This window comes from Salvia splendens, chromosome 21 (assembly GCF_004379255.2).
Source record: "Salvia splendens isolate huo1 chromosome 21, SspV2, whole genome shotgun sequence".
In the NCBI taxonomy this organism is placed as follows: Eukaryota; Viridiplantae; Streptophyta; class Magnoliopsida; order Lamiales; family Lamiaceae; genus Salvia; species Salvia splendens.
This window is the reverse complement of record NC_056052.1, coordinates 9,568,243-9,640,331: the sequence shown is the minus strand read 5'-3', so window position 1 is coordinate 9,640,331 and position 72,089 is coordinate 9,568,243. Positions and strand designations below refer to the sequence as shown.

Sequence of the window (72,089 nt, the reverse complement as noted above, 5' to 3'; positions counted from 1 at the left end):
CGTATCCATCTTGGAACAAGGGGGTACAACTGTACCCCCAAATCACACTACTAATACTATGTATTAAGGCATATGTTAAAGAAAGTTAAGGTAGTCTGGTGGTTCTGTCCCCAGTATATAACACTAAGGTTCAGAGTTCGAATCCTAATGTGCGCTGTTTCCATTTTTTTCTGTTTAACCTAAGGTTCAGAGTTCGAATCCTAATGTGCGCTTTCAATTTTTTTCTGTTTTGATTTCTTTACTCTTTTTTCCTGTTTTCTGGAGTACTAATTAATTGAAAGTTTTACTATTATTTTAGTTATTTCAATTCTTTTTTTGTTTTGTTTTAATAAAACATTTTATTTACTTTTCTTTTCATGTTTTGTTTTATCCAAACAATTAAAATTTCTATATATATATAGCCTTTTACTACTTTTTTATAATTTTGTTTTATTAAAACTATGGATTTACTGTTTTTATTTAGTTTTATCAAAACAATTGAAAACTAAATGTATTATCTTTTCTGTTTGCTAAAACAATTGAAAGAATAAATATATATTCTTGAGCATATTCTCAATTCTCAAATAATTAAAAAAATATTTTTCAATCTATTTGACCTATTTTGTAGTAGTAATTATATTCACATCTACATGATATATATATATATATATATATATATATATATATATATATAATTATTTTTTAAAAATAATTATCATTTTGCTTAAATTATTTATGTTCACAAGTTTCAATTCTAAAAGCTAATTATCTATAAAAAAATAATTGAAACTTTACTCCAATATTTTATGTTAAAAAAAATTATTTCTGAACTATATGATTTAATGATTACTCATTATATACGTGTCTATACTAGATATTCATTTAAGAGAATGGAAATGATTGACTGGATTTTCAAATTGTCATATTATTTGTCGTACCCCCAAATCGAAAATTTTGGATCCGCCACTGCCAACACCTCTTTCTTAGACTCCGTGCCCAAAAGTTCCGCCTCAACTATAGTGAAACGGAGGGAGTATTTTTGACAAAATTTTGTTAGATTCATTATTCATACATCTAAACTTATTGTTCTCAGTTCAAATTCGGTTCTAATTCATAAGTCTGAAAAATGAGATTCAACTTTTAAGTACCAATAAAATCATTAATCGAGTTTAGCAATACATAATTCCTATTCTAAAATAGGAGTACTGCGTTTCAAATATGTCTCATTTTTTTTATTATTATGATCGATCGTTACATTATTCATTTTTGAAAAAGTAAATCATCATTAATACATGTAACTACATTTTCTCTCTATTCACTATAAATTTAATTACTTTTTCTCTTTAATATTAATATATTTAAATATATTTTCTTCTTCAATTAACATATTAAATAGCAAAGTATGATTTTTTAAAATTTCCCATTATCCTAAAATGTGATATCTTATATGTGATGGATGGAAACACTATTATATATTTTATTTTGTTAATATATCGAGATCTGTTAAAATTCATTGATAAATGACAATATTATTTCCACAAATTATATAAAATCGAGAATCATGCGTGACATACTATAAAATAAGTCTATACCCACTATTACTATAAAATAGGTCTACCATATTCAACTACCAAGAGGTAAATGTAGAAATTAATGCACTCCGTATAACTATGGAGATAAGTTGATAAGAAAACTTAATAATGAAAGTTGCAGAAAATGTAATGCAAGATGTAATAGTCACATGACTATGTTTCAGCCACAAATTAGTCAACGCTTCATGCATCAGTTAGTTCATGTCATTATTCAACTCTATTTCAGTCTCAATTTATATTATATTACAGCTAAAACTCAATTTTTCAAAAATTAATACTCCCCCTATTTATTTCAACAAAATATGAACTTTTGAAATAAGACGAATTTCAATATAAAATTGATAAAGTAAGGGATGGGTAGAAAGAAAAAAGTGTGTTAGTGGAAATGAGACTCACCTCGTAGAGAGAAAGAAGTGTTTTTAAAAAGGAAAGTTTCCAGTTTAAGATTACGTACTGACCAAAATGGAAAGGGTTTCTATTTTTTAAGAAAAAAATTGGAATATTAAAATGCTAAAATTGTGAGTTCTGCACTGGAATTGCACCACCCAAAAGGCGTCCTTCTAAAAGCAAACATATATTTAAAAAGTAAATGTAGTTTTATTTTTATAATTTACGGTCAATGCCACTCGTCATTTCTTATACACACACATTGAATTGGAATAACTCACTCGCTATCGCTATTAGATATAGCGCAAAATCATGCCAATATATAACTATTTAATTACCTTTTATGGTGTTAGAGAAACTCACTCCCGTGTGCATATGGCCCTTTCCGTGTTTAGAAACGGATAAATTATACCAGATACAAGGTGGATTTGCTAGGTTTGTACTTGTTGGGGTTTGATGCCCCTTACACAGCGGAAGTAATGCATACACAAATAAATCAGATCTATAGATCTATTTGACCGATTATGGGATTAAACGATTCACATGTTAAATACAAAATTGCATACAAGAACGCACATAAATCATGCTTAAGGAATTAAAACCATGATTCATTATATTCTACAGTTTAGGATTACCAAACAGATTCTCCGAAGAATCGATGATGGTTTGTGCCTTCTCCATATAAAGATCTTCGTACTCAACCAGGAATCTTCTAATCTGTATCCCGGACTCAGATAATGACCTTTGGGTGGGCAAAGCTTGTCAGAATCATAAAAGGGCTTGACTAGACAAAAGACAGAATTCCCACCAGAAGGGAATGAATTTTTTTTTCGTCTCCTCTGGAGAGAGGGAGCACGAAATTTTGTGCTTAATTAATGATAAAAATCAATCAATTAGTCTTCTATTTAGTCTCCTTTATATAGAGTTTTGATGGACCAGATTAGGGATCCATGGAGGTTGGACTTGGGCCAAACCTGTTGGACTTTTACTAATTAAATTGAGCCACAATTTAATACAAGTCCAACATAATATTATTATCATCATCCACTATAGTATAATAATATTGACTGCTCGTCCAATCCCAAATTACAAGTAATCCCGGCTTTACCTCTTTAATTTATTATTTCCCATGTTTAAGATATAAATATTCATTAATTAATTTAAGTCTGCTATTGAGTTTAATTAATTAATATCTTTTTCCAAGAGTTGTCTAGTTTAAAATCTTTATTTATTATTCCGTAATAAATTCCAACCGGTCGGGTTTCTGAATAATAAAACCTTTTTTGAAAACCTCTTGAGGATAGATATTATCAATCTGGACTCACCCAGCACACGATTCATGTAATAACATACTAGCACATCTACACATTGATCACCACTACCTAAGATATCAGGATTCTTGGATTGCGAAAAATTTGCACCTTTTGATAAATCAAAGTAGTGCATAATCAATATTGTATGCTCAATGTTGTGTCAACAATGATTAAGAAATAACAATCACCGAGACCTCGCCTTTCAGTAAATAGCAAGAAAGACGTATCTTAACTGTTAGATCCTTCAGTGCTTTACCACACCAGTGTCGTTTATTTCCTAAGGTAAGGAAACATGGGGACTGACACTGCAACCTTTCACGATAGGTAGCCAAAGCCTAACTAGGTTGTGAAATTCTATTTCTCTTCTACAAAGGACCGACTGTGTCACCTTATGTGAACATCGTTCACGACTAGTCTACTATGCAGAAGAATTAGACTTGTTTGCTTCTTATACATTTAAATGTTTGAGAAACATCTTATAAATGCACAAGCAAACACCAATGCGATAAAATTACTTCTTCTCGCCTTGGGTTAAAAGTAGATTGTAGAATATATTGTATACAAGCAATTATATCCGTGCAACATGCTCGAAATATGCTTTTCAGTATACCAATCCTAACAGTACTATGTGTCGACTACAATCAATCTTGTCAAGGTGACAATGAAGATGAGGCAGACGAAGCAAACTCAAGGTCGAGTCTTTTTCAAGAAGGGGAGTATGATGTAGTTCCAATAGTTGACAACAAAAATGTCAACTGTCTCAGAATGATTTTTAATTCCCACTAAGCTAGTGAAACTAATTTAATTCTCTATTCTGTATTTTTATTTTATTCTAAGGAGGTATTTGGTTTGCCTTTTAGGAGGATTAAATTCTTCAATACAATTCATTTCTATTGTTTGGTTTGTCTTTTAGAGCATCTGTAACGGTGGACGGACGGCGTCCGTCCGTGCCAGCGGCACGGAGGAGGTCGTCCTCCGCTGGCATGGCGCTGCTCGATGCATCGAGCACGTCCGTGCCAGCAAGCAGCTGACATGGCGTGCTACGATTGGGCAACGACTATACCGTTGCCTTTGAATATTTTTTTAAAATTGGTATTTAATTATAAAACTGATAAAAAATAAAAAAAATATTTTCCAAATCCCAAAAATATGGCCGTTTTGCCCGTTTTTTGTATTTTTTTTTTATTTTTTTCCCCAAAATCATCTATAAATACACACATTCATCATCCATTTATCACATCAAATCATCTCTCATTCATCTCTCATTCATAATTTTCATACAACATATCTTCACTTTCATCTCTCACTCAAAACCTCATGGATTTCACCCATCTTATGGCGGAAGCGGAGCGCGAAGAATAAGAATACTACGAACAACATCGTGCCGCTTATGAAGCATATGTCGCGGCGAATACCCCCGCTCCTCCTCCTCAACGAACTAGATCAACTCGCCGCTACATCCATCGTGACCGGGAGGGAGCCCATGAAAGGCTCGTTGCCAACTATTTTGCCGACCAGCAGCGGTTTCCGGCAGATTACTTCAGGCGCCGTTTTCGCATGTCAAAGCGCTTGTTTGTGCGAATTGTCAACACATTGTCCGCACGTGTTGAATTCTTCCAAAGAGGTCCAGATGCAGCCGGCCGACAAAGTATCACGCCGTTGCAGAAGTGTACGTGTGCCATCCGACAACTCGCTACTGGGCAAACGGCCGACCTCTTCGACGAGTATTTGCATGTCGGTGAGTCCACTGGAATCCTTTGTCTAAAAAATTTTTGCGAGGGCGTTCGTACAGCTTTCGGTGATGAATTCCTTCGGGTACCCACCACCGATGATTGCCAACGGTTGCTTCGTCTTCACGAATCAGTCCATGGCTTTCACGGAATGCTTGGCAGCATTGACTGCATGCATTGGAGGTGGAAGAATTGTCCGACTGCTTGGAGGGGGCAACACTTAAGCGGTCACAAAGGCGGCGGCCCAACACTTATCCTTGAGGCGGTCGCCGACTACCGCCTATGAATTAGGCATGAATATTTCGGCGTTGCCGGATCCAACAACAACTTGAACGTGCTCTATTCTTCACCACTCTTCAATGATGTGATGAATGGTGTAGCACCGGCGATTGACTTCACCATTAACGGAAATACATACCACATGGGTTACTATCTCGCCGATGGTATCTACCCAAGGTGGTCGACTTTCGTGAATACGCTCAGCAACCCGCAAGACCCGAGATGGGTTCTTTTTGCTCAGCGTCAAGAGTCCGCGCGGAAAGACGTCGAAAGATCCTTTGGGGTCTTCAAGCCCGATTCAACATTATGAAGGCCCTGGCTCGGCTCTGGTACATGAATAATATCGCCGACATCATGTACACGTGTATTATCTTACACAACATGATTATAGCCGACGAAGGACCGAGGGTGGCTAGCTTCTACGACGAGGATGAAGCCGGAAACTCAACCGCGAGGTCTCCCCCACGCCGAGGTCGGCATACGACGGTGGGGGAGAGGCTCGAAACAAGGCACACAATGCGATTTACCCGAACCCACATTGAGCTACAAGAAGACTTAATCAGACACATGTGGGCGAAATTCGGCAACGAGGAGTGTTTTTTTTAATTTTACGAATTTAATTATGTAATTTTTAATTTTTAGGATTTTAATTATGTAATTTTTAATTTTTCAAAGTTCATAATTATGTCTTTTTTATTTTATTTGTAATATTATTTCGGTTTTTAATGAATTTTAAGATTATGAAAATATTTTTATTTAATTGAATTTTAAATTGAATTGTGCTCGTCCTTGCGGAAGAGCACAGCTGTGGGTGTTGTGCTCTTGCCGAAGAGCTGGCAGAAAAAGTGGGGCCGGACCCACAACCGTGCTCACTGGCAAGAGCACGGTTGTGGGTGCTCTTACCATTTCTGCAAGGCCCGCATTAATTGCTCTGGCCCGCCTAATTAAAGACCATTCTTTTAGTTATGCTAACTACCCAAACTTGGCATGTTGTAAAACAAGAGTAGGTTGTTTAGAAAAAGAGATAACTTGAATCACCTAAAAGCCAAACCAAACATAGGAAATTGAACTCCATAAATGATAATGGTCAAACCAAACATTTGTTATGTAACATGAATGCCATGAAAATAGAAACATTAACAAGAGTCATTCCTTTTGTAATGAAATCAAAAAAGCCTAACCAAACACCTCCTAAAAGAGTGAACTTCATTGTTTAGCAGTCAGATTTTTTATATAACTAATATCTCACTCGTAATCAGATGATGAGGTTTATAGTTAAGCAATAGTTAAGAAAATCAAATATTTTATAAAGTCAAAACACACTTTAAATATGCGTATAGGAACTATCCGAGTATAGGATTGAATACAAAAATTTTTATAAATTTGAAAATAAAATCTAATGGACATATACTTGTTTCTGATAATATACATAATGCACAATTAGAGAATGTGTTTTAGACAATCAATTTATGATAATGTACATAATGCAAAATAGGAACTCCATTCTCATGGTTGATATAAGTGAAACCATGTTTCAAACAATATAATGATTTTTAAATTATCACTTTCATCCATCGATAAAAAAAAATCACAAATAAAATTTGTACTGTTTACATGACCATCATTTGGATCTCTCAATAACAATATAGTATGAATTAACAAAAACAAATAGCCTATATTTGCAAACTTTAACACAAATTAAGATGCATAGCTAGAGGCCAAATGAATATAAGAGAGCAAAATATTTTTAATTTATCATAAAATACATCATTTAAATAATTACATGAAATTATAAATTTACTGTTAAATCAAGAACAAATGTATCGATTACACGACGTGAGAATTACGTGGTTCAATCTCTTGCGAGATTTACATCCACATACGAAGTAGGAGGTGATTTTATTCAACGCAGAAATAAAGAATCCCAATACAATTCAAACCAATCTCTAAAGTCAATCCCTCAATTGAAAACCACAGTTTCAATTATAAAACTCATAATGAAAAACCACAGTCAATTCCCCCTTATATATGAAACACAATACAAGAGATTAAACGATAAAACCTAGCCATTTTTTAATAGAAAATAACGCATTTCAGCTTCAACATTGAGCTGAATTTTATATCATTGAGCTGGAGCTTTTATCTTGGGCCTGGACTGGATTTCTATTTGGGCTTGAGATAATTCAGCCACATTACTTTCATTTACAATATAGCTCATCATATTTAATAGGAAACATATTTTATTTTGTCTCTTTGTACAATTTTATGTAACATGACATACTTTCCAATAAAAAAAAGTTGGCGTTGCTCATAATTTTATAGAATATTGAAAATAAAAAATCATATTTAATAACGGCTATGCAAGAATCATTAATTGTATTTTCCTACTATTAATTTTGAATTTGTTATATATCTATATACCAAAAATGTAGCCTTAATTAAAATCATAATGTTGTATTTTCCCTAAAATATAGCCCTAAGAAACCCTACATAGTTACATACGTAATAAATTCTCTGATCGAGCGGCGACAGAAATGTTGCGTTATTCCAACAAGAAATATAAACTGCAAAATAGTTTAATTTTTTTTTGGATAAATCTCACACCAAATAGATAAACAAAGCTAGATCCTCAAGGGGGAATGATGATTTAGATGTCCATGCTCCAATTAATTGGATTAATTTTTATGTACTTGCAAGGTTTTCATTGTTGCACAAACCTTATTTATAGTGCTGAAATTTAATAATTACATAAAAAATTAAATAAATATATGAATTTAATAATAAGAAATGAGATTACTTTGCCAATTCTTCTAAATGAATGGCGATCGTGTGGATTAAAACTACGTCTACAAGAATAAAAGGCGTTATAAAAAGAAACGCCATATTTCATTTGACTGGGTGAGGTTGAGAAATCGCAGCCGAATTTGCCCTCTTTTAAGTATATTAATCGGTAATTAAAATGATAATCACCACATAAACATTGTCAACATCACTAATGTAATTATTTAAATCTTTGTAGCAAAAACTTAACGTCACAGTCATCTAGTTAATTTCCAAGGACGATAATTTTTTATGCCAACCACTTTGTCTTGATTAATTGACTTTGAAAGATTGAAAATTTTTGTTTTAATTTTATGTTATTTATGACTAATGTTTTCTCTACTTTTATTATTAACCACAACATATTCTGTTATGATTTAATATTATAAACCAATACCGACGTATTGAACCAACGCTAATTAAAACTAATTTTTGAAGAATTGCATCAATTTGTCTTTATCAATACAATTAAAAGTAGCCAAGAATCATATAAATGCACGAGTGATTGCACGATATGCGCACGCGCACTTGCATGCGCGTGTGCTTGCACGGTACACGCGTGTGCCCCGAAACGCGAACATAACTTCAAGATTTTATTTACATTTTGAGGAAGTCTCCGACCAATTTCTTTTTTTAAAACACCGACATTGGCATATTTTTATTTCCTCTTTCCACTTTTTAACAATAGTTAATTAGAATTTGTTATATTAAAGTTTTTTGTTCTTTTATGAATATTCCTCTCTTCTAACATCTCTCGTATCAGCTAAATTTGTCCATTCTTCTACATATTCTTTCATTTTTCCTACTACTTATATCAATTATTTACACAATTGAATTCAAAGGAAGTACATCCAAAAAAAATCAACTCTTTTTGTTAAGTTGGAAATATAGAAAAACCACATGGGTTATTAAAAGTCATACAATTTAGATAATAAACTATATAGTAAATATATGTTGTTAAATTCATGCAACGGTTATTAGGTTGCCACCTCCACCATGATGTATCCATTATGAATAAAATACATCTCACCATACATTAAAAAAATTCCTTTGCATAAACCTTTTTGCAAATCTTGCAATTTCTTCTCATGTGCAACCCTAAAAGACATTGCGTCTGTAAAGGCTGTTGTGCAATTTCTTCTCCTGCGTAATTTAGATAATAAACAACGTAATAAAGATAGGCTGTTAAATTCATGCAAAGGATGTTAGCTTGTCACCTCTAACATGATGCTTCATTGCATCTATCTCATCTCCATCTTCAATGACAAGCTAAATGAGATTTGTGAAGGTTGGATACGCATTTCATTGTAATTAAAATACATCTCACTATATAAAAAATTGTTTCCTTTGCAATAAATTTTGAGCAAATCTGGCAATTTCTTACCCGTGCAACCCTAAAAAACATTGTGTCTATGAAGCATGTTGTGCAACTTCTTCTCATGTGGAATTTAAATAATATACAACATAATAAAGATAAGTTGTTAAATTCATGCAAAGGCTGTTGGGTTTCCACTCCACCATGATGTTTCATTGCATCTATCTCATCTCCATCATCAATGCCAAGCTGAATGAGTATCTGTGAAGGTTGAAGGAGTATTTCATTTGCAATAAATTTTAGCAAATCTTGCAATTTCTACGCCCCTGCAACCCTATAAAACATTACGTCTGTGTGATTTCTTCTCCTGTGCAATTTAGATAATGATATACTCCGTGCAAATCTAGCACTTTCTTCTCTGTGAAGCCTTGAAAATTTTTTTGTCTACATAAAGAGACATGATGGAAATCACAATTTTTGCTTTGGTCAACTTTTTCAGTTTTGACCTATTTTAATTTCGGTAATTCGCATGCTCAAAATTAAGTCCATTTGGCTTCTAGGGGTTCCATGTTGACAACCATCAACAACAATACCTTCTTTTTTTTCTCTCTCTTTAGCATGTGAAAGGTCTTATGGAATTGTTTAACGTTTTGTGTAAATGACAAAATTTTAACAGCTAACGTAAATTTTGATAAGCACTTTAATTGACTGTATAATCTAGCCTAAATAATTAACAAAATTATACTATTAAGTAAATACAATTTTGTTGACATTTCAATATATTCTGTTGACATTATGTGTTGACATTTTAATGTCATCGTATTGACATTTTAATATAATACGTTGATTAGTTAGCAGAGTTAGCAACTTAAAAAGTTAACAATATAATGCACCCCAGGGAATAATAATCTCATGCAAGATTTGATTAAAAACAGGGATGCTATCACACTGTAGTGTGAGGAAAAATGAAGAGTCTTCTGTAAATTATTCTCTCTCTTACTTTGACATTTCTGCACTTTAACTATTTATTATCATTTTTATAAAACGAGTGCAGTAAAGTCAACGAGACTGCTAAAGTGGGACGAAGAGAGTAATATTTGTTACATGTTTATTAACAATAGAAAAAAGATAGAAACGAAAATAGAAAATATAAATAAATTGAAAGAGTGAGTAAGAAGAGAGGGGAGAGGGTAGGTGAATTGCCAAGCGGTAGAAAGATAATTTGGCATCGGGTTTGAGTGCTTAGTGACGCGATTTTTAAATTTAAATTCATTTACCAATTAAAAAAATAGAGAGGGGAGAGATAAAAATCATATATAAATACATAAATCAAAGAGAAAATGTGATTAAAGAAAAAGAAGAATGTCAATTGTGCCTTTAGGCTAGAAGAGCAAAATGAGAGAGAAAATATGAAAAATATATTAAATGAATTTAAATTTTGTCTAAATATCAATTTATTTTAACGAAGTATCTCAAATATGCATTTTATATTATTAGATATTACTATTAGAAGCATAGAGTTGACTTTTTATTCCGTAATCGTATGTTTGAGTTGGTCAATTTATTTAAAAAATGATAGCGATGGTTAATAATTGGAGTTGATGTTGAAGTTTGTCAAAAATTTTCATCCCACATCGGTGGGGAATTAAAAACTTGGGGGTCAGTTGCCTTATAAAAGGAACCCCCTCATTTGTTAATCATCCTCGAATATTGTATTATTTTCTCCATTTAAATATAAGCGGGCTCTGCAGAGGGTGTTCGGAGACATAGGCAATTTGGCCGAACTCTGTTATCAAAATTTTGGGTGTGTTCTTTCTTTATTATTTATTTTGTTCCGCACTTATTTTTGGGTTTTTTTCTTCTGTGATATTGTATTCAATATTATTTGCGGGTTTGGTAGTAGTGTTTTGTATGGTTCTTTTGGGTGTTTTTTATATTATCATAAATATACAGACTGATAAATTCTATTAGGAGTTTGGTATTTAAGAGGGACAGTGTCCCCACCAGCCTGCCCTGAGAATTTATTTGGAGAAGTAATTTTATCGAGTAGACTCAATTGAGTTAACTCTAAAATTACTAAATCGGTTCATTTAACTATTTAAGAGAAAATTACCCATTTTTCTCAACAAGTGGTGTCAGAGCCAAAGGTTCGTCCTTGGTTCTGTTTGTTTGTAATATTGAATACTTTATTTTGAGTCTGTAATGACGGGGAATGATCAAGAAACCAAGGCTAGTTCTTCGTCATCGTGGTCGAGGTTTCCACTGTCAAATATGAAATTGACGATGGAGATATTTGACGGTACTGGCCATTTTGGTATGTGGCAGGGAGAGGTTCTAGACTCTCTTTTCCAGCAGGGTCTTGACATTGCCATTGAAGAAAAGAAATCAGAAGATGTAGATGAGATAGATTGGAGTACCATAAATTGGTTTGCTTGTGGAACAATTCGGGCGTGTCTGTCTAGGGAGCAAAAGTATGCTGTCAAGAATGAGACTTCTGCACATAGATTGTGGAAGACACTGGAGGACAAATTTCTGAAAAAGAGTGGTCAGAATAAGTTCCTTATGAAGAAAAGGTTGTTCCAATTTGAATACCGATCAGGTACCACTATGAATGAACACATTACTTTGTTTAATCAATTAGTAGTAGACCTGCTAAATTTAGATGTGAAATTTGAGGATGAGGATCTGTCATTGATGTTGTTGTCGTCTCTACCTGATGAATTTGAACATCTGGAGACCACATTACTCCACGGTAAAGAGAATGTGTCTTTAGATACTGTATGTTCTGCTTTGTATAGTCATGAATTGCGAAAGGCAAATAAAATGAAAGGCAAAGCAGTTACAGATGAAGCATTAGTGGCAAGGGGTCGTCAACAAGGCCGATCAAAGGAGAGAAGAGGAAGGTCCAAATCGAAAAGACGAGCTGCCAAAGATGAGTGTGCTTTCTGTTATGAGAAAGGACATTGGAAGAAAGACTGCCCAAAGTTGAAGAAGAAAGAAAAGGCTTCGTAGGATGCAAATGTTGTTGAATACAAAATTGATACGGAGTCGGATTGTTCTTTGACGGTTTCACCTTCAACATCGCATCCGGACGAGTGGATACTGGATTCAGGCTGCACCTATCATCTGTGTCCCATCAGGGAGTGGTTCTTTGATTTAGAAGAACTCAATGGCGGACTTGTTTACATGGGAAATGACAGTCCATGTAAGACAGTAGGACAGGCTCAATCAAGCTACAAAATCAGGATGGATCCACCAGAATTTTGAAGGATGAGCGGTACATGCCCCAGTTAACGAAGAATCTCATCTCATTGGGGGCTTTAGAATCTAAAGGCCTAGTTGTGATGATGCGAGATGGAATTCTTAAAACAACTTCAGGAGCATTGGTGATGTTGAAAGGCATGAGGAATAACAATTTGTATTACTACCAAGGTAGTACAGTAGTTGGAACAGTAGCAACTGCAACTTCGAGTAACAATAAGGATGCAGAGGTGACGAAGCTTTGGCATTTGCGATTGGGACATGCTGGTGAGAGATCATTGCAAATTCTCGCCAAGCAAGGATTACTGAAAGGTACGAAGTCTTGCAAATTAGAGTTTTGCGAGGATTATGTTCTGGGAAAACAAAATTTGGCACTGCAATCCATAATACAAAGGGAATTCTGGATTACGTGCACTCAGATGTGTGGGGACCTGCCAAGACTCCGTCACTTGGAGGTAGACACTATTTTGTCACTTTTGTTGATGATTTTTCCAGAAGAGTTCGGGTGTACACTATGAAGAGCAAAAATGAAGTCCTTGAGATTTTTATAAAATGGAAAGCTCAAGTTGAAAATCAGACGGGGGGAAGATCAAGGTTCTCCGATCAGACAACGGTGGAGAATACAAGAGTGATCCTTTCCAAGATGTATGCCAGGAGTGTGGCATAGTTCGGCACTTCACAATGAGAAATACACCACAGCAGAATGGAGTGTCAGAGCGTATGAATCGAACACTAGTGGAGAAAGTTTGTTGTATGTTGTCTAATGCTGAGCTAGACAGGAAATTTTGGACTGAGGCCATCACATACGATCAACACATTGTCAATCGTTTGCCATGTTCTGCCATTGATGGCAAGGCTCCTTTAGAGGTATAATCTGGTAAACTTGCAACTGATTATGATTCTTTGCGTATTTTTGGTTCTGTTTCATATTATCGTGTGACTGAATCAAAATTGGATCCACGTGCAAAGAAGGCTTTGTTTATGGATTTCAGTGCTGGTGTTAAAGGATATCGGTTATGGTGTTTGGAGTCAAAGAAGACGATTGTAAGTAGGGATGTTATCTTTGATGAATATTCCATGTTGAATAAGGTAAATCCAAATAGTAGTGATACTTCACAGCAGGTGGAGTATACACCGAAGCAGGTGGAGTTCGAAGAAGTAGTTGTGATCCCGATTACGAACTCCACAAATGACTCCTATGGAAAAAAAGTCAAATGATGAAGAAGTTCCACCCCAAGAACCTTCGCAGCAATCAGAGCCAATTCCAGTCAGGCGAACGAGGCGAGAAAATAAGAGACCTGCTCGTTTTGCGGATATGGTAGCATATGCGCTTCCAGTTGTTGATGATGTTCCATGTATCTTCTCGAAAGTGTTGAAAGTTCAGAAAGCGATGGTTGGAAAGGTGCTTTGGAAGAAGAGATGCACTCTCTTCAGAAGAACAAGGCGTGGAAGATGATGCCATTGCTGAAAGGCAAGAAACCAATTGGATGTAAATGGATTTTTGCAAAGAAGGAGTGATTTCCTGACAAAGATGATGTTCGCTATAAAGCAAGATTGGTAGCTAAAGCCTACGCCCAGAAGGAGGGAATTGATTACAATGAGATATTTTCTCTTGTTGTTAAACATTCCTCCATTAGAATTTTGTTGGCTTTGGTAGCGCAGTTGAATTTGGAGCTAGCTCAACTTGATGTGAAGACCGCGTTTTTACACGGTGATTTGAAGGAGGAAATCTATATGACCCAACCGGAGGGATTCAAGGTTGCTGGTAAAGAAAATTGGGTTTGCAAGTTGAACAAATCGTTGTACGGATTGAAACAGTCTTCAAGACAGTGGTACAAACGGTTTGACAGATTTATGAAGGATCATACACAAGAAGCTAATACGACCACTGTGTGTATTTGCGCAGACTTCAAGATGGTTCCTACATCTACCTACTCTTATACGTTGATGATGTGCTGATAGCATCAAAGAGCCAAGTTGAAGTGGACAAATTGAAGGCTCAATTGAGTAGAGAGTTCGAGATGAAGGATTTGGGGGAAGCCAAGAAGATTCTCAGCATGGAGATAACAAGGGATAGAGAAGGAGGCAAGCTTTAGCTGACACAGAAGCGGTATTTGACCAAAGTACTACAACATTTTGGTATAAATGACGATTCCAAACCTGTAAGTACCCCACTTGCTCCTCATTTGAAACTTAGTTCTCAGTTATCTCCAAATACGGATGATGAGCGAGAATATATGGCGAAAGTTCCCTATGTTAACGCAGTTGGAAGCTTGATGTATGCAATGGTGTGTACAAGACCAGACATTTCACAGGTCGTTGGTATTGTGAGCAGATACATGCATAATCCAGGCAAGGGTCATTGGCAAGCTGTGAAATGGATTCTGCGGTATATCAAAGATACTGTAGATATTGGTTTGTTGTTTGAGCAGGATAAATCACTTGGTCATTTTGCAGTTGGATATTGTGATTCTGACTGTGCTGGTGATTTAGATAAGCGAAGATCTACTACTTGCTATTTGTTCACTTTAGTGAGTGCGCCAGTTAGTTGGAAGTCTATTTTGCAGTCAACGGTAGCTTTGTCTACAATAGAGGCAGAGTACATGGCCATTACTGAAGCTGTGAAGGAGGTAATTTGGCTTCATGGGTTGCTGAAAGAATTGTGTGTTGTTCAGAAACAACTTGAAGTATATTCTGACAGCCAGAGTGCTATTCATTTAGCAAAGAATCAGGTCTTTCACGCAAGGACGAAGCACATTGATGTTCACTATCATTTTGTGCGGGAAATTCTCGAAGAAGAGGAAATTGTCATAAGAAAGGTTCCGACTTTGGAGAATCCTGAAGATATGCTGACCAAGGTGGTGACGAGAGCCAAGTTTGAACATTATTTAAACTTGGTTAATATTCTGCGAATTGGAGTTGGCGCTTGACAGCGCCAATACGAAAGCACCGCGAGTCGTTTGTTTGGGTGGAGAAATTCGTATTCGGTGGGATTTGAAATTTTGCCTAGGTGGAGATTTGTTCAAGTTTGTCAAAAACATTAATCCCATATAAATAAATTATTAAAAACTTGGAGGCTCAGTTGCCTTATAAAAGGAACTCCCCCCCCCCCCTCATTTGTTAATCATCCTCAAATATTGTATTCTCTTCTCCATTTAAATATAAGTAGGCTCTGCAGAGGGTGCTCGGAGACGTAGGCAATTTGGCCGAACTCCGTTATCAAAGTTTCGGGTGTGTTCTTTTTTTATTATTTATTTTGTTCCGCATTTATTTTTAGGTTTCTTTTTCTGCTGTGATATTGTATTAAATATTATTTGCGGGTTTGGTAGTGGTGTTTTGTATGATTCTTTTTGGTGTTTTTTATATTATCATAAATACACCGACTGATAAATTATGTTCGGAGTCTGATATTTAAGAGGGACAATGTCCCCACCAGCCTGCCCTGAGAATTTATTCGGAGAAATAATTTTATCGAGTAGACTCCATTGAGTTAACTCTAAAATTACTGAATCGGTTCATTTCACTATTTGAGAGAAAATTACCCGGTTTTCTCCACAGTTGACAATGTGTCTATCTATTCTTGTATTTATTAGTGTCCATTAATGGCTATAATGGCTTTACTTTTCTTCCCTTTGTTAGCTGCCATTGCATTTTGCAACAATCTGAAAAATGGCATACAATCTTCAGCCCCTCATCACCATTCTTGAAGGAATCCTTGATCCTCACCAAACATGATGGATTGTTCATGAAAACAATCCAAAATTCAAATCCATCCTCAATAAAGCTACTTCTCTTCAGCAACTTCTTGATAAATCTTCACTCACCAAACTAGACAGCCAAGTCAGAGAAGTAGCATATCGAGCAGAAGACATCATCGAATCCCGCATGGTTCATCAAATGATATCCGGATATGATTCCGCCATATTCACCTTTATCACACAAGATCTGCAGCAAGTAATACTAGATCTTGATTCTCTTATGGAGCAAGCGAAGAAGCTCGTGGAGATGGAGGATGACAAGATGCTTCGTCAACTTGATTCTTCTATGGAACAATTGAAGGTCGCAGAGATGGAGGATAAGAAGATGCTCATGGGAATTGATGAATATCTTATGCAGCTCAAGGATCGGCTGACCCGTTTGGAGAAGAAGCGGGAGATCGTCCCCATCATTGGCATGGGTGGAGTAGGTAAAACCACTCTTGCCTGAAAGCTTTATGAAGATCCAGTGCTTGTTTGTCACTTCGCATATCATGGTTGGACCACTATCTCACAAGACTACTATATGCCACAAATTCTCTTAAGCCTTCTTAATTGCTTAATTGGAAAACAAGAATGTGATCAACACAAGCATAAGGGAATGCATGAGTTAAAAGATATGTTGCGTAAGAGCTTGTTCGGTAGAAAATACTTGATTGTATTAGATGATATATGGAGTACAAAATTCTGGGACGATATGAGGATGTACTACCCAGATAACAATAACGGGAGTCGCATTGTGATCACCACTAGGCGATCTGATGTGGCGAACTATGCTAGCTCTTCAAGTCCACAGCTTCAGGTGCGGTTGCTTAGCGAGTCTGACAGTTGGAATCTACTCCGTCAACTTGTGTTTGGAGAAGAAGGGTGCCCTCTTGTATTACAAAAGATTGGTCAAAAGATTGCCAACGATTGCGGTGGGCTTCTTCCTCTAGCTATTAGTGTGATTGGAGGGCTGCTATCTAAGATGGAAAAATCAGAAGATGTTTGGATGAAAATTGGGGACAATGTAATAGCAGCAATTTCTGGATTAGACAAGCGATGCTCTACTATATTGTCTTTAAGTTATAACCACTTGCCGAATCACTTGAAACCATGTTTTTTATACATGGGAGCTTTCCCTGAAGACAGTGAGATTAAAGGCTCCACACTCGTACGTTTGTGGGTTGTAGAAGGATTTATAAAATCAAATGGGGAAAGAAGTTTGGAGAAAAAGGCCGAGGATAGGCTAAAGTCTAATAGATAGAAATCTATTTCTAGTTAGAAAATAAAAAAGAGAATGGAAAACCAAAGAGATACAGCATGCATGATATGTTGAGGGATCTATGCATTAGGAGATGTGATGAAGACAAGTTTCTGAATGGTCCCAACAAGTTCACATTCTCTAATCCACGCCGCATGAATTTTCACTTCACACATTACAACAATTGGAAGATGCTAATGATTCAACGGGCTCAATGTCACTAACTCGATCTATTATATGCGTTGGTAATTGGCGCTATTATCATCAAAGTGCTAAGCATCCATTTGGTGCATTTCTCGCGTCAAGATTGCTAAGGGTGTTGAACTTAATAGATATAAGTTACGATACTTTCCCAACTGTAATATTTGAACTTGTCAACCTACGCTTATTACGTGTCCAGTGCCATTCAAGAATACCAAGAGGAATATCAAGATTGTGGAATTTGCAAACCTTGATTTGTTATTGCACGTTTGATGAGCCAGCTGAGCTATGGAAACTCTCTGAGTTAAGATATCTCAATGTGCATGGAATTGAGTTGTTAAAAGATGAGGAAATTAGCCATAGCGCTGCAAAGGATTTCATTGAATCTATTATGCAAAAAGGAGGCAACAACTTGGGATGGTTTACTCAAAAGCATTCCAAATATCAAAAAGTTATCAATTAATGATGACTTCCAATCTACATCCCCGGAAATTGATCATAGCCATCTTCACAGCTGGAAATATTAAAATGCGATTATATTAGAACAATATCCTTTCCAGACTGTGTGTGCAGTGCACTACTACGTAAGCAGGAAGTGCTCATGATAAGTAGCTGGAGGAGACATGTGATGAAGAGTGGGAGTTAGCAGAAGAAGATGTGTTCTGTTCACTTCAGTTTCTACATCTTGAAGGTTTGTTACTTGTGCATTGGATAGCTGATGAGACCAATTTCCCTAGACTCCGCCGCCTCCGTCTAGATCACTGCTCCAATCGAATTACAAAAATGCTGTGAATCCGCGGTGGCCTCAGCAGAAAGGGCTGTGGTGGAGCAATCTTAAAACGGCAACGATGATCTCAAACTTCATATCTCAAACACAGTCAAATGGTGATTGCGCTTGCAAAAGGTAATTAACCATTTCTTTAACTTTAAGATTTTCTATGCCTAAGTATGCAGTAGTGCGATTTTGTTCGAGATTAATTCCATAAAAATGAATACTGAGGTTTTAAATAAGGATTTTAATAATTATTAACTTTGTAGTTTCATACTCAGTTTTGGTTTACTTCTCTTCTCTTGTAAATAAGTTATCAAGCTATATCATTCTTGTTCAAGGCTAGTTCTTTTATTCATATAAATCGGTTCTATTACAATGGAGAAAGGAGGCTGCCTAAATACACAAACGAGATCTTCTATACATGGTAAGGATTTTCCCTAGTATCAATTATCATTAATGTGCGCATATCAATTCTTGGTGCCTAATTGATCCTTGATTGATTTCTTTCCAACACTCCCCCTCAAGTTAAGTGGTGGGATCACCCATTCTTAACTTGTCCAATACACCATGAAAACTCCTCGAGTCTACTGCCTTTGTGAGGATGTCTGCCAGTTGGTCTTCAGATCTAACAAACGGGATTTCCACCACCTTAGCTTCAATATTATCCTTGATGAAGTGTCGATCAACCTCAACATGCTTCGTTCGATCATGCTGGGCTGGGTTCTCGGATATACTGATTGATGCCTTGTTATCACAGAACAGTTTACAAGACTCTTGTGAGATCAAGTCCAGTTCCGTCATCAACTTCTTTAGCCATAGGATTTCAGTCAGCCCACTCCTTATCCCTCGAAACTCTGCTTCAGCGCTTGATAGAGCCACTACCTTTTGCTTTTTGCTCCTCCAAGTAACAAGATTTCCCCCTACAAAGGTAAAGTATCCAGCGGTCGACTTTCTATCATTTGGATTCCTAGCCCAATCAGCATCTGTGAAACCATGAATTTCAAGGTGTCCATGTTTTTCAAACATAATCCCATGTCCTGGTGTTCCCTTCAGGTAATGAACAATCCTCAAGGCCGCTTCCCAGTGAGCAGCTTGGGGTGCATGCATGAATTGGCTGACCACTCCTACTGCATACGCAATGTCAGGTCTGGTATGGGACAAGTAGATCAACTTCCCTACTAAGCACTGGTATCTTGTGCGAGGGGTCAATTCTGCCCCTTCAACTATCTGGAGCCCATGATTCTTTACCATAGGGGTGTCTGCAGGCTTGCAATCAAGTAGCCCGGTTTCTGCCAGGAGATCGAGTACATACTTCCTTTGGTTAATAAAGATTCCCTTTCTTGACCTCAATACCTCTATTCCTAAGAAATACTTGAGTAGGCCCAAGTCTTTCATTTGGAATTCAGCAAACAATTTTTTTCTCAATTGGTTGATCTCATCCTCATCATCTCCCGTGAGTATCATATCGTCCACATAAATGATTAAGCAGGTGATCTTACCTTCTCTTTTCTTTAGAAAAAGTGTGTGGTTTGAGTTGCTTTGCTTGTACCCATACTTCTTTATTACCTCCGTGAACCTCTCAAACCAAGCTCGAGGTGACTGTTTGAGTCCGTACAAGGTCTTCTTCAGCTTACAGACCTTTCCTCCTTCAAATTCCCCTGAAAAACCCAGCGGTGCCTCCATGTAAATAGGTTTCGACAGTTCACCATGTAGGAAAGCATTGGTTACGTCAAACTGGTGTAGTGGTCAATCTCTGTTCGCCGCTATAGAGAACAACACCCGAATGGTGCTCATCTTCGCAACTGGTGAGAATGTTTCAGCATAGTCGACTCCATATGTCTGGGTGTACCCTTTCGCCACCAGTCTTGCTTTATACCGTTCAATAGATCCATCTGGCCTCCTTTTTATGGCGAAGACCCATCGACACCCTACTGTGAGGACTCCCTCTGGCTTTAGACATATCTCATATGTTTTGTTCTTCATCAGGGCTCTCATTTCTACTAGCATAGCCTCTCTCCAATGAGCAATTCCCATGGCTTCCTCTGCTGTCCCTGGTAGCTCTTCTTCTTCATAGAGGGCTGCTGCAAACGCCCTTGCCATCTCACTCAAGTTCGCCTTTGCCAGATTTGCCACAGAATACCGACTTTTTGAGCTAGTCCTTTCAGGGCTATAGCGCTTCGCTGGTATACCTCGAGTACTCCTCGGTGGAAGTACATATTTTCCTGTGTCACCGTCAACTGCTGTATTTTCTTCTACACCAGACTCATTAGGCATGATAATTGTACTGTCTGAGCTAGTTTCAGGAATTACCTTAGATATCACTGGAGGAGGATCCGACTGAGACGTAGGCGACTGAGTAGGCTCCATAGCAGACGGGATCGGCTCGGCGGTGACACTAGCTTGCTCTGTTGGTTCCGCCAGTGAGTTGTCTGTTTGTGGCGACACAGCCCAACTAAGGGGTCTAATGTTATCACTCGGGTTCTTTCCCCTGGCTATCATAACTCTCCCCCTGACCCCGAGTTTGGGCTTGGAAAAAATATTCACACTCCAGAAAATTACAGTTCATAGTTGTTATTATTTTCCTAGAGGTGGGGTCATAGCAACGGTACCCTTTCTGATTAGTCCCATATCCCAAGAAAACACACTTAAGAGCACAAGCAGAGAATTTACTACTTTCATGTTTGGGAATATGGTCATAAACGGAGCAACCAAAAACTCGAAGGGAAAGAGTAAGAGGTTCTGGAATTTTAGCAAGGGCTGAAAGTACCTGCAGGGGGGTTCGCATACCCAAAATTTTCGTAGGAAGGCGATTGATTAAGTACACAGCGGTAGCAACAGCTTCGGGACACAAAAATTTTGGAACATTTGAGTCAAAAAACAGGGCTCGGGTGACTTCTAAAATTAACCTATTTTTTCGTTCTGCTACTCCATTTTGTTCCGGGGTATAAGGGCAAGTAGTTTGATGAACGAGGCCTTTACTTTGAAAAAATTCTGTCATTTCCTTATTAACAAATTCCTTACCATTATCAGATCGAAGGACCTTAATAGAAGTTTGGAACTGAGTCTGAATTAAGGTGAAGAAACTGACAAATTTTTCAAAACTTTTTACTTATTTTTCAAAAAATATACCCAAGTTAATCTTGTGCAATCATCCACAAATATGAGAAAATATCTAAAACCATGATCACCAATAATAGGCGCTGGGCCCCACACATCAGCATGTACCAAAGAAAAAATACTTTGAACTCGAGTCTCGCTAGATTTGAAAGATTGTCTGTGGCTTTTCGCCAAAACACAAGATTCACACGAAATGTCTTTAAATTTAGAAAACTTAGGAAACAGAATTTTAAGATAACCCGAGGATGGATGTCCCAATCTGCGGTGCCACAACCAAGCTTCTCGATTAGCAGATCCGTGAGCAAGCATCGCGGTGCCACCTTGTTGAGTAATCTCATCTACATAGTAGAGGCCTTGACGCTCAGTGCCACGCCCAATTATCCTCCTCGTCCTGATATCCTGTAAAACACGGAAATTGGGATGCATCAGTAATGTACAATTGAGCTCTTTAGTCACGTGACTAATGGACATGAGTTTATGGGACAATTTGGGCACATAAAGGTAGTTGGTCAATTTTAACGTTGGTGAAATTTCAATGGTCCCACTTACACTAACGGCTGTTAGTTCCCCATCGGCCGTTTGAATCAAACTTTTCGTAGCCTCATTTATCACAGAAAAATCATTCTCATCATATGTCATCGTATCCGTGGCCCCGCAATCAAATATCCATCCACGCTCCTTAGAATTAGTTATACTCCGGGCCATAAATGCAGTAGAGATTTTTTCTAGGGGTGCCAAGAGATTTGGGGTCACATATGATATTTTAGACAAAGTTGGGGCTGATTTTCGATTTTTAACATGTTGGGGGCTAAATTGAACACAACAATTTATAGAGGGGTCAGATTCTAAATGATGGGGTACTTTCTGTATTTTAGGCATAGTGTGAGGACTCGATTGCAAATAACTTTGTGGATTAGGGTTAGACAACCCCAATCCGTTACCTCTAATACCAGTGACAACGCCTCCTTTCCTCTCGGCGAACGCTGCTTCTCCGATCATCCCGTCCGCCTCTCCACGTCTGCCGCCCCCGCCTGTTCGGGAATCTCCATCTCTGGTCCTCCCTCGAGGGTTGGTGGCCACGCGGTTGCCCCCTCCGGTTGGGAACAGTCTACCGTCTCCGTTTTCTTCCATCCCAATTGCTAATCAGGCCTTTGCCTTCTGATTTTCGTCCCACCAGTCGGGAAATCCGACCAGGAGGAAGCACGATTCTCTGGTATGCTTCTGTTTTCCACAATGGGAGCACCACATCTTTGATTTGTCCGGTTTGAACCCTGTTCTTCGGTTGGGTCCGGTGGCGCGTGGTGGTGGAGGGTGACTGGGGCGTTGCTGAGGTAGATTCCGGGCAGCGAAGCCGAGCCCTACTCCGCCCGATGATGAATCATCGTTCGCCGCGCCGGTAGGAGGATCCGTGTTAGCTGCCGGCGGTATAATTTAGAGCCGGGTACCTTCTCGTTTCATCCGTCCGTACGCGACTTCGGCTGAGGGCAGTGGTTGCTCCTTGAGGATGTCTCGCCAGATTCCATCATACTTCTCATTCAATCCGGTGAGGAATTTGAACAATCGCCTTGTTCCGATGTAGGTTCGAAACTGTCCGACCCCTTTGTCGCAGCAATGGATTGGGCGATTTTCGCATCGATCTATCTCTATCCAAATTCCGTGGAGACGTCGCCAGTAAGTCTCGAGTCCTTGTTCTCCTTGCACTATCTTACTCGCCTTTTCCTCAAAATCGTACAGCAGGTATGGATCGGAGGTGCTTGCGAATGTGACGAACAAACTCTCCCATAGAGCTTGTGCGGTTTGGTGGTGCGCGAAATCCATGACAATATCAGTTTCTATATTGTCGACTATCCATGAGAATACGATCATGTCGGTTTCTTCCCATTCGGTATAGCCCTTTGTTCCCGGTTCTGGTGGTTGTGGTACGCCTGTGATGTGCCGATTCGCTCGTCTTCCTCCAATGGCAATCTTCATCAGCTTGTGCCATAGAGGGTAGTTATTGCCATTGAGTTTGACCGCTAGAGTAACTTGTTTACTCATCCTTAATATCGGATCTTCTGCGTATGGTTTCTCTTCTTCGTTGTCTGACATTTTGTGTAGGTATGGATGGATTCTGCCCTGTTTTTGGTCAGAGGCTTGAGGAGGGTATTGAACTGTGATGAATCAAATTCTGAGTTCACCAATTTGGATCGAAAAGCATGCTCTGATGCCATGTTCAAGGCTAGTTCTTTTATTCATATAAATCGGTTCTATTACAATGGAGAAAGGAGGCTGCCTAAATACACAAACGAGATCTTCTATACATGGTAAGGATTTGCCCTAGTATGAATTATCATTAATGTGTGCATATCAATTCTTGGTGCCTAATTGATCCTTGATTGATTTCTTTCCGACAATTGTCAATATCTTGATTGATTGCAAATTCATAACAAACCAATAGTTTTAATTTGTTGCAAAATTAGAACAAATTAGATCAATATTTACACGTAGTTGATTTTAAAGTTGATATGCAAATTTGAATTGAGTGAACATTTAAAAATTTACTGGCAGATTATCCTAATAAGTGGGTTGTAGAATTTTGAGTTTCGATGCTCCAGTAGCAGGATCTTTTCGTCTTCGTGCATGTTTGGTAGGGATTTTAAATTAGCACAAGATAATTAATTAAGATGGGCTTTAAGATAAGGATTATCTCACTCTTTTGGGCTGTTAAATAATCTACTCCCTTCGTCCCGCATTAACTGTTACACTTGCGTTTCTGCACTTGTTTTATAAAAATGATAATAAATAGTTAAAGTGGAAAAATAGTAAAATATGAGAGAGAATAATATAAAGAAACTTTTCTCTACCCTATTCTCTCTTATTTTACTAATTCTCGACTTTAACTATTTATTATCATTTTTACAAAACAAGTGCAGAAAAGTAAGTGTGACAATTAATACGGGACGGAGGGAGTATCATTTTGAACGAATTCACTCCGGGTTGAGATGGCTTTTGATGACCTAACATGGCCTTATTTTATCTACCAAACAGCCAAATAATCCATATGACTCATATATTTTGGTCTTATCTAGGCTACCAAACAAATTGAATTGTTGTTATTTGGTAGACTTGAACTCTATGAACAAATTGCAAATTCTCCTTTTCTTTGGAAATAATTGAACGCACATTTTCAGCAATATAACATGCAAAGTAACGCTGTACTAATATGTGATGATTTCTTTTTAAGCTAATTGATTTTTTAAAACGAATATGAAAAGCTTATATGGATTATATTGTTTTGAAATGGGATCTCATCACAGTATTATTTCAAGAATATTGATAACTTTATTATGTATAAATAGTACTTACCTCCGTTCCATTCTAAGCGACACATTTTTTTTCGGGATGTCCAACTCTAAATGAACATTTCTAAAAATGGAAACACCACTCTCTCTACTTTTTCCTCTCTTTTACTTTATTCTCTCCATTTAACTTATAAAATAATATTATATAAAATCTCGTGTCGAAAAAGAAATGAGTCACTTAGCTATTGAACGTTTCAGTTTATTATTTGGTTAATCAAAGTTATGACTTAGCAGGTAACTTGGTGGTGCTTGATATTTTATTGTATTGTCATGTCCTAGATACATCTATATTTATGGGAGGGGATCCCCTGCTGTGCACAGCAGGTGCGGTCCCCTCACTATTCATTTTTTTATAAATTTTTTTTTTATTATTAAACAAATGAATAGTGTATGTACAGTGAGGGGACCGCACCTGCTGTGCACAGCAGGGGATCCCCTCCCATTTTATTATGGTATTTCACTAAATTCCAAAGATACAACTGCATCTTTGGAATTTGTATTGCCCTCTTATTTACCCATTATTACGTTCCCATCTAATGCTATGATGGGAAATTTTACAAAATCTTGAAAAGTGCCCAATTAATACTTTGTTTGTTCAACATGTGCTAGGTACATCATTTTGTGAAAGTTTGTTACTGATTTCCTTCAATTTATGCAAACTATTTGGCCTTTTTCAGCCATGTTATGAATGCAATTGGTGGGAACACTGCTGGTCCTGGTCTGTGGTCATTTGAAGTTTTTAAGACAAGTTCAAAAGCATCTGTAACAGTGGACGGACACCGTCCGTCCGTCCGTGGCAGCGGCACGGAGGAGGTCGTCCGTTGCTGCGCTCGCGCCGCTGGCACGGCGTTGCTCGATGCATCGAGCATGTCCGTGCCAGCGAGCAGGTGACGTGGCGGCACGCGATTGGGCAACGGTCTTTGAATACTTTTCTTTTAATTCGGTATTTAATTTTAAAAATCGATAAAAAAAAATAAAAAAATATTTTCCGAATCCCAAAAATATGGCCGTTTTTTTGCCCGTTTTTCTGAATTTTTTGATTTTTTTTTCCCCCAAAATCATCACACACATTCATCATCCATTTATCACATCAAATCATCTCTCATTCATAATTCTCATACATGCTATCTACACCTTCATCTCTCACTCAAAACCTCAAATGGATTTCACCCATCTTATGGCGGAAGCGGAGCGCGAAGAACAAGAATACTACGAACAACATCGTGCCGCTTACGAAGCATATGTCGCGGCGAATACCCCCGCTCCTCCTCCTCAACGAACTAGATCAACTCACCGCTACATCCATCGTGACCGGGAGGGAGCCCACGAAAGGCTCGTTGCCGATTACTTTGCCGACCAGCCGCGGTTTCCGGCAGATTACTTTAGGCGCCGTTTTCGCATGTCAAAGTGCTTGTTTATGCGAATTGTCAACACATTGTCCGCATGTGTTGAATTCTTCCAAGCAGGTCCAGATGCAGCCGGCCGGCAAAGTATCACGCCGTTGCAGAAGTGTACGTGTGCCATCCGACAACTCGCTACTGGGCAAACGGCCTACCTCTTCGGCGAGTATTTGCATATCGGTGAGTCGACTGGAATCCTTTGTCAAAAAATTTTTTGCGATGGCGTTCGTTCAGCTTTCGGTGATGAATTCCTTCGGGTACCCACCATCGATGATTGTCAACGGTTGCTTCGTCTTCACGAATCAGTCCATGGCTTTCCTGGAATGCTTAGCAGCATTGACTGCATGCATTGGAGGTGGAAGAACTACCCGACTGCTTGGTGGGGGCAACACCTAAGCGGTCACAAAGGCGGCGGCCCAACACTTATCCTTGAGACGGTCGCCGACTACCGCCTATGGATTTGGCATGCATATTTCGGCGTTGCCGGATCCAACAACGACTTGAACGTGCTTTATTCTTCACCATTCTTCAATGATGTGATGAATGGTGTAGCACCGGCGATCGACTTCACCATCAACGGAAATACATACTACATGGGTTACTATCTCGCTGATGGTATCTACCTAAGGTGCTCGACTTTTGTGAAGACGCTCAGCAACCCGCACGACCCGAGACGGGTTCTTTTTGCGCAGCGTCAAGAGTCCGCGCGGAAAGACGTCGAAAGAGCCTTCGGGGTCCTTCAACCCCGATTTAACATTGTGAAGGCCCCGGCTCGGCTGTGGTACGTGAATAATATCACCGACATCATGCACACGTGTATTATCTTACACAACATGATCATAGCCGACGAAGGACCGAGGGCGGCTAGCTTCTACGACGAGGATGAAGCCGGAAGCTCAACCGTGAGGTCTCCCCCACGCCGAGGTGTGCATACGACGGTGGGCCAGAGGATCGAGACAAGGCACACAATGCGCGATACCCGAACCCACATTGAGCTATAAGAAGACCTAATCAAACACATGTGGGCGAAATTTGACAACGAGTAGTGGTTTTTTTTATTTTTAATATGTTAATTGTGGCGATTTTCGCATCGATCTATCTCTATCCAAATTCCGTGGAGACGTCGCCAGTAAGTCTCGAGTCCTTGTTCTACTTGCACTATTTTACTCGCCTTTTCCTCAAAATCGTACAGCAGGTATGGATCGGAGGTGCTTGCGAATGTGACGAACAAACTCTCCCATAGAGCTTGTGTGGTTTGGTGGTGCGCGAAATCCATGACAATATATGTTTCTATATTGTCGACTATCCATGAGAATACGATCATGTCGGTTTCTTCCCATTCGGTATAGCCCTTTGTTCCCGGTTCTGGTGGTTGTGGTACTCCTGTGATGTGCCGATTCGCTCGTCTTCCTCCAATGGCAATCTTCATCAGCTTGTGCCATAGAGGGTAGTTATTGCCATTGAGTTTGACCGCTAGAGTAACTTGTTTACTCATCCTTAATCTCGGATCTTCTGCGTATGATTTCTCTTCTTCGTTGTCTGACATTTTGTGTAGGTATGGATGGATTCTGCCCTGTTTTTGGTCAGAGGCTTGAGGAGGGTATTGAACTGTGATGAATCAAATTCTGAGTTCACCAATTTGGATCGAAAAGCATGCTCTGATGCCATGTTCAAGGCTAGTTCTTTTATTCATATAAATCGGTTCTATTACAATGGAGAAAGGAGGCTGCCTAAATACACAAACGAGATTTTCTATACATGATAAGGATTTGCCCTAGTATGAATTATCATTAATGTGTGCATATCAATTCTTGGTGCCTAATTGATCCTTGATTGATTTCTTTCCGACAATTGTCAATATCTTGATTGATTGCAAATTCATAACAAACCAATAGTTTTAATTTGTTGCAAAATTAGAACAAATTAGATCAATATTTACACGTAGTTGATTTTAAAGTTGATATGCAAATTTGAATTGAGTGAACATTTAAAAATTTACTGGCAGATTATCCTAATAAGTGGGTTGTAGAATTTTGAGTTTCGATGCTCCAGTAGCAGGATCTTTTCGTCTTCGTGCATGTTTGGTAGGGATTTTAAATTAGCACAAGATAATTAATTAAGATGGGCTTTAAGATAAGGATTATCTCACTCTTTTGGGCTGTTAAATAATCTACTCCCTTCGTCCCGCATTAACTGTTACACTTGCGTTTCTGCACTTGTTTTATAAAAATGATAATAAATAGTTAAAGTGGAAAAATAGTAAAATAAGAGAGAGAATAATATAAAGAAACATTTCTCTACCTTATTCTCTCTTATTTTACTAATTCTCGACTTTAACTATTTATTATCATTTTTACAAAACAAGTGCAGAAAAGTAAGTGTGACAATTAATACGGGACGGAGGGAGTATCATTTTGAACGAATTCACTCCGGGTTGAGATGGCCTTTGATGACCTAACATGGCCTTATTTTATCTACCAAACAGCCAAATAATCCATATGACTCATATATTTTGGTCTTATCTAGGCTACCAAACAAATTGAATTGTTGTTATTTGGTAGACTTGAACTCTATGAACAAATTGCAAATTCTCCTTTTCTTTGGAAATAATTGAACGCACATTTTCAGCAATATAACATGCAAAGTAACGCTGTACTAATATGTGATGATTTCTTTTTAAGCTAATTGATTTTTTAAAACGAATATGAAAACCTTATATGGATTATATTGTTTTGAAATGGGATCTCATCACAGTATTATTTCAAGAATATTGATAACTTTATTATGTATAAATAGTACTTACCTCCATTCCATTCTAAGTGACACATTTTTTTTTCGGAATGTCCAACTCTAAATGAACATTTCTAAAAATGGAAACACCACTCTCTCTACTTTTTTCCTCTCTTTTACTTTATTCTCTCCATTTAACTTATAAAATAACATTATATAAAATCTCGTGTCGAAAAAGAAATGAGTCACTTACCTATTGAACGTTTCTGTTTATTATTTGGTTAATCAAAGTTATGACTTAGCAGGTAACTTGGTGGTGCTTGATATTTTATTGTATTGTCATGTCCTAGATACATCTATATTTTATTATGGTATTTCACTAAATTCCAAAGATACAACTGCATCTTTGGAATTTGTATTGCCCTCTTATTTACCCATTATTACGTTCCCATCTAATGCTATGATGGGAAATTTTACAAAATCTTGAAAAGTGCCCAATTAATACTTTGTTTGTTCAACATGTGCTAGGTACATCATTTTGTGAAAGTTTGTTACTGATTTCCTTCAATTTATGCAAACTATTTGGCCTTTTTCAGCCATGTTATGAATGCAATTGGTGGGAACACTGCTGGTCCTGGTCTGTGGTCATTTGAAGTTTTTAAGACAAGTTCAAAAGCATCTGTAACAGTGGACGGACACCGTCCGTCCGTCCGTGGCAGCGGCACGGAGGAGGTCGTCCGTTGCTGCGCTCGCGCCGCTGGCACGGCGTTGCTCGATGCATCGAGCATGTCCGTGCCAGCGAGCAGGTGACGTGGCGGCACGCGATTGGGCAACGGTCTTTGAATACTTTTCTTTTAATTCGGTATTTAATTTTAAAAATCGATAAAAAAAAATAAAAAAATATTTTCCGAATCCCAAAAATATGGCCGTTTTTTTGCCCGTTTTTCTGAATTTTTTGATTTTTTTTTTCCCCCAAAATCATCACACACATTCATCATCCATTTATCACATCAAATCATCTCTCATTCATAATTCTCATACATGCTATCTACACCTTCATCTCTCACTCAAAACCTCAAATGGATTTCACCCATCTTATGGCGGAAGCGGAGCGCGAAGAACAAGAATACTACGAACAACATCGTGCCGCTTACGAAGCATATGTCGCGGCGAATACCCCCGCTCCTCCTCCTCAACGAACTAGATCAACTCACCGCTACATCCATCGTGACCGGGAGGGAGCCCACGAAAGGCTCGTTGCCGATTACTTTGCCGACCAGCCGCGGTTTCCGGCAGATTACTTCAGGCGCCGTTTTCGCATGTCAAAGTGCTTGTTTATGCGAATTGTCAACACATTGTCCGCATGTGTTGAATTCTTCCAAGCAGGTCCAGATGCAGCCGGCCGGCAAAGTATCACGCCGTTGCAGAAGTGTACGTGAGCCATCCGACAACTCGCTACTGGGCAAACGGCCTACCTCTTCGGCGAGTATTTGCATATCGGTGAGTCGACTGGAATCCTTTGTCAAAAAATTTTTTGCGATGGCGTTCGTTCAGCTTTCGGTGATGAATTCCTTCGGGTACCCACCATCGATGATTGTCAACGGTTGCTTCGTCTTCACGAATCAGTCCATGGCTTTCCTGGAATGCTTAGCAGCATTGACTGCATGCATTGGAGGTGGAAGAACTACCCGACTGCTTGGTGGGGGCAACACCTAAGCGGTCACAAAGGCGGCGGCCCAACACTTATCCTTGAGACGGTCGCCGACTACCGCCTATGGATTTGGCATGCATATTTCGGCGTTGCCGGATCCAACAACGACTTGAACGTGCTTTATTCTTCACCACTCTTCAATGATGTGATGAATGGTGTAGCACCGGCGATCGACTTCACCATCAACGGAAATACATACCACATGGGTTACTATCTCGCTGATGGTATCTACCCAAGGTGGTCGACTTTTGTGAAGACGCTCAGCAACCCGCACGACCCGAGACGGGTTCTTTTTGCGCAGCGTCAAGAGTCCGCGCGGAAAGACGTCGAAAGAGCCTTTGGGGTCCTTCAAGCCTGATTCAACATTGTGAAGGCCCCGGCTCGGCTCTGGTACGTGAATAATATCACCGACATCATGCACACGTGTATTATCTTACACAACATGATCATAGCCGACGAAGGACCGAGGGCGGCTAGCTTCTACGACGAGGATGAAGCCGGAAGCTCAACCGTGAGGTCTCCCCCACGCCGAGGTGTGCATACGACGGTGGGCCAGAGGATCGAGACAAGGCACACAATGCGCGATACCCGAACCCACATTGAGCTATAAGAAGACCTAATCAAACACATGTGGGCGAAATTTGACAACGAGTAGTGGTTTTTTTTATTTTTAATATGTTAATTGTGGCGATTTTCGCATCGATCTATCTCTATCCAAATTCCGTGGAGACGTCGCCAGTAAGTCTCGAGTCCTTGTTCTACTTGCACTATTTTACTCGCCTTTTCCTCAAAATCGTACAGCAGGTATGGATCGGAGGTGCTTGCGAATGTGACGAACAAACTCTCCCATAGAGCTTGTGTGGTTTGGTGGTGCGCGAAATCCATGACAATATATGTTTCTATATTGTCGACTATCCATGAGAATACGATCATGTCGGTTTCTTCCCATTCGGTATAGCCCTTTGTTCCCGGTTCTGGTGGTTGTGGTACTCCTGTGATGTGCCGATTCGCTCGTCTTCCTCCAATGGCAATCTTCATCAGCTTGTGCCATAGAGGGTAGTTATTGCCATTGAGTTTGACCGCTAGAGTAACTTGTTTACTCATCCTTAATCTCGGATCTTCTGCGTATGATTTCTCTTCTTCGTTGTCTGACATTTTGTGTAGGTATGGATGGATTCTGCCCTGTTTTTGGTCAGAGGCTTGAGGAGGGTATTGAACTGTGATGAATCAAATTCTGAGTTCACCAATTTGGATCGAAAAGCATGCTCTGATGCCATGTTCAAGGCTAGTTCTTTTATTCATATAAATCGGTTCTATTACAATGGAGAAAGGAGGCTGCCTAAATACACAAACGAGATTTTCTATACATGATAAGGATTTGCCCTAGTATGAATTATCATTAATGTGTGCATATCAATTCTTGGTGCCTAATTGATCCTTGATTGATTTCTTTCCGACAATTGTCAATATCTTGATTGATTGCAAATTCATAACAAACCAATAGTTTTAATTTGTTGCAAAATTAGAACAAATTAGATCAATATTTACACGTAGTTGATTTTAAAGTTGATATGCAAATTTGAATTGAGTGAACATTTAAAAATTTACTGGCAGATTATCCTAATAAGTGGGTTGTAGAATTTTGAGTTTCGATGCTCCAGTAGCAGGATCTTTTCGTCTTCGTGCATGTTTGGTAGGGATTTTAAATTAGCACAAGATAATTAATTAAGATGGGCTTTAAGATAAGGATTATCTCACTCTTTTGGGCTGTTAAATAATCTACTCCCTTCGTCCCGCATTAACTGTTACACTTGCGTTTCTGCACTTGTTTTATAAAAATGATAATAAATAGTTAAAGTGGAAAAATAGTAAAATAAGAGAGAGAATAATATAAAGAAACATTTCTCTACCTTATTCTCTCTTATTTTACTAATTCTCGACTTTAACTATTTATTATCATTTTTACAAAACAAGTGCAGAAAAGTAAGTGTGACAATTAATACGGGACGGAGGGAGTATCATTTTGAACGAATTCACTCCGGGTTGAGATGGCCTTTGATGACCTAACATGGCCTTATTTTATCTACCAAACAGCCAAATAATCCATATGACTCATATATTTTGGTCTTATCTAGGCTACCAAACAAATTGAATTGTTGTTATTTGGTAGACTTGAACTCTATGAACAAATTGCAAATTCTCCTTTTCTTTGGAAATAATTGAACGCACATTTTCAGCAATATAACATGCAAAGTAACGCTGTACTAATATGTGATGATTTCTTTTTAAGCTAATTGATTTTTTAAAACGAATATGAAAACCTTATATGGATTATATTGTTTTGAAATGGGATCTCATCACAGTATTATTTCAAGAATATTGATAACTTTATTATGTATAAATAGTACTTACCTCCATTCCATTCTAAGTGACACATTTTTTTTTCGGAATGTCCAACTCTAAATGAACATTTCTAAAAATGTAAACACCACTCTCTCTACTTTTTTCCTCTCTTTTACTTTATTCTCTCCATTTAACTTATAAAATAACATTATATAAAATCTCGTGTCGAAAAAGAAATGAGTCACTTACCTATTGAACGTTTCTGTTTATTATTTGGTTAATCAAAGTTATGACTTAGCAGGTAACTTGGTGGTGCTTGATATTTTATTGTATTGTCATGTCCTAGATACATCTATATTTTATTATGGTATTTCACTAAATTCCAAAGATACAACTGCATCTTTGGAATTTGTATTGCCCTCTTATTTACCCATTATTACGTTCCCATCTAATGCTATGATGGGAAATTTTACAAAATCTTGAAAAGTGCCCAATTAATACTTTGTTTGTTCAACATGTGCTAGGTACATCATTTTGTGAAAGTTTGTTACTGATTTCCTTCAATTTATGCAAACTATTTGGCCTTTTTCAGCCATGTTATGAATGCAATTGGTGGGAACACTGCTGGTCCTGGTCTGTGGTCATTTGAAGTTTTTAAGACAAGTTCAAAAGCATCTGTAACAGTGGACGGACACCGTCCGTCCGTCCGTGGCAGCGGCACGGAGGAGGTCGTCCGTTATTGCGCTCGCGCCGCTGGCACGGCGTTGCTCGATGCATCGAGCATGTCCGTGCCAGCGAGCAGGTGACGTGGCGGTACGCGATTGGGCAACGGTCTTTGAATACTTTTCTTTTAATTCGGTATTTAATTTTAAAAATCGATAAAAAAAAATAAAAAAATATTTTCCGAATCCCAAAAATATGGCCGTTTTTTTGCCCGTTTTTCTGAATTTTTTGATTTTTTTTTCCCCCAAAATCATCACACACATTCATCATCCATTTATCACATCAAATCATCTCTCATTCATAATTCTCATACATGCTATCTACACCTTCATCTCTCACTCAAAACCTCAAATGGATTTCACCCATCTTATGGCGGAAGCGGAGCGCGAAGAACAAGAATACTACGAACAACATCGTGCCGCTTACGAAGCATATGTCGCGGCGAATACCCCCGCTCCTCCTCCTCAACGAACTAGATCAACTCACCGCTACATCCATCGTGACCGGGAGGGAGCCCACGAAAGGCTCGTTGCCGATTACTTTGCCGACCAGCCGCGGTTTCCGGCAGATTACTTCAGGCGCCGTTTTCGCATGTCAAAGTGCTTGTTTATGCGAATTGTCAACACATTGTCCGCATGTGTTGAATTCTTCCAAGCAGGTCCAGATGCAGCCGTCCGGCAAAGTATCACGCCGTTGCAGAAGTGTACGTGTGCCATCCGACAACTCGCTACTGGGCAAACGGCCTACCTCTTCGACGAGTATTTGCATATCGGTGAGTCGACTGGAATCCTTTGTCAAAAAAATTTTTGCGATGGCGTTCGTTCAGCTTTCGGTGATGAATTCCTTCGGGTACCCACCATCGATGATTGTCAACGGTTGCTTCGTCTTCACGAATCAGTCCATGGCTTTCCTGGAATGCTTAGCAGCATTGACTGCATGCATTGGAGGTAGAAGAACTACCCGACTGCTTGGAGGGGGCAACACCTAAGCGGTCACAAAGGCGGCGGCCCAACACTTATCCTTGAGACGGTCGCCGACTACCGCCTATGGATTTGGCATGCATATTTCGGCGTTGCCGGATCCAACAATGACTTGAACATGCTTTATTCTTCACCACTCTTCAATGATGTGATGAATGGTGTAGCACCGGCGATCGACTTCACCATCAACGGAAATACATACCACATGGGTTACTATCTCGCCGATGGTATCTACCCAAGGTGGTCGACTTTCGTGAAGACGCTCAGCAACCCGCACGACCCGAGACGGGTTCTTTTTGCGCAGCGTCAAGAGTCCGCGCGGAAAGACGTCGAAAGAGCCTTTGGGGTCCTTCAAGCCCGATTCAACATTGTGAAGGCCCCGGCTCGGCTCTGGTACGTGAATAATATCACCGGCATCATGTACACGTGTATTATCTTACACAACATGATCATAGCCGACGAAGGACCGAGGGCGGCTAGCTTCTACGACGAGGTCTCCCCCACGCCGAGGTGTGCATACGACGGTGGGCCAGAGGATCGAGACAAGGCACACAATGCGCGATACCCGAACCCACATTGAGCTATAAGAAGACCTAATCAAACACATGTGGGCGAAATTCGACAACGAGTAGTGGTTTTTTTTATTTTTAATATGTTAATTGTGTAATTTTTAATTTTTAGGATTTTAATTATGTCATTATTATTTTATTTGTCATTTGTAATATTATTTAGGTTTTTTAATGAATTTTAATATTATGGAAATGTTTTTGTTTAATTGAATTTTAAATTGAATTGTGTTCGTCCTTGCGTAAGAGCACAGTTGTGAGTGATGTGCTCTTGCCAGAGAGTAGGCAGAAAAAGTGGGGCCGGGCCCATAACCGTGCTCGCTGGCAAGAGCATGGTTGTGGGTATTCTAAAGAGTTGTTAAATGAAAGAGTTGTTAGAGAGTTTTGGGTATGTTAGCGGAACAATTCTACTTTTGTTCTAGAGAATTAATGGAATTCCATTTTAATGAAGGAGATTAGATTTATTCCGATTGGGGGAGTAACGCACAAGGGTTATGCGTCGTTATTATTGAACGACGCACAACCCTTATGCGTCGTTGGTTAACGACGCATAAGGATTATGCGTCGTTCAAAGACGCATAAGCATTATGCGTCTTACCCTAATGACGCATAACCCTTATGCGTCACACTGGTAAGCATTCCCGCCTGTCACCCGGGTGACCCGGGTTTGATCCCTGGCAACGGCGCATTTTTACTATTATTATTACTATTATTTATTAGAGTATAGTCACCGCTATTATAATAAGCATTATTTTATTTTCTTATAATAGTGGGTAGAACATTCATTAATCAATATTGCAGCAAGGACTTTTGGAAATTATTTTATAATAAGCATTATTTTATTTTCTTATAACATAAAGACTTGAATTATTTAATTAATAGTATATAATATTATGCCATGTATTTTATATAAGCGTAATCTATAAGTGAATAAAGTTTTGATTTTTATGTTATTATACCATTAACGGCATAAACATTAGTAATTTTTAAGATATTCAAAAATAAACTTAATATATAAAATAAAATAAACAGTGGTCATAGATAATAGAAGTATAAATTAATTTGTCAATGTACATGTATTCGTTTTGGGGGACCAATTAGATTGGACATTTATTCTTAACTTCTTTAATTAATTCTTTTATAAGAGTAATATCTATTTGCCAAAAACAAATGTTTAGAATAACTGATTTTTATCAAATACTAATCACTTAAAAAAATGGGCCGTTGCCGGGGATCGAACCCAGGTCACCCGGGTGACAGGCGGGAATGCTTACCAGTGTGATGCATAAGGGTTATGCGTCATTAGGGTAAGACGCATAACCCTTATGCGTCTTTTAACGACGCATAATTAACCAACGACGCATAAGGGTTGTGCGTCGTTCAATAATAACGACGCATAACCCTTGTGCGTCACTCCCCCAATCGGAATAAATCTAATCTCCTTCATTAAAATGGAATTCCATTAATTCTATAGAAGAAAAGTAGAATTGTTCCGTATGTTAGCCCACAATCTTTTGTTTGAATGGTATTGATAATATCCAACTCGTTGATTTAGTCAACAAATTATATTGAACATCTGGATTTGATATTGTCAAAGATAGAGATACAGGAAATTACAAAGGATATGGTTTCTGCTTCTACCAGATATACCCAGCTGTTTCTAAAGCTTTTGAAGTGGAATTCTGTTATGGACTGTGGTTGTTCTTGCATTGTTATTTATTTTTATTATATAAATAAATTGATAATTAAAAAATGAAAATTTTAATATTGAAAATGTGCAAGAGAAATCCTAGGGCTATGGGTGTGGAAAATCTTATCCTTTCACAATGAGAATAAAAAAAGGGGTAAAACTGAATAACTATGACGTGGCATCGTGATCAATGGAAATAAAGTGTCATTACAACCGACATCCTTGCTGACTAGAAATCACGTCACATCACCCGCGATTTGGATAAGCTTGACTCATATAAAACGACACATGATATACCATTAAACGCAACCTCATTTCATAACGCAGAATTTCATATATTAATACTCTCAAAACAAAAACCTTCATGAAAATACAAACAAAATTATAGTTTCATTTTAGAATGTTCACCAAAACATAGTCATATTATTATGTACATTTATCTTTTCGCTTCTCATTAATACTTTATTGAGATAGTTTTTTAGATTGAAAAAGAATCCGTTTTAACTCTATCCAAAAATTCCAGATAGTTTTTTTGGATTGAAAAAGAAATCGTTTTTATATAAATAAATGAATCTCTATTATTTTCTCCAAAAGAATCGTTTATCCGTTTCTTTTTCCTACCAGATTTCTTCTTTCCTCATTTCAAAGATTATAAAATTTGTTTGGATAAGATGGCCACCTATTTCTGTCCTGCCACCACGATGACCACCTCTATAAATATCACTCCATCTCAAATCATTCATTATCCATTTCTACGTTTATCCCGTCTTAATTTCAAGATTTGTTTATTTAGAAAAGAAAGTGAGAAAAATGTTAGGTGTATTCAAGAATGGTGTGGTGAACCCCCCACAGGAGCTGTACAGTCCAGCTTCAAGCTCAGCCACGGCTTCCAAGAGCCCACACGAGACTCTCAAGGATTTCTTAGCTTCAAATCCCACCAATGGCTTCTCCCTTGAGTTTGCAGACAAGGGTTTCTTGGCCTATGCCTCACCTCAACGCCAGTTCCTCTCTCAACAAAGGTCAAATCTTGATTCAATCTTTTTTTTTTGATTGCTCTGTTTCTGTGATAATTGGATCAAATCCAAATGATATTAAAGTTCTCATCTTGAGTAGCATTTTGTTTTTTTTCGCCATTATGCAGATCATCATTTAATTTAAATGCCATTTTAAAAAATTGGGAATTTGTTTGCAAAACAGAACTAGGGCATACAAATATAATTTGGATTGATGCTACTAGCTTTGGAGATGGGTTTAGTGTTATTTTGGTGTTGGACTTAGATCATCTCCAATAGTATACTAAAATCTAAAATGGATAGACAATTAGCTCAAATGGTATTCCAAAATCAATCCCATTTTTTTTTGTTTTTGAGTAAAAAAAATAACCTATACTCCATTTAGGTTTACACTATATAAAAATGAATTTTTTTTCAAATTTTGTGAATAAAAAGGTATTTCTTCTGTCCCACTGAAGATGACCTACTTCTCTTTTTGGTTCCTGTGCCGCGCAAGGAATGGGTCATCTTTCTTGGAACCGAGGGAGTATAATATAGAGAATATTCTTTTAAGTTTGAGATTAATATAAATTGATTGGAGTAAAATTATATTTAATGTGACATTTACACTAAAATTAGTTTGAATTTAGTGTAAATGGTTGGAAATGCTCTTATAACTAAAAGAAGATACTGCATTGGTGTATTTCCCCAATTGTGGTTTTGGATAATATGTTAATCCAAGATTCGGACTTTCTTTTTTGTTTCAGGTTGTTTTGCAGTTTGAATGATGTGTACTGCATTTTCCTTGGAAGTTTGAACAATTTGTGCACACTCAACAAGCAATATGGGCTGTCAAAGGTTAGCAATGAGGCCATGCTTGTTATAGAGGCCTACTGCACCCTCAGGGACCGAAGCCCCATCCCGGCCCACCGAGTTCTCAAGGATCTCGAGGGCGATTTCGGGTTCGTGGTCTACGATCACAAGGCTGGAGTTGTGTTTGCTGCCAATGTGAGTGAAACTCATCATAATTGAATACATTTTCTTCTTTTGGGAGGTTGAATATGTTCTCAAATTGTATGTTTTTTTGCAGGGTGGTGGTGATGAATCGGTGAAACTGTATTGGGGCATAGCTGCAGATGGATCTGTGATGATCTCAGACAATGTGAAGCATGTGAAGGCAAGCTGTGGGAAATCATTTGGACCATTCCCAGCAGGGTGTATGTATCATAGTGAGAAGGGGCTGATGAGCTTTGAGCACCCAATGAAGAAGATGAAAGCAATGCCTAGAGTTGATAGTGAAGGAGCATTGTGTGGTGCCTATTTTGCAGTTGATGCATATTCTAAGGTTAACACTAGCATGCCTAGAGTAGATAGTGCTGCTAACTGGGGTTGAGCAAAGTCCTAAACACCAATCTTTATTTGCTTTATTTTCATGATTTGCTCTTTTTTTCTGTCTTTTCTTGGGTTTTTTTAGCTTGTAAATGTGATATGAGGATTGGACTTTGTAATGGAAGTTGTTTAATTATTATGGCGCTCTCCCTTTTCCGTATCATTTTTCATTGAGAATGTTTTGGTGGTGACAGCCTCATTTTATGTATTTTTGACTGATGAGAAATGGGGGCTGCCCTATTTCTTCTATTTACTCGGGCTAGAAATGGCATAAAAATAGGATCTTGAAACTGAAATCGCAGGAGTTGACACGACAGGATAGAGTAATGGCTTGCTTCTGCTGGGTCGGTAGAAGCCACTGGATTGAATCTTCGAATTGACCCGACTGGCTAGAATTGTGGTGCACTTCTACCTGGCCGAGTAGAAGTGTATCTGGTATCTCAACTCGTGTGACATGTCGCCCAAAATTTATCTATCCAGCCTACCTGGAAACCATCCAAAACTTGATGGTATATTAAAGCACAAGGTTTTGATATTAAGCGAACACGATAAATTCCATTATTATCAAATGGGAAAATTGGGCTTATTTGTTTCACATCATTTGGTATGCATTTACTCAATTCATTGCATACCAAACTTGTGCATATAAATTCATATCAAACTGGGGGCATGTAACGACGAAGGCAAAAGTGTCGATTTGCTCTCTAGCTCAGATTTTTTTTTATAGATTTACCTGTAAATTATACTGCAAGATTCTTGAGAATCAAAATCTTCAATATATCCCAGCAAATGCGTCTCACAAACATGTTCCTGTACACATGCTCATTTAGGCTCGAGCATGAACAAGTTCACGAGACTCTCAAGTTCGAGCCTGCTTTATATCTAGCTCAGCCCATCACTAAACAGTCGGAATTTCGCACCAGTTTGTTTGGGTGCTCTTTGAACCAAGCTCCAAAAATCTCACAAATAACTTGGTTCAGATAAGGACTTATTTACAAAACTGTCTTCTCTGGTAAACATATATCGAATGCATAGCCCGCAGAGGCAGCACTGTTGGTTCCCGGAGGGGCAAAGTTGCAAGAATATATCAACTGCATAGTACGACATCAACAGGCAACAGCTACCCCAATCAAGAAAGAAAACAAGGCAAACAAGTAGTAAAAGATTATATGCTTATGCAATTACACTACACAAACAAGAATTATCTGACTACGATTTATGCTCAACAACACACTAGTGCTTGGTCCAGTCATACTTTCTTGCTTCGTCGATTCGAAAAAAACGAAAACCATAAAATATTAATAAAATGCAAATATAATATAAAATAGAAATTTCTGGAGTCACGGCACCGAACAGCATCCACTCAAAAACTCAGCAGCATCAGCTACTTGGCTAGTCATCGGCCGGAGCAGCAGGCTCTTCCGATGCCTGAGCAGCGGCAGCACCATCAGGAGCGGACTCTTCCACGGATACTTTAGCTGAAGTTTTTTCGCTCGTTTCTTTAACATCTTTCTTGCTTTTCCCATCCTTGCTGTCTTTCGCATCCTTGGCTGGAGCAGGTAGAGGCGGGGGTGGAAGCATGTGTGGGGGGGGATTGTGTTTCAGCTTGATCAATATCCCTCGCATCCTTGAAAGGTCAGTTGGTTTGCCTGGCTTGGGGCCTTGGACGACCGTGATGGATGGTTTCTTGTCTTGATCCTTCTTCTTTCCTCTCTTCTCAATTTGGGCCACTTCGTTGGGGACGAGCTCTGCTATGGATTTCCAATAGTGTTTGTCGGCTTCTTTGTGGAATTTCTCTTGACTGGCTAGCGATAACTGTTTTCAAATTTATACATCAGGGTAAAGACGGCTATTGTGTTTTATAAATAAAGTGATTATCTTCAAAACTTAAATCTATGAAAACCCAAACCTTCTCTTTCTCTCTGTTGGTGTTCTTGTTAGTCTCCACATTAAGCTTTGTCTTCTCATAGAATGCTTTTATAAACTCTTCACCTTCTATAATAATTTGGTTCCGCATCTCCTTTTCCTTCTTTTCCTTCTCTTCCAGACGAATCGTGTTTAGCCTGCAAGCATATATCATAACATAGACCAGAAAATTTTCTTATCGGCAGATCCCATATCCATAAGTCATTTATAAATTGGCAATTTCAAAACAAAAATGTGATACAGTGTGTTAAGGTGCTCACAGCTCGGTTCCATTTTATTTTACTTTTCATGTTGTCAACTACACATCTACACCCACAAAAGGTATCCTTATTTTCTGAAAGTTTCAGAAATAGCCCTATGGTTTTCGTAGATGTAGACTAGACATTCTTGTTTGGCAAGCATTTTCATCATTAAGACTTAAGAGTGGACCTAAGAAAACCTTATAACTAAGATCCAATTAATTTAGAAACAGGAAATCTGTTTATGTCAAAGCATTTAATCTTTCCTAATTTAATTAACATACTTGCTTACATCAAGCACCATTTGCGATTATCATATTTCCACATGATAAGACGATGTTATACCCGAAATAATATATTTTAGTGGACGATGAACCCATCTAACCCCTTTCTGCTCTCTATTTTCAGTAAGTCAAACCACGCAATTATAGGAGCTTATAAGATCATCAAATTAGACTATGGGTATATAAGCCAGTGTTGTTAGGGTCGCGGATCGGTCCGGGGCGATGACGCTGAACCCCGGGTCATGGGGCGCTGGGGCGAGGGACCCACGAATCGGGGCGCAAAATTAGTCATTATTTATATATTAGTAATAATAATGATTAAATATAAGTCACTAATATATAAATACTTATACTTACATACAATGTTGTCAAATAGCGGCTATAGCGGGGATATTGCGCTATAGCATATCAGTTTTTAATGAAAACGCTATCGCCACACCGATACGTAGCATTTTTCTGTGGCGGCCGTCATACCCGTGGCGGTCGTGGCGCCATAGCGCTATCATATCCCGCAATAGCGGTATTTTAGCCCAATTTTGACTTTTTGGTGCTAATTTTGACTTTTATTGGGCTTTTTATTTTTTAATTTAATTTTGCATAGGCCCAATCAGCCCACCCTAATAACTCTAACCCCAATAATTCTAAACCCTAATTCCACAACCCCGATCTGCCGCTTTTCATCTCTACTCCTTCAGTCCTTCCACAATCTGCCACCCACCGTCGCGCCGCCGCCACTGTCGCGCCGCCCCCGCCGCCGCCGCCTGTTGCAGCCTAGCCAGCACCCGCCAGCCCCACTCAGTGACTCGGCCACCGCCCAGCCATACAGCCCCTCCTATTCACAATCTGCACCCTACAGCCCCTCCTATTCACAATCTGCACCCCTCGAGCGTAAGAGGATGCAAGATTTGGTTTATGTGAAATATAACCAAAAATTGCATGATAGGAACAAGCTTAGTGCAACCGATGAATTTGATCCTATTATTCTCGATGATATTGATGAGTGCAATGAGTGGCTAGTTGGGGAGTTGGATGATGATGATGATGATGATATTGATGGTGGTAATCATTTGGTTCATAATGACGATGATACACTTGATTGGAACATGGTGTATAAGGCTTCGGGTGATGGAGAGCCTAGGACATATACTAGGTCAAAGAAGAGGAAAGAATCTTCTACATCTAGTTCAAGTTGTCTTAGAGTTTCTAAGAAAAAAGAACCTATCATACCTAGAAAAGGGAAAGGGAAAAGGAAAAGGCTTGCGCTTGTAGATGAAGAATCGGAAGAGGAAGAATTTGAGGATAGTGTAAGTGGAGATCAAGAGGATGAAGCAATGGAGGATGAAGATGAAATGGATGCCGATGATAGTGATGATGATGAGCTAGAAGACTATGTTGAGCTTGATGATTGATGTCTATTGAGCTTTTCATGGTTTTATGTTTTGTTGAACACTTGAACTAAAGACTTTAATTGCTAGACTTTTATATAATTGTTTTCTATTTTATGCTTTATTACATGTTTTTTGAGTTTTTAATGTTATATTTTTATTATTTTCTAATTTTTTGAATTATATATGAATATATAAATATTATTTTATATATATAATTAATGACCGCTATATCCCACCATACCGATACGCTATATCCCTGTGGCATTTTTCGGGCGAACCGCCATGAACCGCTATACTGCTTTGACAACATTGCTTACATAACAAGAAGAAAAAATATTTGAAATTCAATCTGACATTGGGTAGAAAATAATTATCGAATGAATTATAGTCTATTTACTTGTTTTGATATTTAATTAATGAATTTTATAATTAAGTTATTTTGGGAAAACATGAAAAGTTGGCAATAATAATAAATTAAGTATAAAAAAAGAGGAAAAGTAAAAAGTTGAAATGATTAGAGGCAAAAAGAGTCGGTGGGGTGCCTAGGTTTTATCAAAAGGACTCCATATTAAAATACTAATAAAATAAAAAAAAGTTTCAGCTTCCTCCCTCTTTACACAAAAACGGATTCACGTCCCCTTCGTCGACCTAGACGCCCCCACCGCCCCATGCGCGCCCCCACTGCGCCCCACGTATCTCGCTCGGCTCACCCATGTTGGGGCGAAGCCAGACTCGACCCTGGCGACCCGCGCCCCGGGCGCGTCCCGAGCGCGTTTTTAACAACACTGATATAAGCAATTAGAAACATGTTATGAAAGACTATCATTCCTGTCAAACTAAATAAATATCTATTACTGGAAAAACAACTTAACATGATCGATAGAAGAAAAGATGCAACTTGATGAGAAATTAAGTTTACTCGAGTGTAATTTAGCAATATCTAGTATTGTGTTGACACTCAGTGGATTCTGATCAGAAAACACTGTTCAATCAAAGTTATTAGCCACGCCTCCAATCAGCACTAAGAAACCAGGGTAGCCCCAAAAACTTCATTTAATAGCACTACGATCTAATATATAATAACCTCAAGTAAAAAATGAATATAATCCTCATATATTTTTACTTCGTTGATTACCATAGATGTCTAGCTTTACTAAGCTTGCATCAATCAACTACTCTGTTTACTTTAGTCATTGAAATCAAGTTGAAAAGTAGGTAATATTGGATTAATGTGATCTTCTGATTTCTCTGAAAACTAATTGTCTAGTTGATCGCATCTAGATCGAGATGTTACACAAAGCTGCCTAAATACATCTTGATCCTTCCTATTTGAACCCCAAGCAATAGATCTAACAGCGACCAGATTGGGGAGAGATATATTAAGTCTTACAGAACTAAAATACATATGTGCTGAAATATAGGGATGATTTGTACACAATATCCAAGTTCTATTATAGATTACGTTTTTCCTAATTAGTAACCGCTCGAGCTACAATCCAGCAAGAGATCCCCACCAAATTAGTCAAAACAAAAATCCACGCGCCTAAATTAACTTCAACGAAGCCCTAACCAAGCAGATCCGACGATGCGTAGGAGCAGAAATCAAAAAAAGCTCAATTAGTAAATACAACAAGTGCAGGGAAGCTCACCTCCGCCACTCGCGAAGAGCGAATCCTTCTTCCTGCATCTCATTAGGAGGCGGAAGGATCGGTCCGTCCGACGTGAATAGGCCCTCGGAGTCCTGGCCGAGATCGTAAGGCGAGCTGCCGTTGCCGTTGGAGATCGGAACCGAAGCGTCGTGGTCGAAGGAGTCAGCATTTGATTGGAATCCAAATGGATCGGAGGAGTTTGGCTGATCTACTGGAACTTGCTCGGATTCCTGCGTGAAGGCGGAGCCGGAGTATGGCGGAGCTTCGGCAGAGGAGAAGGCGGAGTAGGAATCGGCGTAGCTGGTGTGTCCATCGTAGTCAAATGGAGGAGCTGCAGCGTCGTCGAAGGATGCCATCTCTGTCTCTCTCTCTCAACAGGAGCTGAATTTTCTCTCTACGATTTTCTTCGCTCTTTTTTAGGTGTCAAAATGAAATGCCGTGTATATACAGCACACTTTTCAAATGTGTGAGAGTGAAATGACGTGTCTATGTTTTTATGGTCGGATCAAATTTCATTTTATTGGAGTTCAAATCAATCTTAACCTTTGCTTTATGATCAAAATTATGAATATTCCCTCCGTCAAAAGGTAATTGAGATATTTTTTTACACGGAATTTAAGAATTTAATTTATTAAAAATTAAAGAGTGAATTACAAAAACATTCTCTGGACTATGCGTTTATTCGCTCTTAGTCTCTGTACTTTCAAAATATCTCCACACAACCCTAGACTAAGCGTTTATCTCAAAAATGGTCTTTTTCACTGTTTCGGGTCGAAAATACCCTTTTAAGGGTTTGGACAATTCCGTCATTTCCAAATTTTGACTTTTTCAGTCTATCAGCACATTAATTGATTTGTGATTTTTTATATTTCCCTCTCTCACACACTTCTCTCCTCTATTAAATAATCTCTCATTCTCTCTCTCACCTTCTCTCCTCCATCTCTCTTCCCTTCTTTTTCCTCCCCTTCCTTCTACAAAAGTCGACGCAAAATCTCGACTCAATTCTTTGCCTTCATGTCTTCATGTCTTCTTTTTCCTCCCCTTCCTTCATGCTCTTTGCCAACGGCAAGAGCACGAGGCGTCGACGTGGCATGTTTTGATTGGCCCGTTGATTTATTATTTTATTATTATTTTTTAAAAAATCGAAAAAATCTGAAAAATTCAAAATTAATAAAAAAAATATTCTCCCACTTCCTAATAAAATATATCCATTTTTTTCACACTTTTAATTTATTTTTTTCATTATTTTTACCCCAAAATTCATACTTTCATCTATAAATAGTCTCATTTCAAACACAAAAAAATGACAATATACCAAACAACTCTCTCAATCTCAAATTTTAGGATTTTAATTATGTAATTTTTAATTTTTAGGAGTCTAATTATGTAATTTTTAATTTTTAGTATTTTAATTATGTAATTTTTAATTTTTAGGATTTTAATTATGTCGTTTTTATTTTATTTGTCATTTGTAATATTATTTAGGTTTTTTAATGAATTTTAATATTATGGAAATATTTTTGTTTAATTGAATTGTGCTCGTCCTTGCGGAAGAGCACAGCTGTGGGTGTTGTGCTCTTGCCAGAGAGCAGGCAGAAAAAGTGGGTCCGGGCCCACAACAGTGCTCGCTGGCAAGAGCACAGTTGTGGATGCTCTTAGGGTAGGATCCGAATGATTTAGATACTTGGAATAGATCGTTTATGTAGTAGGGTCTCAGGAGTCATGATTCGGCAATGCATGTTCCGAGGTAGTTCCCACCTATGCAACTCATGGTCCCGGCGATGGATACGCCAGGTACTCACAATCCGGAACCAACGTATATGACTACGAGATCTCGAATACGGAACCAATTGGAGCGTTTGACCGTCCACTCCGGAGGTTGGATTTGGTTCTTAAGCGAGGGCAAAGACAAAGGCAGACAAAGGGAAAATTCCTATGGTGGAAACGAAGTACTCCATTGAGTGCCAAAGATGCTTGCAAGGTGCTATGTCGACATTTATGAGGACCTGAGTGTGGAGTCCGACTTGTGAGAGAATTGCTGACATGTACAAACTTTTAAATAAATCGATGCCAAAGCCAAACTTTTAAATAACATTTTAAATGACATGTTCAGAGAAAAAGGATTAAAGATCACGCTATTGTATTGATCGAGTCTGACAATAATTCTATTCAATGATGATCCCTTTAAATAGGGATGAAATATGATGTACATGGTAAATAGTTTGTAACAGCATCTCCAATAAGCACGGACGTCAAATAGCCGTCAAATAGCCTTCACACTGCCACATCATCAGCACTACAATTCTCCTGCCACATCAGCTTGCCACATCAACTGGACATCAAATAGCCATCACATAGCCTTCACACTACCTATCCACATCACTAATAACAATTATATAATTTAATTTACACTTGTATCAACATACGGAATTTAATTTACGAGACAAATACGGAAAATTCGAATAATAATATTAAAATTTAAAAAGTACATTAATTTTAAAAAAAAGTACAATAATATAAAAAAGTACAAAAATTAAAAAGTACATTAATTTAAAAAAGTAAAACAAAATCACTCATCGCCGCCGTCCTCGTCTCCGTCATCGCCCAGCGCTTCTTCACCGTCGTCGCCGCCGCCTCCGTCGCCACCTACGCCGCGGCTATTCCCGCCGGTGTCCCTCCTCATCGCCTCCAATTCTTCACGCTGGCTCTGGAGCAATACACGAAGAAAATCCTTCACCTCGGGGTCCACCGCCGCTTGGAAGTCGGCTAAGGTCTTCATCATTTGAGCGCGCGTTTGTTGGCGCGCGAAGAATTTGAGCTCCTCGGTAGACCTGCCGAGGGGGGATGCCGAATGGACGTCCTGGGAACTCGGGGTGCCCCCCCTCGCAACCTGCTGCGCCCGCCTTTGCCCAACCGGGCGAGGTCGGCGACCGAACGTCCGAGGAGTCGGGACCTCCTGGGCCGTCTCAGGGAGGTCTGACGAACCACCGCTGCTGCCGCTATAATCTCCGGTATAGTTCAGTCTCTGCCTCTTCGGCCAGCCAGCGTCGACGCCTGCCCGGAATTTCTCCGACTCGTTGAGCACAACGTAGCAGTTCCAGTAGGTGAACTCATAGTACTTCTTATCCGGATCGGGGTAGGCTCTCTCCGCAATCCTCCTGCAGTCTTTCTCTGTTTGGCCAATGGTCTGCATGCGGAGGGCGTTGGCGTACAAACCCGAAAATCGAGAGACGCCAGCCCTGATTCGGTCCCAGCACTTCCGGACCTCCTCCCCGGTGCACGGTCTCCCTTCAGGGCAAAATGCCCTGTAGGCTGCGGCTATCTTGGCCCACAAGTTGACGATCCTCTGGTTGTTCGAAACCAGAGGATCGTCGCAGACACTCACCCACGTCTTGGCAACCGCAACGTTCTCCGCGTCTGTCCACTTCCTCCGGCCCCGGATTTCGGCTTGGGGCTGCGACGACTCGCCGACCTTCTTCGCCTTGCCCTTCTTCTTACCCCGCCCTACTCCCTGGCTTTGAATGAGAGTTTCCGAAACCTCGTTAATATCAAAACCCAAGTCCGCTAAGTAGAAGGTCTCCGTATACTGTGCATCCGTTGGGGTCGATGTGTGCGAAGAACCGGTGGAAAAATCAAAAGTCGGCCGATAGGCGTTGTCCCCCCCGTGCGTCCCCTGCGCCGGGGGAATCATCTGTTGCGCCGGTGGCTTCATGCCGGGTGCCCACCCCGGCATCATCTGCATAGGGGGCTGCATGCCGGGTGCCCACCCCGGAATCATATGCTGCCATGGGTACATGTTGTAGTACCCGCTCATCAGAGGCCAACCACCTCCCCCAGGAGCCGGGGAAGTATGGGACCCTGCCCCGGGAGTCGGGGGCGTCTGAGACCCTACACCGGGAGGCGGGGGAGTCTGAGACCATCCCCCGGGATTAACTGAAGTACCTTCGTAGTTGTTCTCCATTGCTCGTTATTGATCTTGTACAGAAAGTAAGGTAGAGAGAGAGTACTCGTTAAAACAAGTGGTACGAATGAAAATGAGGTTCAACGCGCGTATATATAGTGTTTTCGAAAAACAAAAAAAAAAATTTAATCCGACGCCGGTTTGGCGTCGATCCGGGACGCACAATGGCGCCCGTGAGGATCGGCGTCGGAACCGGCGTCAGCGCGGGAATCGGCATGGCGACGCCGATTTTGACGCCGATTTCGCCACGCCGGTTCCAATGGTTCGGCGTCAAACCGGCGTGGGCGAAAAATCGGCGTCGCGGTGGTGACGCCGGTTATTGGAGATGCTCTAAGGAAAGTAAATCACTCTATTTTATTTACAATGTTAATTCAATCCCTGATTTAAGAGATTGATACTCTTTCCTTTAGAACAAGCTGTAGTTACCCACCTTCTTCACTCATATTATACATTTCTATATAATTCCACCACAAAAATGTAGAATTGGCAAGATAGTTAAAGCTAGCAAACCCCCCCTGTATAGCTGCACATCATATATCAGCACCATGTACCATCAATGCTAGCCCATTTCCGCGTGCCTGCGTCTCCACCGTACACTCGCATCATCGCATTTAGCCATCTCTAGCGGAAAATTGCATGTGATGGACAAAATAGACGAGATACAATCTTTAAATTCTGAAAGGGCCAGCTTCTGGGCCGCAAGCAAACCTGATGGTGGCAGTTCAATCTTAGCCAACCTTCCCCTGTCACACTGAAAATTTTGGCACTGGCTTTACTGAGAAAGCGAACTAGAGGTTTCACGGAATATGAGGAGCATTCTTTGGGGGACGGGCAGATGATGGCATCCGGTGCAGAGCTCTTGAGGATTCTGGTTTCAGCCTCTTACATGGCATCTCTTGCAGAGATCTGCACCACAGATTTAACAAACACACATCAACGATGCAAAACAGCAAAGTTATCATATGGTACATGTCACACCGACCATTGCAGAATCCAAAATTTACCTAAATAATACTACTATCTCCGTCCCATAAAAATAGAAACTATTTTCATTTTGGTCTGTCCCTTAAAAATAGAAACTTTCTTAACTTTCGATTTTAGGCAATGGACACCCCACAATCCACTAAACACTACTTCCACTATTTTTTTTCTTCATCTCTCTTACTTGACCCATTTTTCTCTCTCTATCTCTCTTATTTTACCAATTGTCCATTCAAACTCGTGTTGTTTCAAAAGTTTCTATTTTTCAAGGATGGAGGTAGTATTATCTAAAACTTCAGATTATTCTCAAATATAACCCGAATAGGCAATGGAATAATCAAACATCCTCAAGAAGAAATCAGTTCACCTCGGAGAAGCCTGGCGCTTGTGAGGATACTGACTGAACATGGATTTCACAGCACCAAGAGCTTTCTCAGCAGCCTAAAATAAAATGTTTTTCAGATATAAATCAAAGAAGAAACGGTTCCCAGATGAATAAATACGAGTATGAAAATACAATGAGTTTTGAGGCAAATAGAATACCTTAGATTTAGCTTCATCCCATGTTAAGCCAGTTCCCTTGCCCAATACTTGCCCATCAATTTCAACCTAAATTGACAAAAGGGAGAATAACTAGAATCACCTATCCGCTGACTTTGACCACCTCCTATTTTTGGGTAAAGGGAAGAATTCTTCTTACATCCTATCTAAAACAACAATTTAAACAAAATAACAAAAGAAAAAATAACCTAGATCGAACAACACCTTCCAAATAAGCCATAATTAAAATAATTCAGTTCAACGATAAAATTTCTGAATACTGAAACCACAAGAAGCTTTGTTCAATCAGCACGCTTAAGATATCGATACTAGCAGATCAAAGAGCAATTAAGACCAGAGAGGTAGAAACTTTGAATCAGAACCAAGGCACCCTAACATCTTCAGGAGTCGAAGAAGTCAGGAAGCTGAGCTGACCACACCAGACTGTATTCAGAATTTAAACAACTAATGAAATTCAAACCATGTAAATCAGCAACTCCAGGAAATATAAGCATATAAACTTGCAGGCAGTCTAATCTGAACAAATTAACAGCACATATAACCCACATGAGTGCATTGAGACATAGTACTTGATATTGGAAAAGTTAAGAGGACTGCATATCTATAGGTATTGAGTCTATTGACTCGTGAAAAAGAAACATCAAAACAAAAGAGGAAGTTTATGTTTCAAGAATAGTAGGAAGACATTTCTTATGCATATATTGACCAAACAGGATGGAAAATACCAACCTCAGCATACACTTCATTTTGCTGGCCCCAATGAGCTGAAAACTGAGGTTGAGTTTGATATGCTACACTAAGGCCTTCCATCATGCACTGAAGTATTGAGACAAAAAGTTGTAGTACGTGAGTTTCATGATAACCCTCACGGAAAGATGGAAACGATAAAACATATTACATTTTTTTAAGACATGCTACATTTTTATGCTTACTAATTCTTTAAGAGCAGATATTGAGTTTGTTGACTTCTTGGAGGTCTCAATTCTCGGGTCTAGAATCCTTGGGGACACTGATGTTCTTGAGGGTGTAGCCTCACGTGAACTCACACCATCATTGATATAACTGTCTTGCAGTTTACCCAGACTAATTCCGCTTACAGACATGTTGCTGGAATCATGATTAAGCTGGGACAAGTATTTATCTGAAAAAAGGTTGGCAGAACTCTAGTAAGATCTACAACAATCTAACTATGCCTCCACTTTGAGATTATGATTGCAAAATGAAATCCAACAAAAGTAACTCTGAAATTCAAGAATACAGTCAAACTTCCCCCATCAAGGCTTATCATCAGATAATCTGAAAGGGAACACTTAGCCCCAATTTTGAGCAGAAATTGGAAAAAAAACACTGGGTGCAAAAGAATTACAAATACATCTACCACAGGCATGTAGCCTGATGGCATTGCTCAACCATGTACAGGGGTTCGATACTTCGATACCCATTCCCATCCCCAAACTAAAAAGAGAAAAGAGAACAAAAGGTAGAACGATAAAGGATCTCTTTTTCAAACTTAAAGACCAGGTATACGGTCTCTGAATGTCTAAATTATTGAAGACACGCAAAAATAAAAAAATGTATTCATCAGCTCGAACACTAATGATCAGTGTTCTACACCTTCATCATTTTTCATGCTCTGCAAGCAATTAAGTTTGACCAAATGAATTTAACCATCAGGGAGCCAAAAATTGGTACGTTACCAGCCAAATAGAAAAGAGATCCTTCTGCAGCATGACATTGTGCTTCCCTCCTTGTTCTACCAATTCCTTCGCCAATTTTTTGACCTGCAAAGAAAACCTGCAGAAGACCACATATAATACAATCTCATTGGACTTCACCCACAAAACAAGAGAGAGTAAATTTTGAAAGAAAGAGACAGACAGATCAACAGGTAATTAGGTATATAGGCATATAAACATATACAGAGAGAGGCTGAGGAAGGAAGCACTAGTATGAATACTCATCCTCTTCAATTTCCAGTTGATATCTTTAGAAGCAAGATGCAACAAACAAAGCCAACTATCAGTCTGAATTTCACCTCCATAAAGAACTGCAGTTCTGTGCCTGGTGCTAAAGTATGCTTGAACTCCACCTAAAGTAATTGTGACAACCATCTACCCGATATGAGAGTTTGGATCACAAAAATGCAAAACAAAAGATCAAGAGGTGTTTCACCTTTGTTCCAGACTTGAAAGCAATGTCCAGTAAAACTGCAGCAGAAGTTGCACTAGATGGATCAATTTGTCCGGCTTCAAGATCAAGATCCTTGTATGCTGAAGACATTTGAGCAACAAGACTATCCTCATCTTGAAAATCAGAATATGTGTTATTACTACTAATGCTGTTGAATACAGTTAGAACAAGCAACTGGTTTGAACTAGAAGCATGTGTAACTAGGAAAACATTTATCCACACTATCCTAAAGAGTATATATCTATAGAAAGCTTTCTACCAAATGCCTGGTTTCTTGGACAATTTTTTCAGGGCACTGACTTACCAGAAATAGAACGAAAATCAGGCAGTGGTCCATTCAGTCTTAAATGGTCTTGTTGTGGGAGTTCCTGAATGTGTGTAACATGCTATATCATATTCGTTTACTCATCACCGGTGAAAATTATTCAGATTTCCATACTGTCTATAAAGGTATAAAGAAGGATGAAAGGAAAACCAATTACCTCCTCCGGCAGCCTCTGGTTCTCATGAACCCTGGCAGGTGGGAAGGAAGTTTGCACTTCATGGAGAAAGGATGACTTACGAGCCCAATTATTGTCAATTGAAAGAGCCTCAGCATTCAACTCCAGAGGTGGTGGCACCTGGTTCAATTGTCTCAGGGTCATCTCCTCTTCAGGGGGAAACCAACCTTGTGGGTGAGCTCTTGGTAAGGGTGCCGGCCCAGGCGGCCGCGCAGGAAACTGATTTTCATTTGGAGGCTGTTCTCTCATGTCTTGACCGTGTTGCAAAATAAGCAGTCTCCTCCTAGTGTCAGGATCTAATTCAGATTCTGGTACCTCACCTTCTTCCCTTGCAGGAGAACTATGCAGTGTAGTTTCAACTTGCCCAGATCCAGCTGATGGTGTTCTTAACAATTTTGCAAGCTGAGGTAATTGCTTACTTGGCAGAGGCACTGCTGGCCCTTGTAAAGTTGGAGGATGAACTGCAAAAGACGTTGAAGGTGTGGCAAACTGGAGAGCTGAGGCTATTCTTGGGTCTAAGTTCATCACAGAATTAGGAGCAGTAGAAGAAGCTAACATTGCCTCCTGAAAGTTCAACACTTTCAGATTTAAGGAACTATAGACTCGATGTCAATTAAAAATATGTATATCCATAAGAAACGTGGGCTAACAAAAACAGAAGTGCCAGCAGCGAGGTAATATGCCTAGAGACCTATGTATTCTAACCTCCGCTCCCACCCCACAAAAATTTGTTATAATAATAATAAAAATAATTGTTTTCCATGCTATGCACCATAGGAAGCTCAAGATCTAGAAATTAATAATACAATAAAAATAGTTTGATTCCTAGAAAGAGACATTTCACCTTCAATCTCCTTTCCACCTCAGCATCTGCCATTCCATCAAAACCAACTGAATCCTTGTTGCCATTAGAAGCCAATAGATCATCCTACGCATTTAAAAAAAAGTATATGCTGCTCAGTATATTGGGGGCTATGTAAAATCAAGAAAAATACAGTCTTTGTCTAGTGATAGAACCTCAGAAACCAAGTAGCTTCCGACATCAGGTACAGGAGGCAAGTTCTTGATATCATCTTCATATGCAACTTCAGAAATTCTTTGCATTATGCCATCATCAAACTCTCTGCCACAAACATACTGAGTCAAATCCTATAGATGGAATAGTAAGCAAGTCTAAGAAAACAAACCAAATAAGAGATACTTACTTAAAAAAACCACCTCTGACATTGCAAGCTACATTTCTTGCCACACAGAGCACAGGGATAGTGTTGTTACCCTGCACGTAATTAGTTTTAAAGCAATTTAGCAAAAGCACTAGGTCACTTCACCAGGAAGCAAAGTATTTCAGTAGGAATTAATTACTTCAGCTTGAGGAGAAAAATAGGGTGTAAATGCAGGAACAACATGCACTCTCTGTTGATCTTGCTCATCCCACACTTTTAAACGGTCATCGATTACCAAGGCCATCTTAGGATGGCAGTTTCCATCTTGAAAAACGTGGAACAATGACTTCTTGCAACCTGTACACAGGCCAATGGAGAGTCACATCATCTGAGATGAATCTCACTGAAACTTGAAGTTAAGGCTACAGTTCGTCAGGCTTTACCTGACTTGACACACACAATGCGGTCCAAAATCTCCCTTGGGTTTATCAAATTTGATCCCGGATCAAGTAGTCTCCACATTTCTAAGGCATAGTCTTTTTCTGCCATAGTGCAAACAAAAACCTCAAAGCGCTTTCGGCCTTTAGCAATCAAGTAGGTTTTAAGATCCTCCCATGCAGGTCTTAATCTCACAAGAACACTTGTATCACGTATCTGCAGCAGTTAAAAGAGTCTTTTATAAGAAATCTAGAAAGATTGTGCTGCTGCACTTGCTCCCTCGCTAAGGGGGAAAATAGGCACACAAAAATGAAGGTGTATTTTACCAGTGGATTAATGCGAGTAAGAACAATATTTTTATCTTGTAGCCGGATAAGTGGACGAACAATAGTTTGTTGGTTGTCTGACAAAGCGAGAACCACCTCAGACTCTGACCTGATTACCTTCCCATTGTCTACTACCTGATCACTTTCTGCATATTGCTTCAAAATATATTTATCATCCTGATAGCGTTTAATCTCTGCTATCATGCTAGCAATACGATGTGGATCAGTCTCGCCATTTATTTTTCGTTGCAGTGACTCTATCCTATCCTCAAACGACCGCAATGTATTTGCAACTATCAATGTTTCATCAAGATCAAATACAATGCCAAGGCATCTGAGATTTAGCATAGCAAGGGAAGAATTGTACAGACTTGATGCCACATTGAACCCCCAAAAACAAGGGGTCTGTGCGTAGTTTCTTGAATGCATGGCAACCAAATGAATCTGCTCTCTCCCAATAGATGCCACCGCCGTCTGAAAATCAAAATAGGATAATCAAGTATAGTTAGCATATGATATTCAAAGTAGGGCACCTCTCTGATTGAAAATGACACACACAATATTAAGTAATGAAAAAAGAGAAAAGGAGGTTGTTCTCAACTAGCCATTGTTTGGAAGCAGGTAGGATTTGGAGAAAAATGTTCCAGAAATTTCCAGAATTTCTCAGTTTCTAAAACTGGGATGGGAATGAGAGATTCTGGGATTTATTCACATACCCTCCTGATTATATCCAAATTAATCCATATTCTCCTTAATTAGATCCAAATCAATCCATATTCTCCTTAATTAGATCCAAAACAATCCATATAATTTAATTTAGAGAGATCCAAATCAATGCATGTAACTACCGGTCCTTTCTCATTCTTGGTCCTTTCTCATTCGTGTGTCAGTACTTTTAACACTCCAAAATTGATAACTTTCCATATGTTTATACTCCATTATGCTAACAAAATAGAAAAATTAGGGATCTCTTAATAGTCAAATATTCATAAATGGAATTTTATTGATTAATTGAATTAAACCAAATGAGTGTCTGTTTTCAATTGTTTTCTTTTTGGGTAAAATACCTTGTTCTGTCTAAGGCAGGTGGCGTGCATAACAGCAAGAGGTGATGAATCCACATTCTTGGCCGTAGATTCCAATTTGAAGCATATTCCGGCTGAATTTACAGTGTGTAGCACAGCAAGTGGCGGACATCGCTCACTCGGCGGCGAGAAATGGGAGACGCGAATCTCCCGAATCTCCTCCGCCTTAAACAACGCAGCGAAGCCTTCTTGCGGCTGCAACTCAGCCCCTCCCAGCAATCTCTCCCCTTCATACACCACCACCAGTTTTCCATACATTTATTCACCCTAAATTAATCTTTAAAGCAGAGAAATTAGAGAGATGTGTAATGAATCAAATAAAATCGAATTTTTTTCAGTCAATTTCCCCAATTTCCAATCCAACATATAAAAAAAATTGATATTTCAATACATGTTTTCCATTCAGATATATAGATCGGTTGGTGGCGGTGGGAAGGAATTAGGGTTTTCGAATCAAGATTTGGGCGGCCTACGACTATGGCTGAATTCCTGATTTGGGAAATTTATCAGATTTTAGGTATAGGACTGTGCGTGACGACTCTTGAGAAAACCCTAGATTTTAAGCTTTACATTCTCTGTCAACAACACCTATATTTGAAGGGTTTGCCTCTTCGGGGAAGGATCCTAACACGTCGTCGTTTCAATCAAATTCAGTGCAAAATTCTCTTTTTGGGTTATTTTTCCTTGTCAGGCGTGATTCATGATTTGTAATATACTTCCTCATCTTATTAATAGGGAGTACATTTTTTAAACTTGGTCATTTGTAGGAAGGCTTTCGACTTTAATTCGTAAATTCGATCAATTAAGATTGGTCGAATTCTACCAAATACGAGTACGACACGACACATCTATAGTCAACTAAAAATAACATTCCTTTTGAGTACAAAAATTAAAAAGTTAGGAGTACATAAATGTAGATAAAATAATACATACAAATAAGTCAAGAGTAATGTAGAAGAAGAATAAAGTAATAATGAGATATTTTATTCTGAAAAAAAATACTCGATTAGGTTGGAATAAATACAACTCAATTTAATTAAGGCGAAATAAATATATATAAACCACAAATAGAAAATAAAATAAAACATAAATATTGATTTTGAATATTAAATACTTCTTATATCCCTAAGTAGGGGAGACGTTTATTTTTAGCACGAAATTTAAGAAAAATTGTTTTAAATGAGTTAACTAAGATATAATAGAAAGGAAAATGGTAAACTGCCTTAAAAGTCACAAACTTTTGCCAAATTCCGATTTTTTCCACGAACTAAAAAATTGGCGTATAATGTCACGAACTTTATAATCGGTTGCCATTTTCCCATGGCGAGTTTTCCGACAATGAAGCTCTGATGTGGCTGCTAAGTGTGTGTTGAGTGGATGACGTGGATGATAAATTTTAAGTTGACTTTGCCTTATCATCCCTTACCACTCCTCCCCACTCTCTTCCTCCTCTTCCTCACTGCCGCTGCAGTCAGGACTCTGACCCGGCCTCGACTTGTGACGCCCCGGATTTTAATCCTTTTATTTTTGATTAAGTCGGATTTATTAGCTCGAGTAATTTTCATTTAGCAAATGTGTGGACGTGTGATTCGATTGTAATCTCCGACGTTGAATCGAATTAAGTATTTTGTTGAGAAGGAAAATTTAAGTGCAACAACGATTCTTATTTCAATAGCAAGATTGAAATAAATGATATTGGAAATGATAGAGGAAATCAAATGCAAATATTACATGCCTCGTTTTCTGCACTTTGAAGACAAAATAACAACTCTAATCATACACTACACCTTGTGGAAGGCCAACATCACCCAGTGACTAAACTAGAGCTTAGTCAAGAGCTACACAAAGCCTAATGTCTAACCAATTGCTAAAGCTAGCAATAAAGTAAGTGTGTGAGGTAGTAGATTTTTCTCTTCCTCCCCTCCATCTCTCTCGAAAATCCCTCCACCAAGCTCCAAGAAGGCAGCCACTTACCTGCAAGGAATACACCCAAGAAAGGGGTTAGAAAATAGATTCACAAATAAAGGGAAAAGAGGCACAAGCTCAATTAGAGATGATGAATAGTAGAGCTATATAGGTCAGCCATTAGGCTGCAAATTAGAGCTAAGAACAGCTCCTTCCCAAGGTTTCATCAAGAGGAGAAAGCCAACAAATGTACACGGTGAGGCATGCTCACTATGCAACTCAAAGAAGACAACCCTCTGCCATCACCAAAGCTAAGAAAACAGTCAAAAGGGCAGCCCAAGACTTGCATCAAATAGGTAAGATTCCCTTAATCAATAAGCTCAAAAGGGGGCTGAGCTTGACACCGAAAATAGGAGCCCAATGCCCCATGAGCTACCACAAGAAGCCAAAGGAAGGGCTTATAAATACCGCCACCTTCTCCCCACTCCACACACATACTCTGCCAAGTTCTCGCAAGGCAAGGGAGTGCAGCGGAGTGAGGAGCGGCGGCGCGGCAGTGAGAAGGGCAGGCCGAAAGAGTTCATCGATCAAGGTAATCCCCTCAACGACCCCTCTTCGCATCATATAGAGTAACCACTCAAGTATCAAGAACATAGAAAACATAGAGGTATCACCAACGATTAGACACCGTAACCCCAGTAGATCAATCGAGTTCATGCACCAATAATCCCAATATCACATAACTATTGCTCAACTCACAGTAGCAACCAAGGAGCAAAAATTCAATTTGGATCACAACTAGACAAAGTCCCTAATCACCAAATACTGCCGTAACCCGTTAACAAGAAAACGAACGCGGAAATGGGGAAGGAACTTAGCTTAGACGACGGAGCCCCGGAGAGCTGACGGGGATGGCGACGGAGGAGCTGACGGGCAGCGGCAGCTGGACCGTCTGGGCTCGGCATGGCGCTCGGCGGAGGAACGATGGCTGCTGAACCAGTGGGGCATCGTCACTGGAACAGAGAGCTCGGCGGAGCCCGACGTCCGTCGAGGCGGCGTCTCGTCGGAGCGACAGAGGGTAAAGGCGACGCCTCCCCCGAATCGGTAACCCGCCGTGAAGAGAGGGAAGACGCCGGAGGAAGGCGTGAACGACAGTGACTAATTCTCGCCGGAGTGGCGACGAGATGAGGGAGATAGAAGGGGAATTTGCGGTTGAAATTGCGGTTGAAATGAGGGATGAAGAAATGGGATTTGGGGATTTTTGATTCTTGAAGGAAGAGAGAGAGATTAGAGCCGAGAGTTGAGAGAGAGAGAGAGGTAGGCTCACTTGTTGTTAGGCCACAAATTAAATTCAAAGTTGGGCCACTAAATTAATTCGAGATTGGGCCGATTTCAAGTTAATTAAGAGGATTTGGGCCTGGAATTTAAATGGAGGAAATTAGTGGACTTGGAATTTAATTTTATGTGGAACAGAATTTAATTAAGGGTTGAGTTGGAGCTTAATTAATTAATTCCCTATTAAATTACTAAGTTTCCGAATATGGAAGAATGTTGAAGTTGGAGACGCGAAGGGCCGACCGGCGTCGCCCCGCGACGCCATGGGCGGCCTTAAGAAAAATCCAAAGAAGAAGGAATTTAAGGAGGGATTTTAAGAATCCATATTTTTTTGAGACAATAGAATTTCTCCAAGATAAGTAAAGCGAATAATTAAATGCGGCCGCATGATATAGCCGAGTTAGGATTTAAGGAAAAATCCTATAGGCTGAGACTAAGAGATAGATGCTATCCTATAGGGTGCATGCATTCTTTTCACAGAAAAATAGCTCAAGTACTAATTAGCGTGTTACGTTATTTATTTCTAAAGGAGAATTATTTCAAGGGCAAGTGAGGCCAAACGAGGATTTTAATTGGAGATAAGCATACCAGGTGGGCTTTCTTTTAATATCCAGCACTATAGTGTGGATATAAAGCAAATATTTTGAAGTTATGAAATATCATCTTTTCTCAAAATTGGAGATGTGAATTATTTTAAAGCTGTTGTCATGCCATAAAATATTTGTTTTCGAGACCTGTCTGTGAGGGCTATATGCCGAAAGTTTGGCGATGCCAAAAAAATTTGGTAACGAGTTTGGTTCCCAATAGGACCGAAAATCCTATTCGGAGTTTCGTGCGCGAGCGCTGTGAGCCATCCTAGAGAGAGGTTGGCCGGCGAGGGTGCTTGTTGAAGGTGGCCACCTTCACGGCACACTGGATTCTCAGACATGGAGGAATACATCGAGAACTTAGTCTGAAGTCGGACTTTTAAGATCACAAAAGAATTTAGTATGCTCGGGCCTTTTAAGAAAACCCCCGTGTGATACTGTTGATGGATGACAACTTATAATTGTATGTTTTGTTTTCGGCACGTGTCCACTAAGTACTCCTGTACTCAGCCCTGCATGTATTTATAAATGTGCAGGTTGAACGTCAAGATGGAGAAGATTTGATCGGAGTCGATGCTATTAAATAATCGTGTGGACTTCTCGACGATTCGTGTCTTCATACACGAAGTCGTTCAGTAGGGACCTATTCCGCTGTGTTTTGTTGAATGAGAATAGTAATGTCTCATCATTGAACTCTGATTCAGTTGACATGTCAAATTATTCTATTATGAGAATGTATCAGATACTTGACTGTTATTTTGGTAATATCACCTTTGGCCTTCGGCAAGTTCTTCAGATTCTACCCCTTTTCTATCCCCGCTTCTTTAATCCCCCATTAGTCGCGAATTACTCAATCTTGTTATCCTTAACGAGAATTGGGTCATGACACGACTCCACCATCACCGGAATCAGTTGACCTACACTCTAGAGCTAACCTACTGTCTCTCTCTCTCTCTACAAAACGACAACCACCAAATCTCCACCGTCGCCGGAAGCAATGGGGAGGGAAAGGCGAAGATTGTGGGAGGGGCTCCACTGTAATGGCTATGGTTCTTTATCTTTTGGGCTTCTTAGATGAAAAGTAGAGTGAGGAAGATTGATGACGGCTGTTGCGACGGTGGAGAAGGCGGAGGAGGCAGCAACGGCGGCGGTATTTGGAAACTCAGTGGCGGAGGAGCTTCGTGGAGGTGAGAATATCCATCTTCTTCTTCTTTTTTCTGGATAGAAGATTCAAGAAGACTTTGGTTGAATACGCCGCTGCGTCTTCTCTCACTCTTGCTACTTTTTTGTGAAGCGGCGGAAGTGGTGGTGGTGGCGGCGACAGTTGCGGCAGCATCGCGATGGAATTTCTATGTTCCACATCTTTATAAATTTGCCTTCTACTCGACCTTTCCTTTATCCGACCCCTCTTTCCCGTTTCTCACTTTCTTCAAATTCCGATAGCGAAGCTTCCTACGCCGGCGACAGAGGCGGCTTCGGAGCTGAGATTCATCAAACCCAAATCTTTGTAAAATATCCTGCTCGATCTCCCCTCCCTCAAAGTTGCACCCTCGCTCACCACCCTCTTCACTACCTCCTCCTCCAGCGCCGCCGCCACCGGTTCAGCCGGAAAATTTTTACCACCACAATGGGTCAACACATAAAACGACGTCGTTTCGGTTGTAGAAAACGACATCATTTTATGAATTTCCGGCGATCTCCAAGTCAACTTTCAGGCTTGTCACGTAAGCTAGTTTTCAATCGGAAAACTGTTGGGTCTGGTCAAATGGGAAATACTAGCAACCCGGTAAAGTTCGTGACATTATACGCCAATTTTTTTGTTCGTGGGAAAAATCAGAATTTGACAAAAGTTTGTGACTTTTAAGGCAGTTTGCCCAAAGGAAAATGGTGGAAAGATAAAGAAATAATAGAGTAAGACAAAGTAAATAACATAGAAGAAATGTATTGCTTTTTACCAAAAATAGAAATGACATAGCTACAATGGAACAACTCAAAAGGAAATACGCTAAGCTACAATTAGACAGTGAGAGTACTAAACACAAAAAAAAACATCAACAATATATAATAAAAAGGGATATTGGTCTCTAAAACCATAAACTTTTGCCAAAATTTGGTATTTCCCATGAACTTTAAAATTAGTCTAGAATGTCACAAACTTTGTATTTTGTTTGGTATTTTTCAAACTGACCCAAATGTATTTTCATTAAAATCTTATTTTACCTGGAAAATCATGATACATTTTATGATATTTTAAACCACTTTTTAGGTTCATAACAAGTAGGATAAAAAGTCACGTAGAAAATCATATTGATTTAAATTGTGTCTAGTATGATAAAAAAAAGTCTCGTAAGTTAGTCAAATATGGTGATAGACATGCGTGAAAAATACCAAACAAAATGAAAAGTTTGTAATATTCTAGACCAATAATAAAATTTATGATAAATACCAAAGTTTATGATTTTAGGGACCAATTGATATCCTAACTAAAACTATACTATAAAATTCAACAGTACAATACCATCATAAATAAATAGAATAAATTTATACATAATGATCATAACATAAATATCATTATAAATCATTCATTTAATTTATTTTGTGTTCATTTAAGAATTGCTTATTATATTTAATTTTTTTCTCATTTTTATGAAATGCATGATTTTTTTTTACGAATCGAAGTATGAAAGTAGTAAAAGTTTTACGCATCTTAATATATATCCATAATGAATAATTTAAATCTAATTATATTATATTTATATCTATAAATTATTAATTATTACATATTTTAGTTGAAACATAAGAATGTATATGAAGATGAATATTCAGTTTATTATAAATATACTCAATAAAAATATGTGAAGATATTTTCTAATCTCCGCGTTAAAGAGTGAATTTTAATATTGGTCCCTGAAAAAGGAGGATTACACGTTTTAGATCCCTGAACTTGAAAAGGCATCACCACATATTTCTAGAAATTTATTAATTAAATTTCAGATCATTCTCAACTTATTTTTCTCCATCTTACCTTATCTCATTAAAAGTTTATTTAATCTAAATTTATTGATATTTTAAGAATGCAATGTACTACACATTTTAAGATATATGCAAAACCGAGTAACTCTTATATTTATGCCTCTGTAATGTAATGGGTAGTTTACCAATGTTTTTTATTTCTCTGATCTCTAAACGACTGTTAATTAAGTTAATTTGTATATGAACCTATGGGCTATGGTAGGTGGATTAATTTGGTGCATCTATACATATTTCTGATATATACTTAAAATTTGAATTGAAACATATGACTATGCATAGCAAAAATTAAAGTACAAAAGAAAATAAGAAAATATTAATATGTTCAGTAATTTTGTCAATAATTAAGTTCTTCATAATATTACCTAAATCCAAATTAAAGTATTATATTTTTCCATCTCTCATATCACGCCAATCTCAAGATTGTTTGAGCATCCTTAACTCCAGCCTGGATTCAGGTTCCAAGCCCCCTCCATATCATCATTCTCCTAATTTTCTGGGCAGGCCACAACTCTTTTCACCCTGCAGGCTCCATCCAGACCCTAACTATTAAAGTTAAACTATTCATAACTACAAACTATTTTACTTGTAAAAATAGAAAATGTTGAGCAATTATAATACGAAAAATTCATTTTTAATTCAAAAATTATAAATTACTATAAACTAGAGATTAAAAAATGTGATCAAACTGAGAAAATCAAAATGAGATCTCCGCTTCCCAATTCCCAATATAAAATTATAAATTATATAAACTAGAAATTAAAAAAAATGAGAAAATCAAAATGAATCTCCACTTCCTAGTTCCCAACATAAAATTGTAGGACTTTGCACGCTCCTCTCCTTCTTGCTCTTCTTCATTTCTCTTCTTATAGGATCTAAGTTCCAAATGCAAAAAACTAGAGATCGCGGCCAGGGTCCGGCCCGTGCACCCGCAACGTTGGAACGGGCCATAACCGGGCGCAGTTCCAGTACCAACAACGCCGTGACGTGATTCAATTGGGCACGGCTCCGGACCTCTCCTCCGTCCCTAGGCGCGGCTTAGGTCCCGTCTCCCTCCCTCTCCTCTGACCCACAACGTTACTAATACTCTTAGAGATTGGTTTGATTCGAGTTGGTCAGTTTATAGACTATTTAGACCTTCAATAACCTCATCTCCAATTAATACTATAAATCACACAATCCAATCTAAAAATTTATTCAAAATCGATGCCTCCTCAAATCTTTTAAAGTGTTCTAGAGACAAGCGAATTATAAAAAAAAATATAAAAAACATAGTAAAGTCATGGAACACAAAATAAATCTCTCAATTACTTCAACCATTAAATTGTCTTCTCGATAGTAAATATGTTAATAAGTTTTCAACATTAAAATGTTGAAATAAAATTAAAAAAATATTATCATAATTATTAAAGGGACCGTCAATTTAGGTTTCCAGCAACGAATAAAATAAATCTTCATGTCTATAGATAAAGCCATAAATTAATCTGATGAAATCAAATTACTGACCATAATTATTAAAGCGCATAAAAAAAGTACTGCATTTAAAGGAAATCTATATTTACTATACAACATTCTATAAACATTATAGTACTGCCTATACAATTAAATAATTACGACACAACAAAATTGCACAACATTACACAAGAAATTATTGAAAGAAAAACCGTTTAACATTCAAACCCCATCAATGATAGCTCAACAGCAACATTGAACATGAAATAAATATTACTCCTACTCCGTATCCTATATATTTATATTTAATTACATATTAAATTGCAATATGTTATGCATAAGAGTATGTATTCAATTTTATTTATTATTAGTAAAATTTAATTATATTTAATTTTTAAGTATTTAATTTATCATTAACAAAGTTTCAATATTTTATAAATATTCGATCTGTATCAACTATCACCTATTTTTAAAGAAATATCCACCATTCATTAAATTTTAATTATATTTTATGTAATATGTTTAATTATACTTATCTTCTTTATTTAAATTTTAATCATATTTAGTAAATTTAGTCATATTTTGAGTTGTTCCATGTAATATTAAATCACAAAGTTTTATTTTTTCTCAATTGTCCAATTAATACACAAAATATAGTCTTTTAATGATGTTCAAAATGACGTGTTGTATTTTTCTTTAATTCCTTTATTTTCGTATTCCTTTTCTTATTTTACTGAAATATTGTCATTTTTAACCTCATCAAAAGATGTCAATTTGTGCATGAATATGATACAATTGAGAAAAATTAAAACTTCGTAATTTAATACTTCCTCCATTCTAGAAGAATCTTCACTTTAGGTTAGACACGAGTTTTAATGCACAATTAGTAAAGTAAGACAGAAGTAGAAAGAAAAAATTATTAAAGTATTATTAGTGGAGGGTGACTCCCACCTCATTAGAGAGATAAACGTTTCTAAATTTAAAAAATATATTTTTTTGTGGAACGAGTTAAAACAGAAAGAATGTATATATTCTTGTAAAACAAGAGGAGTATTCTAATTTCAATAGTTATGAGACATATCAGAGGTTGACTAAACTATATAATCAAATGACTACTATCCTATATGCACATTATATTATCATCATTAAATTTTACTTATTTTCTAAACTCACACACTTCTATAACTATTATTTAATTACAATAATTAGTCTAATCGGTCTCACCAATTAAATTACGAACCAATAGTTTTGATGGATTACTCGATGGGTTTTAAGTTTTAAGACATTGAATATAAACAATGTGAAAATAAAGTCTCATTCTGCAACATAAAATGAGAAATGTGGATTAAAAAATGAACGAACTATGTTTATAAACTTTAATTTAATATTGTTGAAAGTATTTTTACATTTTATGATTTTTTAGTCCAAAGTATCCATTAACCCTTACAAGAACTTAAGTTTATTTATAATGAGAGAGACTACCACCATTTTTTTTCTGATTCACAAAGAATAAATATGTGAACAAATAATCATTCCTATAATATTATAATAATAATTTAATTTATTTGAATTTCTTTCATCAAACTATAATACATTTAAAAATTGGAGAATATTTTTTTCTAAAAAAGATAACAAAAATAGTACTAGTACGGGTTATAAAAGTTCATTCAATCTACTAGTGGTGATATTTTTAAATATTTTAAGTATGACGATTAATAATTTTAAAACAAATTTCACTTCACTCTAAAAATAATTTAAGGCTACCCACAAAGCGTCATGCGGGTGGCCCAGAACCCGTCACGCAGGGAAGGGACAACAGCGTGATGCGTTGCGGTGACCCGTCTCGTCCCCAGCCCGTCACCATCTCGTCACGAAACCCGTTCCGCCGGGACGTAACGCGCTCTCAGGCCATGCGTGACGCCCACTCGCCGGCCCGCGAGTGGGCGTCGTCAAGCTAACGCAATAATTATTTTTAAAAAAATAGAATTAAATAAAAAAAATTTAAAAAATTGAAACGGTAATGTTACCGTTTAAAAGAGCCGTTTTCAATTTTATTTTTATTTTTTTATTTTTTTACTCTATAAATACTCCTAATTCATCCTCATTTCACACACAACTACACATCTACTCTTCCAAATTCATCTCCATTTCCTCTCCAATTTTCTTCTAACATCTAATCACAAAATGTCCGGCGACGGAAACTCCGACGGTGGCGGCTCCGGCGCGTAGGATCTCAACGCGTTCGGCGTCTGGGGGAGCATGTACAACACATTGGGTGGTTCCGGTTTGTCGACGCCAGGCTCGATGCCAGGTACCCAGGGTTCGGGCACGCCGGGGGGTACCAACCACCCAATTTTGATGTTGATGCATACACCCGTCCCTCCGCCCTGCGTTATTCGCAGGGATTATCCTAGATTCAGGAGGATTATCCGGTTAAACCAACTCCGGAAGAAGGCCGAGGCGGGGGAGGCTCCAGGGCGGAGGCGGAGGAGGATCTAGGCCGACATTCGTACGGCCCCAAAGAAACGCTAGCGGTGTACAACGCCTGGATCAGCGTTTCGTACGATCCCATCATCGGGAATCAACAACCCCGGAAGTACTTCTGGGAAAAGGTCACTGAGGCCTACCATGAGATTAAGCCGAAAAAGACCCGCCGCCGCACATAGATGCTCCACGCTCACTTTGACCGAGTCGACAGGGAGGTCAAACGATTCTGTGGCATCTACAAGAATGAAGCGGCTCAGTACCAAAGCGGAGCCACGGGAGCCGACATTCTGAGGTCGGCTTTGCGGGTCTACTACGAAGACACCAGCAAATAATTCAAATATGCCGATGTTTGGGAGGTCATCAGGGACGAGGAAAGGTGGGCCGACGGTGTGCGGTCCAGCTCAGGCTCGACCTCGAAGCGCACGAAGCACACGTCGAGTGGCCAATACTCATCTGGTGAGGGCGGTTCGGGCATCGGGCCACAAGAGTTTGCCTCGCATGAGGAGGAGACCCCGACAGACGATGCCGGGGGGTCCTCCCGTGGGCGCCTTCCATCGCAAGGGAGAAATGCGGCGAAAGCGGCTAGAGGGAGGAGGGACCGAGCCGAATCAAGCCAGGCGGGCTCGGGCTCGGGCTTGGGGGACCCTCGAACTCCCTTATGTCCATATACATGACCGCCACAATGGCAGACACTTCCCGCTTTACGCCCACCCAATACGAAGCCTGGCTTAACGGAGTCCTGTTTATGGCGGCACAACTTGGTATCCCACCTCCAAGTGTCCTCACGGCACCTCCACCGCCTTCGGGGGATGATTTGCCTGGGAGTAGTTTTTTTTATTTTCTATAAAATTGTATTTTAAATTATGTCATTTTTATTTTTTTAGGATTTTAATTATGTCTTTTTTTAGTTTTTTTTTTTAATTTTAAGTTGTATTGTTATTTTGTTTTTAATGAAGTGTGTTTTTTATTAATTGAATTTGGTGGAAAAAAAATAAATTAATGAAATTGAATGAATAGTAATTTAAGGGACGGTTTAAAGGACGATTAAGAGACGAAGGGTTGCAGGTTCTGTCCCTTAGTTAAGGGATGAAGTAAAAAAGTATAATGAAACCCGCAAATAGTGTTTTAAGTGACAGTTAAGAGACGGCAGTGACAACGTTGTGGATGGGGTAAGTATATTAAAGTGTAGTAGAAAAATCAATCTTCAAAATTTTCCCAAATACATTCTGCAAAACTCCATCTCTATCTCTCATTCAACATTCAAGTCTGTATAGGGTATAGGGGCGTTGAATTCTCAATTTCACGGATTGATTAACGAATTGGCTGCACGAGGAGTGTTCTTGATGATTATCTAACCTCAGCTGACGGCATGAACCGGAAATTCTCCTCGGCGAATAGCTCAAACGACGGCGTTTCCGATTCCTCGTCGCGCGATTTTAGGTTTTCGGGGCTGGAGTCCAGTCGCCGCCATTGGTCTGATCCATGTAGCCTGAATTCGTCTCAAGGGTCGAGGCGATTCTCGCTATCGAAGGATCGGGATGGGGGTTTTAGGAATTCGAAGACAGTGAAGGTGATTGATGTCGATTCGGAGCCTTATGCTTCGTGCTCTACGCAAGGTTCGCAGGGAATTGAGGTTTTTGAATTTTCCGATGAGGTTTTCCAGAAACCGAAGAAGCTGAAGAGAGCCGATTTTGATCCTTTCGAGTATAATTCCTCGGAGGAGTTGGAGGGAATTGGGGCTCCGCCTCGGAGAAAGGGCGGGGAGAGTGAGGTTTTTGATTTTTCGGAAGATGGTGGTTTCCAGAAATCGAAGAAGCTCAAGATAGCAAATTTTGATCCTTTCGATTATAATTCATCTGAGGAGTTGGAGGAAATTGTGGCTCTGCTGCAGAGAAAAGGTAGGGAGATTGAGGCTTTTGATTTTTCTGAAGATGTGGATTTCCAGAAATCAAAGAAGCTCGAGAAAGCTGATTACGATCCCTATGAGTATAATTCATCAGAGGAGCTGGAGGGAAGTGTGGCTATGCCGCAGAGAAAAGCTAGGGAGATTGAGGCTTTTGATTTTTCAGAAGATGTGGATTTCCAGAAATCAAAGAGGCTCGAGAAAGCTGATTACGATCCTTATGAGTATAATTCATCAGAGGAGCTGGAGGGAATCGTGGCTATGCCGCAGAGAGAGGGCACAGACATTGGGGTTTTTGATTTTTCCGAAGATGTAGATTTATTGAAAGGTAATAAGTGCACGACTGTTGGTTCTGATGCATTTAGGCGAAGTTCATCACGGGATTTGGGGATTCCACAGTCGAGAAAGCGAGGATGGAATGGGCTGAGCCATGTGAGTCTTGGTGCAGTTTCTATGAAATCACAGAAGAAGGACCGGGGAAAAAATTGGGTTTTAGAGAAGAAAAAGAAGAAGAAGGAACCATGTGAGTTGGACCCATGTTTTATAGAGCTTACTGATACATCCATGGAGATTCAAGAGTTCGCAGAGACTACTGAGCATACTGAGGTGAACTCTGCATTACATGGGTTAAGGAAGGGACAAGTGGTGAAGATTCGGAGGGAAAGTCTTCTATCATTGTTATCAATCTGCGGAACATTGCAAAAGAGGCGGCTTTTATGGGCTCATGGGTATTTAATTTTAATCTTCTGATTTTGGTCATTGTTGTCTTTACGAAGATACATGCATAGTAGTACATACTTTTAACTTTTCTCTTGACCTATTGTATGATTTGTTAGTTGGGGATTATTAGTATGTGTTATATGTCTTTCTGGTACAAAAAATGTGTGGAGGGAGAATATGCATTTCATGATACATTTTAATATTTCTGATTTTCTATGTGATGCCAGCAATTTCTCTGAGACTTCAGGAACTCCAATTGATTTGACAATTATGCATGTGGATATCATCTGTAAAAGTTTCTACTTTTGCATCTTAAGTTTTTTTGCCACTTACTTTTCTTATAAAATGAAAAATGTAAGTGACCAATGTATTTTTTCCTTGAAACATGATTCTGTATGGAACTCCTTAGATGGAAATTATGTTTACTTATCCCTTGTAAATTGATATATCTTACGTGGATAATGGAGATGTATCAGACATTTCTTTTTTGTGCTAGACTGATGACTGAATGAGACAAGGAACTTCTGGTGAATCTATTGAATGTTTTCTACTGCATGTGATGGTATTCCTTCTGTACTTGAGCTTCTGATTTTCTCGTAATTACATAGTAACAAAATGCCCCCCACACATGTTGTCAGAAGGTTTTATGTTTCTTGAAAAAGGAACAAAAGCATGCATATTTGTAATTCCAGTTGAAGATAAGAGGCTGAATTGACAACAATATGATACTTGTGAAATTATGTGTAATGTGCTAGTCAGTTGCATACCCAGTTGAAGGAGATATGTGGTTAGAGTGCTTAATATTTTCTCCTGTTTGAAGTTAATTGGTAATTTTAATCTATAGTTATTTCTTCAATCAGTAACTGGTGACTCTCGTGTAGGATGGCCAGAAAAATAATTGATGCTATTCTTGGAATCAGTATTGATGATACGCCAAGCAACCTTGCTGCTGCTGCTCTATTTTACCTTTTGACTAGTGATGTGAGTGATCTCAACTATGCATTATGTTTTGATATCATATTGCATGCTCTTCAGCTCCCTCATAAATGCCATTTTTGAATTAATCTTGTTTCAGGGTCAAGATGAACATCTTTTGTATTCACCAAGTAGCGTTCGCTTTTTGATAAAATTGTTGAAACCACTTTCACCTGCTGCTTCCAAGGAAAAGTCACAGCCTATTGGGAGCAAGCTCCTAGGCCTGTGCAAGAATGCTGGTTACTCTCAAATTTCAACCAAGGAAACAGATTCCACCTCTACCGAGATTATGCTCATGGTTCGGGAGATACTTGTTGATCGCAAGGAAATCCAGCCAGTAGATAATATTGATGGAGAAAAGCAAGAGCCTGAGCTGAAGCCTAAATGGATTAGTTTGCTTACAATAGAAAAAGCCTGCTCGTCCAGTATTACTATTGAAGGTTTTGAAGGTTAGCTCTTTTGATAAGTTTACATGCTATCATTTTGCTCCTCATGGGATGTGGAGATTTGTTGGCTGTTAGTTTTGAAGATAATATCTGTTTCAGAGGTCTTCACTGTAACGTTTGATAATTGTGTAGTATTAAGCCCTCAGATATAATTCCATATTGTCACTATCCTATTTTGTGTTTCTCATGCCACCTTCGACCTTTTATTGTATTGTTATTTGTCTGATTTATTTGAAACCTCATTTGTTGGAGTCGTGCATCAGTGAACTCCCTTTTACACTTCGTATTTCTTTAGTTAAAAATGATGTTACCTTTTGCTTGCTCCAATCTTAGAAATATATCCTTTGCTCAACCAACTAAATAAGTCTTTTTGGGAAATAGTCTAACACTTAAAAGCAGGGATGTTTCTATTTTATTTTTGATATTAATGATTTTGTAATGCTTTATTATTGTTATCCTGATATTTTGTTTACTCATTTGATTCTTTCTCCTGTTTTTTTGCATTCTTTGTTCTCAGACACTTCTAGGACTTTACAGAGACATAGGAGCAACTTTAAGAAGAAACTCAGAGACTTTGGGGGGCTTGATGCAGTTTTTGAAGTGGCAAGGAAATGCCATTCTGTGATGGAGGTGTGAGCCTGTATGTCTTTCTTTGTTTGATTTCATAACCTTAAGCATGTATTTGTGTTCAGATGTCGTTTGTCGTTCTAGGATTGAACATCAGGTTTCCACTCTGAGAAAATAACCGTGGTAACAAGAATGAAGATTAGTGGAGAATCTGTACTTCACAATTGACTGTTACTATTGATTTGTTGACCTATGTCATATTTGAGCTTAAAGTTCTTTTATGGCCTATATTTTGTATATTATTCTGTTTGGGCCGTGTTAGCTGATACATAAGACCAGCTTGCCCTAGGATGTGCATTTTT

General features: G+C 38.7%; 4 protein-coding genes across 5 annotated transcripts in view; 2 read left to right on the top strand and 2 right to left on the bottom strand.

The window, feature by feature from the left end:
- Positions 1 to 37,962: 37,962 nt before the first annotated feature.
- Positions 37,963 to 39,768, top strand: LOC121785205 (stem-specific protein TSJT1-like). The gene is made up of 3 exons (XM_042183589.1): positions 37,963 to 38,267; positions 39,008 to 39,248; positions 39,331 to 39,768. The coding sequence occupies exons 1-3, from the start codon at positions 38,059 to 38,061 to the stop codon at positions 39,631 to 39,633; spliced, it is 753 nt and encodes a 250-aa protein (XP_042039523.1). The 5' UTR covers positions 37,963 to 38,058; the 3' UTR covers positions 39,634 to 39,768.
- A 1,016-nt stretch (positions 39,769 to 40,784) lies between these two features.
- LOC121785202 (clathrin light chain 1-like) lies at positions 40,785 to 45,546 on the bottom strand. The gene is made up of 3 exons (XM_042183585.1): positions 45,116 to 45,546; positions 41,539 to 41,692; positions 40,785 to 41,444 (listed from the first exon to the last, which is right to left on the bottom strand). Exons 1-3 carry the CDS (start codon positions 45,469 to 45,471, stop codon positions 41,022 to 41,024), a joined length of 933 nt encoding a protein of 310 aa, XP_042039519.1. The 5' UTR covers positions 45,472 to 45,546; the 3' UTR covers positions 40,785 to 41,021.
- Positions 45,547 to 49,433: 3,887 nt separating this feature from the next.
- Positions 49,434 to 56,869, bottom strand: LOC121784664 (RNA polymerase II C-terminal domain phosphatase-like 1). 2 transcript variants are annotated; one of them, XM_042182859.1, is made up of 17 exons: positions 56,303 to 56,869; positions 55,236 to 55,709; positions 54,915 to 55,125; positions 54,671 to 54,828; positions 54,514 to 54,584; positions 54,326 to 54,431; positions 54,153 to 54,236; positions 53,291 to 53,872; positions 53,113 to 53,176; positions 52,791 to 52,921; positions 52,654 to 52,707; positions 52,316 to 52,412; positions 51,551 to 51,759; positions 51,348 to 51,434; positions 50,601 to 50,666; positions 50,425 to 50,498; positions 49,434 to 49,982 (listed from the first exon to the last, which is right to left on the bottom strand). In XM_042182859.1, the coding sequence occupies exons 1-17, from the start codon at positions 56,576 to 56,578 to the stop codon at positions 49,874 to 49,876; spliced, it is 2,853 nt and encodes a 950-aa protein (XP_042038793.1). In that variant the 5' UTR covers positions 56,579 to 56,869; the 3' UTR covers positions 49,434 to 49,873. The 2 variants fall into 2 exon arrangements, with proteins under 2 accessions (XP_042038793.1, XP_042038794.1); XM_042182860.1 differs by having other exon boundaries at positions 52,791 to 52,888.
- Positions 56,870 to 68,324: 11,455 nt separating this feature from the next.
- LOC121784816 (wings apart-like protein 2) overlaps positions 68,325 to 72,089 on the top strand; it is a 7,365-nt gene continuing 3,600 nt past the window's right edge. Inside the window, exons 1-4 of the mRNA XM_042183055.1 lie at positions 68,325 to 69,747; positions 70,621 to 70,720; positions 70,815 to 71,163; positions 71,678 to 71,790. Coding sequence (XP_042038989.1) covers positions 68,486 to 69,747; positions 70,621 to 70,720; positions 70,815 to 71,163; positions 71,678 to 71,790 — 1,824 coding nt within the window. The 5' untranslated portion in view covers positions 68,325 to 68,485. The remainder of the gene's footprint in view (positions 69,748 to 70,620; positions 70,721 to 70,814; positions 71,164 to 71,677; positions 71,791 to 72,089) is intronic.

Excerpts from the sequence above, each read along its gene's own strand:
- LOC121784664 (XM_042182859.1), bottom strand. The coding sequence starts at position 56,578 with ATGTATGGAAAACTGGTGGTGGTGTATGAAGGGGAGAGATTGCTGGGA. Across the intron at positions 55,710-56,302 it reads CCTGCCTTAGACAGAACAAG|ACGGCGGTGGCATCTATTGG; the intron begins GTATTTTACCCA and ends TTTGATTTTCAG. Across the intron at positions 52,413-52,653 it reads AACTGCAGTTCTTTATGGAG|GTTTTCTTTGCAGGTCAAAA; the intron begins GTGAAATTCAGA and ends GGTCTTCTGCAG.
- LOC121785202 (XM_042183585.1), bottom strand. The coding sequence starts at position 45,471 with ATGGCATCCTTCGACGACGCTGCAGCTCCTCCATTTGACTACGATGGA. Across the intron at positions 41,693-45,115 it reads GCTCTTCGCGAGTGGCGGAG|GCTAAACACGATTCGTCTGG; the intron begins GTGAGCTTCCCT and ends ATATGCTTGCAG. Across the intron at positions 41,445-41,538 it reads CCAACAGAGAGAAAGAGAAG|TTATCGCTAGCCAGTCAAGA; the intron begins GTTTGGGTTTTC and ends ATTTGAAAACAG.
- LOC121785205 (XM_042183589.1), top strand. The coding sequence starts at position 38,059 with ATGTTAGGTGTATTCAAGAATGGTGTGGTGAACCCCCCACAGGAGCTG. Across the intron at positions 38,268-39,007 it reads CAGTTCCTCTCTCAACAAAG|GTTGTTTTGCAGTTTGAATG; the intron begins GTCAAATCTTGA and ends TTTTTGTTTCAG. Across the intron at positions 39,249-39,330 it reads GAGTTGTGTTTGCTGCCAAT|GGTGGTGGTGATGAATCGGT; the intron begins GTGAGTGAAACT and ends GTTTTTTTGCAG.